General features: G+C 50.7%; 4 protein-coding genes across 10 annotated transcripts; all 4 read right to left on the bottom strand.

Annotated features, from left to right (window-relative positions):
* Positions 1 to 7737: 7737 nt before the first annotated feature.
* GJA4 (gap junction protein alpha 4) lies at positions 7738 to 10877 on the bottom strand. Of its 5 annotated transcripts, none has more exons than XM_025393190.1 (2): positions 10649 to 10877; positions 7738 to 9353 (listed from the first exon to the last, which is right to left on the bottom strand). In XM_025393190.1, the coding sequence occupies exon 2, from the start codon at positions 9239 to 9241 to the stop codon at positions 8240 to 8242; it is 1002 nt and encodes a 333-aa protein (XP_025248975.1). In that variant the 5' UTR covers positions 9242 to 9353; positions 10649 to 10877; the 3' UTR covers positions 7738 to 8239. The 5 variants fall into 5 exon arrangements, with proteins under 5 accessions (XP_025248975.1, XP_025248965.1, XP_025248944.1 ...); XM_025393180.1 differs by having other exon boundaries at positions 7738 to 9258; XM_025393159.1 differs by lacking the exon at positions 10649 to 10877 and adding an exon at positions 10387 to 10497.
* Positions 10878 to 17075: 6198 nt separating this feature from the next.
* Positions 17076 to 22385, bottom strand: GJB3 (gap junction protein beta 3). Of its 2 annotated transcripts, none has more exons than XM_025393231.1 (2): positions 21983 to 22385; positions 17076 to 18699 (listed from the first exon to the last, which is right to left on the bottom strand). In XM_025393231.1, exon 2 carries the CDS (start codon positions 18672 to 18674, stop codon positions 17862 to 17864), a length of 813 nt encoding a protein of 270 aa, XP_025249016.1. In that variant the 5' UTR covers positions 18675 to 18699; positions 21983 to 22385; the 3' UTR covers positions 17076 to 17861. The 2 variants fall into 2 exon arrangements, with proteins under 2 accessions (XP_025249016.1, XP_025249008.1); XM_025393223.1 differs by lacking the exon at positions 21983 to 22385 and adding an exon at positions 21321 to 21492.
* An 18589-nt stretch (positions 22386 to 40974) lies between these two features.
* On the bottom strand, positions 40975 to 43554 carry GJB4 (gap junction protein beta 4). Its single transcript, XM_025393241.1, has 2 exons — positions 43509 to 43554; positions 40975 to 42364 (listed from the first exon to the last, which is right to left on the bottom strand). The coding sequence occupies exon 2, from the start codon at positions 42044 to 42046 to the stop codon at positions 41246 to 41248; it is 801 nt and encodes a 266-aa protein (XP_025249026.1). The 5' UTR covers positions 42047 to 42364; positions 43509 to 43554; the 3' UTR covers positions 40975 to 41245.
* A 1242-nt stretch (positions 43555 to 44796) lies between these two features.
* On the bottom strand, positions 44797 to 48244 carry GJB5 (gap junction protein beta 5). 2 transcript variants are annotated; one of them, XM_025393205.1, is made up of 2 exons: positions 48097 to 48244; positions 44797 to 46003 (listed from the first exon to the last, which is right to left on the bottom strand). In XM_025393205.1, exon 2 carries the CDS (start codon positions 45977 to 45979, stop codon positions 45158 to 45160), a length of 822 nt encoding a protein of 273 aa, XP_025248990.1. In that variant the 5' UTR covers positions 45980 to 46003; positions 48097 to 48244; the 3' UTR covers positions 44797 to 45157. The 2 variants fall into 2 exon arrangements, with proteins under 2 accessions (XP_025248990.1, XP_025249000.1); XM_025393215.1 differs by having other exon boundaries at positions 44797 to 46000; positions 48097 to 48190.
* Positions 48245 to 69231: the final 20987 nt, after the last annotated feature.

Genomic DNA, 69231 nt, shown 5'->3' with positions numbered 1-69231 from the left:
TTAGACTCTTTCATATAAGATGATCTTCTCACATGCCTGGGATCCTTACCCATGTGCTCGTATTTAGAAGAGGGTCACTAAAACGCTGTCTGACCAAAAGAGAATCCTACTGCAGACTATGGACTTTGGGTGATAATGATGTATCAATGTAGGTTCATCAAGTGTAACAAATGTACCTCTCTGGTGGGGGATGTTGACAGTGAGGAGGCTGTGCATGTGGAAAGAGGGCAGAGGATATAAGGAAAATCTCTTTATCTTCTGCTCAGTTTTGCTGTGAACCTAAAAATATTCTAGAGGAGCATTTTTGAATATTTAGAAGATAAAGTCTGTTCAACAAACAAAAACAAAACGTTTGTTTTGGAGACTCTAACCATTGTAGTAGGCAAATAAAAACCTAACTTAATGGGAAAAAAAGCTGTTTGGACGATCTGTGGGCATGGTTAGGATTCATGACTGTGATTTTCATTGTGTGGCCATCTAGCTGTCTATTTCCTTGGAGAGCCCCTGGTGCCCATATCTTTAGGTTTTTTCTTTCGGATCTGTCAGCTCCACTGACAAGACTCTTCCAAACACTTGAATAGAAAATATATGCCTGGCTTCCAGGATTCTCAAGAAAAGTAAAAGTAACAAAAGGAAAATGGATTCTACCAGATATTAAGACTGTTTTACATGCAGGGTGTGGTGGCTCACGCCTGTAATCCCAGCACTTTGGGAAGCTGAGATGGGTGCATTTCTTGAGCTCAGGTGTTCAAGACCAGCCTGGGCAGCATAGTGAGACCCCCGTCTCCACACAAAAATACAAAAATTAGCCAGGCATGGTGGTGTGTGCCTGTGGTTCCAGCTCCTGAGGAGGTTGAGGTGGGAGGATGGCTTGAGTACAGGAGGTGGAGACTGCAGTGAGCCAAGATCGCACCACTGCACTCCAGCCTGGGCAACAGAGCTAGATCCTATCTCAAAACCAAACCAAACCAAACCAAACGAAACACCAAAAAGATTGTGTTAGAAAGCTCCACTAATGAAAAGAGTGGTAGTATCACATAAATTGACAGATTAATGGAACAGAATTATAGGTAGTCTATAAAACATAGCCTATTACACGTAGTATAGTGAAGCTATTATCACAAATTAGTACAGGAAGGATTATCCAATAAGTGCTGCCAAAACCATTGATTATTTGGGGGGAAAAGTTAGCACTTCACCTTATATGCTAGAATTAGGTTGTTTGTTCATGCTTTGTCTTTTGTTCAATAGTTATTTGTTCCCTATTATGTTCAAGGCAGGTTAAAGTATAAAATTAAAAATAATATTGAAAAGGGAATAACCGTGTAAGCCTAAAGTTACTGGAAAGGAAAAAAAATCCATAAATTTGACTACATAGAAATTGAAAACATCTGCAGACAAAGGAACAAAATAATACAGAAAATTTTTTTATAACATATGCCAGATAAAGGGTTGATACCCTCTATCTATAAAGAGCTTATACAAATTGATGAGAAAATAGTAAAACCTGATAGAAAAATGGGCAAAAAGCATTCATAGAAGAAACATAAGTGCTGAAGAAGTATATGTTAAAAAGTCTAACTAGCCAGGCATGGTGGCTTATGCCTGTAATCCCAGCACTTTGGGAGGCTGGGGCAGGTGGATTGCTTGAGTCCAGGAGTTTGAGACCAGCCTAGGCTACATGGTGAAACCCCATCTCTACAAGAAAATGCAAAAATTAGCCCGCATGGTGGCACACACCTGTAATCCCAGCTACTAGGGATGCTGAGGCACAAAAATTGCTTAAGCCTGGGAGATGGAGGTTGTAGTGAGTCGAGATTGTACCACTGCACTCCAGCCTAGGAAACGGAGTGAGACTGTGCCACACACACACACATAGAAGTCTACACTCACTAGTAATCAGGCCTCATGCATTGAACGGTGATATCATTTTTTCCCTGTTTAATAATTAATAATAAGCAAAAGAATTTAAAAATTACAATCAGGCTCGTATGTATACCTTGAAATGAGCACTTTCTTTCTTTTTTTTTTTTTTTTGAGACGGAGTCTTGCTCTGTCGCTCAGACTGGAGTGCGGTGGCCGGATCTCAGCTCACTGCAAGCTCCGCCTCCTAGGTTTAGGCCATTCTCCTGCCTCAGCCTCCCGAGTAGCTGGGATTACAGGCGCCCGCCACCTGGCCCGGCTAGGTTTTTTTTTTTGTATTTTTTAGTAGAGATAGGGTTTCACCGTGTTAGCCAGGATGGTCTCGATCTCCTGACCTCGTGATCCGCCCGTCTCGGCCTCCCAAAGTGCTGGGATTACAGGCTTGAGCCACCGCGCCCGGCCATGAAATGAGCACTTTCATACAATGCTATTGAACGAATGAGTAATTTTTTTCTGGAAAGCAGCTTTACAGTCTGTATCAAAAGCAAACCTGAACAACAAATATATCAAGCCGCTTCCTCCTTCTTCAGAGCCTTGAAAGTGCTATTCCGCCTACCTGGAATGCTCTTCCCCATCTCTTCCTAGATCATTCCTTCTCACCTTTCAGGCTCTGAAGGCCACCTCCTGCAGGCAGGCTTCCATGACCTCAGGCTAGATCAGATTCTCTTTTTTTTTAAAAGTGTGATCCATCAACCAGTGTTTTGGGAGCCTATTTAGGGGGGAAGGCAGAAGGACCCACTGTTCAGTAAACTTCCACTTAATTCCTCTGTTTTATTTATGGTGCCCCTACCCTCAATTATGCCTGGCATTTCTCGATTTTTTTTTTTTTTTTTTTTGAGACAGGGTCTTGCTCTGTTACCCAGGCTGGAGTGCGAGTAACTGGGAATATAGGCGTGCACCACCACGCCTGGCTAGTTTTTGTATATTTAGTAGTGATGGGGTTTCACCATGTTGGCCAGGCTGGTCTTGAACTCCTGACCTCAAGAGATCCTCCCGCCTCCGCCTTCCTCCTAGGATTACAGGCATGAGCCACTGCACCGGTTGCATTTCTCTGTTTTATCCTCTCCAAAGAATAAACCTCCACCTCTTCACAGAGTTGGGAAGGTGTGGTCACCTAGCTGCTCAGTGCCGGGACGGAATCCCCGGGGCCTAGGTGCTTTCAATGAGCTCTCCTGTTTTCAGCTCCAGCCACATTCCCACTCAGAGGCAGTTTGTGCTTTCATTTCTTGTAATTTGTGCTTTTCTGTGTTTCTGAGTCACCCACAATGAATCACTTTCACAATCAGAAAAAAGCCCCTAAATTTTCTTTATTTAAAATTTCCTACCTTGTGACCCAGTAATTTTACTTTTGGAATATCTTTTTCTTTTAAGGAAATAGAAATTTGTAAAACATTTAGGTACAGACATCTGCATCACAGTACAATTTATAATAGAGGAGGATTAGTTACAAACATCCTAAAAATCCAATATCAGGGTCATGGTTTAAGTAGGCACTGATAAAGCCTTTAAGTGGTATTTCCAAAAATATGTTCTTAACGACATGGGAAAAAACTTATGATTTATCGTAAGATGAAAAAAGCATAATATAAAATTGTAGGTATATCTTTACTAAGATTTTATTTTAAAATATGCATGGAAGAAGGCTGGAGGGAATTACTTCTGAATATTAACAGTTGTTACCTCTGGATTGTGGGCTCTCATTCACTGTCTACAGTTATCATGCATTATCTTTATAATTCAAAAGAAGTTAAATATATGTAAAGGAGGAGAAAATTTAAAAAATTATAATCTTAAGTTGCATTAAGAGAGGTAGAAATTTTGGGGCAAGAGAGGCAATAATCTGGATTCAGACCAACTGGAGTGTCACGTCCAGCATACAGGGAGGGTGGAACATGTTAAGAGGAAAGTAGGCTGGGCACGGTGGCTCACGCCTGTAAACCCAGCACTTTGGGAGGCCAAGGCGGGTGGGTCTCCTGAGGTCAGGAGTTCAAGACCAGCCTTGCCAACATGGTGAAACCCCATCTTTACTAAAAATACAAAAATTAGCCGGGCGTGGTGGTGCACACCTGTAATCCTAGCTACTGGGGAGGCTGAGGCACAAGAATTGCTTGAACCCAGGAGGCAGAGGTTACAGTGAGCTGAGATCATGGCACTGCACTCCAGCCTGGGCAACAGAGGGAGACTTCATCTCAAAAAAAAAAAAAAAAAAAAAAAAAAGAGGAAATTAAACAAATTGCAGGTTGGCCAGAGACTTCTGGAAATCAGGATTATCTGGAGGAATGGGAAGAGAGCAGGCTCAGGCTGGACCTGGTGGCTGTCTGTATGTGGCTGCAGTACTGTTTGGGAAGGACAGAACTGAGTGTCCTGTGGCTCTGGGATCAGAGCCAAGACTGAAAAGAGATTCTTAAAGGTGGGGAGAGATGTTCTGACAATCCTGTGATGGATACCTCTTCCTGCAAATGCCAATAGTCATGCTGAGGTTGGTGTGAAAAGGAAGAATCCCTAGTCAAGGAACTGGAGGTGATAGAACCATGAGGCTGGCAAGCCAGTGGTCAGTGAGCCGGCATGTTAGATTGGGAAGAAGTTTTGGCATCACCCAGCTTGACAGCCTTGTTTATGTGCAGCCTGTGATGTTCTCATGCTCCCATCGGTCATAGATAAGATGACCTTGGGTTATGCAAAATTCCCAGTGCACTCCACATAACCCCATCCCTGTCTTTCCTACTCAGGAAGGCAATGTGAATTTAAGCGACTGGAATTAATCTTATTGTAGAAATAACCCTGACTTTTTTCTGATTCATGTAAAATAGCACATCACTCATGAGTTTTCAGATCAATGATCAGTGACAGGTTACCACATGCAACGCTCCTCATACCTAATTGTCACATACGTGTTTCTCATCCAACTCTTTCATTTCACATGGGGAAATTGAGGCCTAGAGAAGGGAAAGAGCCACAGTCAAGCACGTTTGAGAGGTGCGAGGTAGGAGCCAAGTCTCCTGACTCCGGTGGCCCTTTCTCTAACTGAGAGTCGCCAGCTATCAACTTAGATTTTGGTTGGTGGCAGCAAGGGATAGGCTGGTGAGAGGAAGAAGGAAGCAAAGGAAAAGAAAGGTGTGAACCTGCTGTGTTTCATCCTAGTGACATCACCAAGTAGATGTCTGCGTCCAACAAACCTAGCATTCTCCAGAGCCCCTGCCTGACTGGTGCTTAGAGGTGAGATGGGGCCCTGAGGGTGGTCGTATGCCAGATATATTGAAGTTTTAACCCCTAATACGTCAGAATGTAACCTTATGTGGAAATAAGGTCTTTTCAGAGGTAATCAAGTTAAATCAAAGTCATCAGGGTGGGTCCTAATCCAATATGAGTGATGTCCTTATAAAGAGGGGAAATTTAGACAGAGAGACAAGGGAGAACACCAGGTGAAGATGAAGGCAGAGATGGGAGTGATGTGTCTAAAAGCCAAGGAGCACCAAAGATTGCCAGCAACACACCAGAACTAGGAGAGAGGCCTGGAACAGTCTCCCTCACAGCCCTTGGAAGGAACTAGCCCTTCGGATATCTTGATCTCAGACTTCTGGCCTCCAGAACTGAGAATCGGTTTCTGTTGCTTAAGCCGTGCAGTCTGTGGTACTTTAGTACAGTAGCCCTGGCAAGGGAATACAGGTGGAACGGGGCTTACAGCCACTCTTCCTGAATGGTCTTCACCATACCCCCAACCCTAAATGGTGTGATCCCAGCCCCACAACACTATCCTCACTCTTAAACCCCCAGCCCATATGTGCTTGTGTTTGTGTGGCCACTGGTCTAGGACCCAACTTGTCTTGCCAAAGGTCCAAGTTCCTGAGCCCCAGCCTGACCCCAGCTCTGACACCAAGCTCAGAGTGGGTGAGCTTTGAGGGAGGGGAAGGATGCCATCTCTGCTCACTGAAACCTTTCTTCTCCTACCTTTCCAAAGTAGGAAAGGTTGGGGATAACAGAAACACCAAACTAGGGCTCTCAGGTCCCTCTGGTAATGCTGGCTCTAATGCTGGCTTCTAACCTGCAGCCTCTGGCCTCTCACCCTGGCTGGAAGAGAATCTTTTAGACGAGGACCTCAGCTTCCAGTGGTCATGGACTTCCAGTATGTGAACAGCCTCCTTTTTGAGGCTTTCAGGATTGAGCCCAGCCTCACTCAATCAAGCAGTGGTTCAGATCCCTGAGAGGCAGAGGTCATTGCTGGAGACTAGCTGGAGAAGTCAGGGAGCGCTTCCTGGAGGAAGAACCTATGTTAGCCTGGCTGACATAGGTGTGAGCTTAATTTTACTGCATGACTACTGAGCCAGGTACAGTCATATACTTTCACTTACTTGGTTTCCTGTCAGCTGTGAGGCAGGTGATGCTACTTGCATTTTAGAGATTAGAAAACTGAGACTCAGAGAAGTGAAATGATTGACTTCAGACCACAGCATTTAAATTCAGGGACCTCTGGTGCTAAAGCTCATCTTACTCTTCTGCACTGTGGCCTTTTCCAGGGTCCAGTAGTATTTAAAAGATTTGTGGAATTTTGAAGTGTCGGGGACAGGGACACTGCATGCTGACACGGGGCAGGGTGGGAACATACTGGGTTAATCTGGGAGCCATGAGGAAGCTGGCCTGATCCATTTCAGCAGTTCAGAAGGAACAATGGGAACCACAGCTGGAAGAGGAAGAGGGTCGTCATTTATGAGGCTGAGTGTTCAGACTCGCTGGGTAAGCAGCGAGTGAGCCAGTGAGCTCTGGGTGAGGGGTACAGAGCTGGTATTTTCAACACCTATCCTGATGGGTGAGGGGCCAACTTGCCAACCTGCTGTAAAGGCATCGTGACTCTCAAGAAGAAGCGTGTGGCCACATCAGATAGACCCCCTTTCCTTCTTTAACCCTAGCCCCAGATATCCCTGGGAAGGGAGGACAACCAGCTTGCCTCTGAGGGTGACTACCTAGTGCTCTCCCCTACCTGGGTCGCCTCCACATAGGTCAATTCTGCCAGCAGTGGGCCCATCCTCAGCCACACCTCCTGTGTCTCGATGGCTCATCAGGACCTAAGTGCCCCCTCAGCCTGTCAGTCCCTCCTCTGACTTTGCACAAGCAGTTTTCTCCTCTTGAATGCTCAGTGTTCTCTTTCCCTCCCCGGTGAACTCCTAGTCAAGACCCAGTTCAATTGTTCATTTTGTTTCTGCAGCCTTTGTGAGTCATTGGCAAGATTCAGTCTCTTCTACTTCTGTACATTGCCATTGTCCTCATTGAGGTCTGGGTGCCTGGAGAGCAGATATGAAGCAGATCCTTAAGTTGCTCCTCCTGGTGGGCAGACTAGAAAGGGCCAAGGTAGGAAGGACTAGTGACCTAAACCTCCCTTTCCAAATACCAAGGATGAGGATGAGGTGGGATGAGTGCAGGGCCCATCTGAACTGGACTGTGAAGGGCTTGGCTGGCAGGCATGCTTGAGGAGCAAACCATCCAGTAAGGAAGCATTTTGCAGGGGGCAGTGTGGCCAGGGCGATGATGGGCATGGGGGAGGCAGGGCAAGGACACTTATGCTTTGGCCACTCATTAATGGGCTGGAGCGGTGGGGATGAGAAGAAGATAGTGTCTGAGGCATTTCAAAAGGCAGAACATTTAGGAATCAGGGCTGTTGGAGGCAGAAGGTATGAGTTTGAGGGGTGAAGATGCTGGCTGGAGTTGGGGGTTACAGAAACCAAAGAGATTATACAGGACCAAAAAGAAAAGGAAGCCTGGGCAAAATAACTCTATCCCCCAACCCCCAGCACATCGTGATAGCATCAATACACACCTAGCTTGTGATCCAGTCCTGTTTATTTTAGAAGCATGAACAGAACTAGGAAGGAGTGATGAAAACAAGGCACCAGTCCCCTAGACAGGGCCAAATCCGGCACAAGCTCTGTCTGTGCGATCCAGGCTGACCCAGCAGCCTCAGTCCGCCTCTTCCTGTGAGGGGAGGGTTTGAGGACAACCTGCACACAGGCAACTGTTCCATAGGGTGAGGTTGGGGTAAGTTGGCTCTGGGTCCCTCTGGATCAGCTGCGAAAGGCCAGAGCATCCCATGCTGACTCTGTCTGTGCTCAGGCAAAGCCACGTTCTGGAGAGGAAGCCATAGTGCCTGGTGGCACCAGGAAGGCCTCAGGTGTTCAAGAACAACTTGCAATGAGGCTCCATGGCCAGCAAGCATCTGCTTCCCCAGCCCAGTCATCTCTGCAGAGCCTTCCAGGAGGGGGCAGGGGGCATCCCAGGCAGCCAGACTTCTCAGGACCCCTCTGTTGGGTGACATAAGCCCAGGCCTCTATACATACTGCTTCTTAGAAGCAGAGCTGCTGGGGCGACTGGGGGATTTTCGGTCATTCTGAGGGGGTGGGTCCAGGAAGAGAGGGGGCCTGGAAGAAGCCAGCCTCTCCTCCGTGGTCAGGTTGGCCCAGTTCTGCTCGCTGGATGAGAGCCCATTGTAGGTGGGGCATGGCGGGGATGAGGGCCCCTGGCCCATGGGGAGGTAGAAGAAGACCTGGTCCGTGTAAGGGTCTGAGGAGGTACCCTGGGTTGGGGGTGCGTCTTGGCCCTGCCGTGCCCTCATTCCCCGGCTGAGGCAGCGACACAGCAGGTGCACCAACTCCAGCAGGTTAAGCACCAGGGAGATGAGTCCAACCACCAACATGAAGATGATGAAGATGGTTTTCTCCGTGGGGCGAGAGACAAAGCAGTCCACGAGGTAGGGGCAGGGTGCTCGCTGGCACACAAACACGGGCTCCATGGTCCAGCCGTACAGGCGCCACTGGCCATAGAGGAAGCCTGCCTCTAGCACGCTCTTGCAGAGCACGCTGGCCACATAGGTGCCCATCAGCGCTCCGCGGATGCGCAGGCGACCATCTTCCGCCACCGAGATCTTGGCCATCTGACGCTCTACGGCCGCCAGTGCCCGCTCCACCTGTGGGTCCTTGGCTGGCAGTGCCCGCAGCTCCCCCTCCTTCTGCCGTAGCCGCTCTTCTCGCCGAGACAGGTAAATGACATGGCCCAGGTAGACCAGGGTGGGCGTGCTGACGAAGAGGAACTGCAGCACCCAGTAGCGGATGTGGGAGATGGGGAAGGCCTGGTCATAGCAGACGTTGGTGCAGCCTGGCTGGGCCGTGTTACACTCGAAGTCTGACTGCTCGTCACCCCACACTGACTCGCCGGCTAGGCCCAGGATGAGGATGCGGAAGATGAAGAGCACCGTCAGCCAGATCTTGCCCACCACAGTCGAGTGCTCCTGGACCTGGTCCAGCAGCTTCTCCAGGAAGCCCCAGTCACCCATGGCTCCCGGGCCTCCGTCTGCAAGGAGACAGAGCACATCAGCATGTTAGCATGGCATCCTTCTCGTTCGCCCAGCAACAAGCCTGCAGGGAGGTCTGCCATGCCCGTTCTACCTACATAGAAACCCAGGCTCAGGAAGGGGAAGGACTGGCCTGGAGGCTCCCACTCAGCAGTGCAGGCAGGACCCAAAGCAGATCTTTGGATGATGGCTGCCAACCTCTTTGTATGGTCTCATTCTGCTTTGGCTAAGGTCCCTGCCTAATCAGACATCGATATCCCTCTTGTCCCCAAGCCACTGCCCTAGGATGGACACAGACCAAGGAAATCTGGGTGGAATTGAGGCTACTTTGCCTGTGGGAACAGAATTTGAGGAATATATCCAAGGTTGTGCAGCTGGGCTAAGCCCTTCCTCCCTTTTACCCAAGGCTGGCTACCCCCAGACAGTGGGGGCTGGTGCTGATGGTAGAGGTGTTATCTTCTGCTTCTTAGGGGGCTCAAAGCCTCAGGTCCCTGCTCCCTGCTTCATATCTTACCCAGGTGGCTTCACTCTAATCTTTGAGCCTGCAGGGGCTGGGAGGCGGGAGGGGTTTTAGGAGCTGAAGGCAGCATCATCCTTTAGCTCCACCGGTCAGCAATAATGACCACCTGCCACTTGAGGAGGGACACTTGGTCCTGTCTTCTTCGTCCACCTCCACTCCCACCCCCTTCCATCTCCAAAGCTGATGCTGGCAAATTCTAGACTCTTGAAAGGAATTGTTATTGCAGGGTGAGGCACAGGCCACAAAGTTCCCAAGAGGGAGGTGCCTCTTCCCAAGTGCAAAGCTGTTTAGAGCCAGGCTCTGGAAGTGGCCCTGGGTTCAAATCTTGGCTTTTAGAAACTGCGGCCCCTTGGATAAGGAACAACCTCTGGGCGCCTCAGTCTCCTCCATGGTAGAGTGGAAACAATAGTATTCCTACCGCCTCGGGTTGTTATAAGGATTCCATGGAAAGAGGGTGGGAACCTGGCCAAGGCCACCTGGGTGAGCACGGCTCTGTCGCGGCGGGCGTTCCGCAGCAACCCCCGTCCTGGCCTCGGAGGACCCAAGACTCCGCCCGGCCTCCCGCGAGCAGGTGGCACCCCCGGTCCCCTCCTAGCCCCCGACTCACCGCCTGCCTGCCGGGTGGCCCAGGTGGAGGTGGGGACGATGGCCGGAGCGACGCCCGCGGGAGCCCTGCTGGACCGCGCGGGCGGCGGGGGCGCCTTAAATAGCGCAGAGGGGCGGGGTGGGGGCAGGAAACGCGACGGGGAGGGCGGCGGGGGCCGGAGAGAGGGCGGGGGCGGGGACTGGGAGGTGCAGACTCCCTAAACCCACTCCGGGGAGGTGGGCCTGTGATTTGCGGTGGGGAGGGGCAAGAGGGGCTGACCTACCCTTCCTCTCCTGTTCTCTCTCCACCAGGTATTCCAGATGGTAAACTCTCCTGTCGTTTCTTTGGCCAGGGAAGAGGAGTTCTCCCAGGCCAGGATCTCTTAGGGGATCTGGATTTGAAAGGGTTGCAGTAAGAGCTGTTGATCTGGGCAACTGGCCTGGGGTGCTGTGAGGGGTGGGCGGATGGGGACGGGGTGTGGGAACCACTCATTTGCTAGGTGGCCCTAGTGTGCCAGGATGAGGCGTTCAAGGCTAATTACGGCGCGGGAAGCTCCAATGGGGGACAGGGGTTGTAATCCAAGCTTCCCGCATACGTGGTGGAGCTGGGGTCTCTACCCACACCCAGCCCACGTTCTTCCAGAATTTTCAAACATCGCCATGCCTGGGCAGGCTACACAATCGGAGGCCATTAAGCAAGTCCCATGGACTCCTTGAGACTGGGGGTAGGGGAACCACCTGACCTTTAGCTTGGACCCATTGGTATGCCTCTAAATGGTGGCCAGGTGGTGCGGGGGACATTCATAGGAGTGAAAGGGCTATGCAGAGCCTGCTGTCATGCATTCAGGCATCACAGGTGGATGAATATCAATGAGTGTCTGCTGTGCTGCAGCCGCTGCTTGGGGACCTGGGATACCATGAGGAACCAGCCAAACGTGATCTCTGGCCTCCTCCCTCACTGGCTGGTGCAGGGATTGAGCATATCAGCCCTTGGATAACGGTAAGATAATAAATGTGGAAAGTTCTCCTGGGAGGTACTGGGTGATTCCCAGGGGACTTGGTTAGGAACATTTCCTGGAGGAGAGGAAATGCTTTTCCCCCTCCATTAACCAAGTGGAGGGGAAGAACATTCTAGGTAGAGGGGCGGCATGAGTGTGGCTTGAGGGCCTGGAGCTGTGGGGTTCTGAGACTGGACACTGCCCTCGGAGTGCTGAGACTTTCTTGGTGGCTGAGCCTAAGAGTTGAGACTTTGCTGTTGACTCCTGCACCCTTAGGCAAGTTACTCAAATCCCTGTGCCTCAATTTCTTCCTCTGCAGAATGAGGATAGTGATAATACCTACTTTGTGGGGTTGACAGCATACAGTGTGATCAAAGCACATAGTGTAATAGTGGTACCTAAAGTTTTTCAAGTGAGTGGTGGCTAAAAACATTGTGATACTGTAACAAAAAGGGTCTGTGGGTTGTTCTTGGACGGTGGTAGGGGCGGGCACAGCTGAGGAAAGGGAAGTTGGCAGGGGGCTGTTGAGGCCTGGGGCTGATGACACAGAAGTCCCTTTTCCTCCACAGCAAGATTTAGTCCTTGGATTCCCTGGGCCCCAGGGCTGGGTCCCTGGTCTGTCTTCGGGACCAGCAGGAGGACATCTTTGGGGACACACAGACCTGAGAACTTCAGGGCTAGCTGCCCTGGGTGATCTGGCTGAGCTGGCTTCCCCTCTAGGTCTCTCCATCAGGGCCAGGCTGAACTGAGTCTCCTGGATCTCTGAAGCTAACAACTGCCCCACTTAGTTCTGACCCTTGAGGGCATGAGAACCGAGGCCCCTGGAGGCTGGTTCTCACCACGCCCCCACTGCAGCCTCTGCTCACTCCCAAGTTTTCCTCTCTTGGGGCTGGGCCCAGCTCTCCCAAAGCCTTTCTGATTCCGTCTACTGGGAAGGAGGGAAGAACCAGTGGAGGGCCGGGAGTGACGTCAAGGCTGCCCTCACCCTGCTCTGACTCCTTCCTCAAGGGCTTTAGAGGTTTGAATAACTCGGCTCTTCCCCAGAGGATGAAGAAATTGGGAGCCACCAAGACAACAGTTACCACAACTTGGCCATTCCACCTGGAAATGTCCCTGGAACCGCACACTTCCCTGCATTCCCATTGCCCTGGTGCTGTTCAGGCTGCTGCCATCCCAGCTGGTCTCCTGGCCTCTAGCCCCACCCCTCCAGCCCAGCCTCCATACTTCCCTAGAAATCTGACCAACATCACTCTGCTGAAAAACCATCTATGGCTCCCTGTCACCTTCTGGGTAAGCCCTAGGCTCCCCAACCTCCAGTTCATGGCCACTTCTTGCCATGACCCAACCAGATCTCACTGATGGGGTTCTCTGTGCGTTCTTGCCTTTGTCCATGCTGCTCCCTCTGCATGGAGCACCCTCGCGTGCTGAAAGCTGTGAATCAGGACTTTTCTCAGTTGTTGCCTTCTCCCAGAAGTCCCCTTGCTGGCCCGCTCTGTGCTAGGTGTGCCTTTGTGCTCTCAGAAGCTCAGCTACTACCCATGGTGCTTTGTTTTTTTGTTATTTAAAAATTTTTAATTGTGTTAAAAAGCAACTACCATAAAATGTATCATCTTAAGGATTTTAAGTGTACAGTTCAGTAGTGTTGAGTATATTCACATTGTTGTGCAACAGATCTCCAGAACTTTGTCCTCCTGCAAAACTGAAACTCTATCTCTGGTAAACCACTTCCCTTCCCCCCTTTCCCTATACCCTGGTGCATGGTCTACTTATGTTTATTCCCCTCCTGCATTAGACTGTGAACCCCTTGAGGGCAGGCAGCTGGGTCTTTATATCTCCACCACCTAGCAGAGCACCAGATCCATATATATATAAATTTGTTAACTCAACAAGTATTGAGTTTGGTGCAAAAGTAATTGTGGTTTTTGCTATTAAAACTAATATTTACTGAGCACCTCCTGTGTGCTGTGGTGCTATCCTAGACAGGACAGTGGAGATAACCAGAGAACAACAACAACAAAATTCTTGTCCTCAGAGGTTTTACATTCTAGCTGGCCAGAAGACAGATAATAAAATGTAGAACATGTTAGATGGTGATGAATGCTCTGGGGGAAATGAAGTAGGGAGGAGTGAGAGTGCAGGGGTGGCAAGTTTCAATTTCTCTCTCTTTTTCTTTTTTGAGATGGAGTCTTGCTCTGTTGCCAGGCTGGAGTACAGTGGTGCGATCTTAGCTCACTGCAACCTCCACCTCCCAGGTTCAAGCGATTCTGCTGCCTCAGCCTCTCAAGTAGCTGGCACTACAGGCACATGCCACCATGCCCAGCTAATTTTTGTATTTTTAGTAGAGATGGGGTTTCACTATGTTGGCCAGGATGGTCTCGATCTCTTGACCTCATAATCCACCTGCCTCGGCCTCCCAAAGTGCTGGGATTACAGGAGTGAGTCACTGCGGGCGGCCTCAATTTCTAGTAGAAGAGGAGAGAACGCCTCACTAAGCAGCTGACATTTGATGCAAGCCCTGAAGGCAGGGAGGGAGTCCCGTGGCTATCTGGAGGCACAGCATTTCAGACAGAGGGCACCTAGGATGCAAAGGCCCTGGGGAAGGAGGGTGTCTGGTGTTTCCTGGCTTAGGGGACAGCAGGAGGTCAGTGTGGTTGCAGCAGGTGAGCAAAGAGAGGTGAGTTTAGAAAGGCAACAGGTGAGATGCGGATGGGGTAGATCTTAAGGGCCCTTGAAGGCCTGTGTAAGATGCCTTTGGAGGTTTGGGACAGAGGAGTTACATGGCCTGACTTAGGTTTTGACAGGATCACCCCAGCTGCTGTGCTGGGAATAGACTATGGGGGTGGATGACAGACAGACATCCCCCTTCAATGTAGGACTTGCTGTCTAGCGGTGTGGAGCCTGGCCAGCTGACTGCCTCCACCTATCAGCACTTCCAGGTGTGCTGCTGCTGTCTAGGTGGCCATGTTCTTCTTGGGGTGACCTCAGGCCATGACTGAGCCAGAAGGTGGTCAAGGCCTCACCATTGCTGTCCGGTGCAGAATTGCCCACATGGACAGTCTCTGCTTCTGAGCTCCCTGGGACACATCTTGCTGCTCAATCCTTCTTCCTCCCCTTTTCCACTTATAGGAGTCACTCCCCAGTGCACCCTCTTAACCCTTCCTCAGAGTCCACTTCCCAGAGTCAGAGGCAGGAAGCAAGAGATGGAAGCAGTCATCCCGGGGAGAGATGATGTACTGCCAGTTTGGGCTGCTATAAGACTGAGTAGTTTAAACAACACACATTCATTTCTCACAGCTGGGGAGCACAGAAGTCCGAGATTCAGGTGCCAGCATGGTCAAGTTCTTGGTGAGGGCCATTTTCTCTTTGTATCCTCACATGGAGAAGAGAGAGAGAGAAATCATCTCTTTCCTATCTCTTCTTATAAGGGCACTAATCCCATTCAGGAGGGTCCATCCCATGACCTAATGACCCCTGAAGGCCCCAGCTCCTAATACCATCACACTGGGGGGTAGAAATTCAGCATATGAATTTTGGGAAGACACAAACATTCAGTCCACATGGGAACTTGGACTAGGGTGAATGAATACAAAGGAATGTCCTGTTTATCTTGGGCTGCAGGGTGTCTGTGACCTTACACAGTAGATGTAGATTTGAAGACTATATGAAATCCTAATCTCTCATATGCATGATTGGAGGGAGTTTGCAGTGAATCCTCTGGGTGGGGAAGGAGGAGGTAGAGGCACGTACCCTGAGAAGGTCAAGGGGACGTGAGGTCCACCTTGTGGTGACATGATGTGCCCTGGGACTTGGTGGTGAACAGTAGTCACCCAACACATACTGGATGAGATCAGTGAACTGCACTGCTCAGAACAACTCCAGGTCAAAGGCAGGCTGTGCAGGGCCGGAATGCCCCCTCCTCCATGGTCCTGGCCCACAGCCTGGAGAAATGGGGCCAGGACTAGAAGCTCAGTCCTTGCTGAGCGTTAATTCTCTGCAGTAATAGCCAGTGATGTTCTCTGGTTACTCTGACCTCCAAGCCACCCTTGGCCAGGCAGCCAGAACCACCCAGGAAGATGCTGGAATGCATGTCGGCAAGTAGGTGGAGATCACCCCTCCCTGAGACCTTTGCAACCCTCCAGCCCGAGCAGAGGCTGACCTCCAGTGCATCAGGCAGAGGCTTTCCTGAGCACAGTCATACCTGGGAATTTATCAGATACATTAGTGCTGTGCTAATGTTTTACCTCCAGTGTCTCCTTGTACCTCTACAACAATCCTCTGTGTAGGAACAACTGGGTGTCATGCTGACTCTATTCCCTGTGTCCCTCAGGTCTACTCTACACGCTGCCCTGTGCGGTGGGAGGCTGACTTGCCCTCTGACTTCCGGTTGGGTTAGGTCAGTGGGAGCCACTGGCAGGCAAGCAGATGGGAAAGTAAAGTTGGGGGATTTACTTAGTTGCTGAGATTGGATGCATCCTGTCCATTGTTACCCTGGTACTAGCCCCGGAGTATTGCAGTAGCCATACCTTTGAAAATAGTCTCTCTAGGAAACTCCTTTTAAAGTTACTTGGTTTGAATGTGCCATCTGTTTTTTGCTAGGACCCTGATTGATAAAATTCCCATTGTACTGATGGCAAGCCCTGATTGTACTGAAGGCCTGCCCAAGATGTAGCGTGGTGAAGCTGTGCTCAGGGAATGGTCAAGCTATGAATCAGTCATGGGGGTGCAGGAACAGTGTCAGCCAGCCCTGGGCCCTTTCAACTTGGCTGGCTTATCCACCCTCTGATGGACACTTGTGAGAGCACAGGTGAACCACTGGCTGTTCTGTCTCCGTGATGACCTCCCCTCTCTTTGCTGGCTGTGGCACTTGGCTCACTGGCTCCTGAATTTCTGGCTCCCGGCCCTGGCTCTGATAGCCACTAAGTGTTCCTCTGGGTTAATATAGGCTTGCACTCCCTTTTGCTTTCCATTCTCATCTGGCCTTGGGTATTGGTGTTCCCTAAATTTCAGGTCATGGCACAGCACCGGGAGCAGGACCGTGAGTCACCCCAGGGGTTGGTTAGAGCGGGAGATGAGCCTGTGTTCCTGTCTCTTAGCTCTGTGGGCACAGGTCCTACCTCCTTGTACAGTCCCAGCATCCTGCCAGGGCCCTGGTTCAGCGAAAATGCTCAGGGAAAATGGAATGAGCCGAATAAAATGCGGGGTGAGGCTGGGATGGCATGCTTGAGTGCAGACGACATGCCCTGTTGAGAGTGCACATAAGGAGTGAGAGTATGAATAACAAGGATTGTGTGTACACAGGGTGGGGATGTGTGTTGTGATGGCAGTGACTGGATGACAGAGGAGGGAGTGTGGTTTGTTTATAGTGAGTGGCAGTGATTGTGTGTGTACTCAGGGCGAAGTCTAATTACGAAGGCTGGAAGCGCTATTGCAGAGGGAGCACAGCGCACTCTTGTGGCCACAACTAGAATCCCAACATATATATCAGTAGGTTCCACTCCAGCCTCCTCCTCTAATACAAACCCAGCTTCCCGCTGTCAACCTCAGCCCCAGCCTAACCCAGCTCTAGCTCCAGCCCCAGCTGCAGCCACTGCCACAGCTCCCACCCTAGCTCCACCCCCAGCCATGGAACTCTTTCCCTTTCTGAGGGTTTACCTTCCCTACCTTCAGGGTCCTGTGAGTGGGTGGGAGTGTGGGAGAACCAGGGGCAGAGCCAACCTGTAGAAAACACAGGCTTTATTGATTTCAAGGAAACTGTCTTGAGCATGTGCTATCAGCGCATCCACCCGAGTCCCTGGGATCAGGGTCTGAAAGGCTGGCACCAGGCAGAACACAGTTGTGGGGAGGAAGATGGGAGCACCACTGCCTGAGGCTGAGGGAGTAGGATTTGGGGGAAGAGGGCTTCCAATGAGCCAAGTGATGACCTGGAGGACCCCTGGGTGTCCCCAGAACCTCTTGTCAGACTCACTCTCAGGCCTCCAGACCTGCTGCTGCTGGGAGAAGACCTCCTCTCCACTGCAGGAATCTGGGCGGCTCCTCCGGAAGGAGTGGAGTCGCCTTAGGTCCGCTGAGGTTAGCCCAGGGCGAGCATCTCTTTTTGTATGGCCTCCAGACCTCTGTGCTGCCGTTGTCTCTGCTTGGGAGCTCTTCTCACCTCTCTTACACATTGTGTCCTCAGGGAAGCCTCTCCAGATGACCCCTTCCTGGGTTAGCTAGAAGCCCTGCCAGCAGCGCCCTAAGTGGCCCCTTGCAGGCATAGATAGTTAATTCGCTTGTTTCAAAGTCTGTGTCCTTTGAGGGTTGGCACTGGGCCTGTGGGTTACCTATACCCGGGTAGACAGCCCAGTGCCCAGTGTCAAAAAATATCTGCCAAAAGGAAAGTTGCATAGCTTAGTGAACTCAAAGTGGGGTCACTCAGCCTCTGTAGGACCTCTCCACCCTGCCACACCGCCCTGCCTGTCCCATTGGCAGCCCCCATGTTGCCCTACCCCCTGCCCTGTTGTCAGATGGGGGTCAGGTTGGGTGCTGAGGCCTGCAGCTTGTTATTGCCTGGATCTGGATCCAGCTCCCCAGCCTCCACCAGCTTGTGGTGGCAGCGGCAGGTGGAAGCTCGGCTGGTGGAGGATGAGCGGCCACGGCCCCCTCGAGGCTTGTCCTTGTGCAGGCCTTGCAGGACCCTGTGGCAGATGAGGTAGCAGAGCTCGCAGATGGTGAGTACGATACAGATGGCGGAGGCGCCCACCATGAAGTAGGTGAAGATTTTCTTCTCGGTGGGTCGGGCGATGTAGCAGTCCACGATATTGGGGCAGGGGGCCACGTTGGCGCACTGCACCAGGCGCGGCATGTTGAAGCCATGCCAGAGAGTGTGCAGCAGGTAGAGGAAGAGGAATTCGATGATGAGCTTGAAGATGAGGCTGAACAGGTAGGTCCACCACAGGCCTCCGTGCTTCTTGCCTGTGTTGTCGTACAGCTTGGTGCACTGGTCCCCGTGCTTCTGGCGGTGCCGACGCTCCCGCTCCTCACGGTAGGCCACGTGCAGGATGACCAGCAGCGAGGGGCACGTGACGAAGATGAGCTGCAGGGCCCAGAGGCGGATGTTGGAGATGGGGAAGTAGTTGTCGTAGCAGACGTTGGTGCAGCCGGGCTGCTTGGTGTTGCAGTCAAAGTCCTTCTGCTCGTCCCCCCACACGCGCTCTGCAGCCACCACGTACACCAGCACCCGGAAGACGAACACCACTGACAGCCAGATGCGCCCGAACGCTGTGGAGTACTTGTTCACGCCGCTCAGTAGGGCTTGGAGTGTCTTCCAGTCCATGGCGTCTGGTGGGGGCTGTGCCTACCTGAGAGAATTAGAGGAAAAACCATCGTGTGAATGAATAGGTGACTTAATTGAGCATTTACTATGTACCAGGCAGTGTTCTGAGTTCTGACTTGTTCAATCCTCAGAACGACCCTCTGAGGTCAGAACTATTATTCCTCCCAAGCTGCAGATAGGAAACTGAGGCACAGCAAGGTTACATAACTTACCCAAAGGCACCAGAACTAGTATGCTGGAAGGAAGCAAATGTGCTTTTGCTGATAATAACAATCACCATTTGTTGAGTGTTTACTCTGAGCCAGGCACGAAGCCAAACACTTTGTGAGCAGAATCTCATTTAATCTCTTAGAATGACCTCATAAGGTGGTTATTACAGTGCTCCTCACTTACAGATGAAACTGATCATTGAACGATTGCCAAACAAGTAGTACGTAGTAAGTGCCCCATAAATGCTGGCTACTCATTACTGTGAAATTTAGAGAGGTCAAGTAACTCACTTAAAACAAGAGGTGGATTCAAGGCCGGCTGTTGGGTGCCAGAGCCTGTGCTCTCCACCACCTCCTCTTCCGTTCTCCGATGGACTCCTGCCCCAGACCAGATTCTTGAAACGCTTACTTTGTGGATGCCTCACTACTATACTGTGAAGTTGCGGTTATGAGTCCCATTCTACAGAGGGGAAACTGAGGCTCAGAGAGGAGAAATAACGAGCCCAAGGTCTCATAGCTGCTGGGTGGTGAAGAGGGGAGACCAGTTCAGGTGGGGGATGCATGGAGGCTTATGACTCCTTATATGGAGGCTTATATGACTCCTGGGAGGACACTGGATCCAGGGAGTATCTAGAGGCAGCTCCCTGCTCCCTGCGCTGGGCCTGGGGAAGCCCAGCCACCCCCAGCCACGCTGGTTGCCAGGGCCTTGTGGTGGAAAGATGTGCTTTGTTCAGGCCTCAATTCACATATCTTCCTCCCAGTCCTGGAGTGACTCAGAGGGTGTGAATGGGTGGGTCTGCCTGAGCATGCCTTGTTTCTGCGCTGCTGTGGGTGTGAGAGCCCCCACCTGCCTGTGTGTGGGCCTGTGTGCGTGTGACTCCCCCTGGAGCGGATTTGCACCTCTGAGCAAGTGTGATGCCTGCGAGGCCACCACCCTGCCCCAAACCACCATTACTCTGGCCTGTATTATGACCTCTTTACTAGCTTTTCACCTTCCCCCTGTGCTCCTAGAGTCCATTAAATCAGTTCATGCCACTCCCTTGTTTAAGACTTTACTAGCTTCTTTTTTTTTTTTTTTTTTTTTTTTTGAGACGGAGTCTCGCTCTGCCGCCCAGGCTGGAGTGCAGTGGCCGGATCTCTGCTCACTGCAAGCTCCGCCTCCCGGGTTCACGCCATTCTCCTGCCTCAGCCTCCTGAGTAGCTGGGACTACAGGCGCCCGCCACCGCGCCCGGCTAGTTTTTTGTATTTTTTAGTAGAGACGGGGTTTCACCGTGTTAGCCAGGATGGTCTCGATCTCCTGACCTCGTGATCCGCCCGTCTCGGCCTCCCAAAGTGCTGGGATTACAGGCTTGAGCCACCGCGCCCGGCCAAGACTTTACTAGCTTCTTGCTAGGCTTAGCAAAACCCCAGATTCGACATTTTCACCCTGCCACACTGGAATAAGAGCCTTGGGGGTTTTTTATTGATTCCTTCTGTCTGGAATGCTCTTCCTCCAGAACCTCACATGGGTAGACCCTTCTCATCACACAGGCCTCTGCTCAAACCTCATCTCTTTAGAGGCCTCTCCAGATTACCCTGGGTCTGAAGAGCCCCTGCTTCTGTCTCTCTGTTCCTGTCCCCTTTCTTTCTTTTGAGACAAGGTCTTGCTCTGTCACCCAGGCTGGAGTGCAGTGGTGCGACCTTGGCTCACTGCAACCTCTGCTTCCCAGGCTCAAGGGATCCTCCTACCTCAGCCCCCTGAGTAGCTGGGGCCACACGTGTGCACCACCATGCCCGGCTAATTTTTCCAGCCCTCTTTGTTTTCTTTATAGCACTTAGTCACTATCTGAAATTAAATACTTTGTCCTTTTTTTTGGTCTTATTTATTATCTGGCTCCCCCTCTAGAATGTCAACTTGGTCTTGCTTTATATTTAGTGCCCAGTGCTTGGCACATAGTAGGCACTCAATGCTGAATGGGTAAACAAATGGATGCTGAGTTCTCAGCTAGGCAGCTTGGAGGGAGGGGACAGGAGGGTGCGCAGGATCCTGGTTGGGGGCAGCCTGGTGGGGGGATTGGGGGAAAGACTTCCCTACACTGGAGAGAGGGAGAGAGGGAGTTCCTTCTCAGCACCTGGCTCTCCTGGCTGCGTTTCCTCTGGGAATCACAGTCTGGGCAGGATGGGGCGATTGGGAAGACCTCATTCCTGGAAAGCCTCCTCTTCTTCCCTATTCTGCTCCTTCCAAGCCCTGGTGGTGCGGGAAGGCAGTGGGATAGCACTGAACACCGAGTTCCACCTGGATTCAAACCTCGGCTGGGCCACTTAGTAGCTGGGCGACTTCCAAGAATTTCCTAATCTCATTGACCCTATTTACTTATCTCTAAAGGGAAATAATTCCTACTTTCCCGGGCTGTGGTGAGAATCCTGAGACTATTCCCTCCCAGGTCTGCCACTCACGTGGTGGGAGTTCACAAGAACTGAAGTGGAGGCTGGAGCCCCGTCTGTCCGGACGGAGAGAGGAGAGGGACCCTGACGGCTGCTTCCACCTGACACCCTCCCATGGCTGCCCACCGGGGTGCAGCTCCCTCCTGAGCCCCCACCTTCCACCCTTGGGCGCTGTCTGCCCAGTCCCTCTTGACACACCCCAGGGAGGAGCCTCACAGGCAAAGAATTTCCTTCCCAAGTCTAGGCTGGGGACTGGTGGAGCCAGTTCTGGTTCCCCCAGCTGCCCTACAAAGCCAGCTCCCAGCGCAACCGTTTTTCCCCAGACCCCCAGACTGTACTGTGCCCAGCTTTGCCTCCCGCCCCACAATGTCCCCTAAGGATAAAGCTCCCTTTCCTCCCCAGTTTCCCTCCATCCCAGGCAGCTTGGGAGCTTTCGGACTGGGCGAGGGGGTGTCTCGGAACCTTCCCGCAGCCGGGGCCCCTAGCGGGCCCAGAATTGACAGGTGAGAGGGCGGATTGGGAGGCACCGGAGAGGGGTCCCCGCATCCCGTCCTCGCGCCCCATCCCAGCGCACTGGCAGGCTCAAGCCCCAGCCCTGCCGCAGGGGGTCGCCGGGAGCGCTCGACGCCCCTGAGGGTCCCGCCCCGCCTGGCCCCGCCCGGTCCAGCGCTTACCTGCAGCGGCCAACGCGGAGGCCTGAGCCCGCGTCCCCGGGGCCCACGGCAGAGGCGAGGGCGCCGGAGCTGGGCTCAGCAGTGGTGCACACGGACGGCGGGCACACCTCGGGCGGCGCGGAGGAGGGAGCAGGAGGGAGCCGGCTCCTAGACCCCACGCTGCCAGGTGCTCCCGGGCCAGCCTCCGGAGGGGCTGGTGGCCCGTCTGAGCCTCCGCTTCCTCAGGCGTGAAATGGGGGCATCGGTGATCGTGGGCAGGGCCATCCGAAGGCTCCAATGAGATCAGGGGCGGGAAGCACTCTGCCAACTGTTAAGTGCCGCGGCGGCAGGTCCGACTGCAATCAGGACTCGCCCTCGCTAGTTTGCCGCGGGTACCGTGCCCGCTTCCGGCCCAGCCCGGTCCCCCGGTGGGACGGGCCCTCCACCTCGGCCTCCAGGGAGGTCGGTGCGCTTTGGAGAGCCGGGGTCGGGGGCAGACCTTGTACCCACAGCGGGAAGGGGCACAGTGAGTCCTGTGCCAGGAAAGACGTGCAGGAATGAGGGCGGAGTGGGGGAGGTCACCGCCTGGAGTGACTCAGAAGGGCAGACTGCAACCGGAGCTGCCTACCTGAACACCAGGGTCCCTAGTTTCTTGTTTTCATTCACGAATTGCCTGTTCATATTCAACTATATAGTCCTCTTTTTTACATTTAACCTATGGAAGTATGCTATCAACACTCTTCTGCACTTTGCTTTTTTTCATTTAGCAAAATATGACATTTATCCCATCAGTCGATATAGAGCTGCCTTGCTCTCTCATTTTAAAAACAGCTGAATAGTATATGTACTGTCATATATTTAATCAGTTCTACTCTGATAAAAATTAAGGCTGTTTCTAGTCTTTTATTTCATTCTATTACAAATGCCATTGCAATAACTAGCCCCTGCCAAAGCAGGTGGGTCTGCGGCTGGGGTGGGGCTGGGCTGTGCCCTGGGGATAAGGATGCGTTGTCTTATTTACTAGCGTGTCATGACTGGGAACTAATAAGAGCCTGCAGCGCTTCAGCCTTTTCTGGAAAACCCCAGGGTTGCCAGCCTCCCTGGGAGTCCCTGGATCTTAGGGTGAGGCCCGAGTCCTGCCTCCACAGAGGTGATATTGCTGGCACTATGGTGGCTCCACACGGTGTTTGCCCAGGACTGTATTGGTTTATGCCTGCAGTGCTGGCATCATTAACAATGCCCCCTTTTACTTTAAAAAATGCCCCAAAGTTAGGAGCATCAATTATGGTCACCCTCCTCCTACTCATTTTGGTAGGGAATGAGCACTGAGTTGGGAGCCCAGCGGCATCTTTGTACCTGACACTGTCCCATATGCTCACAGCATCCAGATGAGGAAGGTCCAATCCTTCCTGCTTTTATGAAGGAGACAGCTGAAGCACACACGGGTGAGGTGACTCGCTCAGGGTCACACAGATAGTAAGCAGTAGACCTAGCTCTGGAGGCCTCAGCAGTGTTGCTTCCAGATACAGAAAAGTCACAGAGCAGAGGCTCCCTTTGTACTCACTGGGGTCGTGGCCCTTGAAAATCTTTGCTGAGATTGAGGAGTGCCAGGTGGCCCAGGTGCGTGTGCCATGTTCTATGCATGGGCGGTGTGGGAGTGAGCATGATGGTGTGGGGCCCCAGACTCTGCCGCCTGCTGCTCTGCTCCCTGTCAGAGCAAGACTTGCTCCCCTCTACCTCCCCTCCTAGTCATTTTTCGACTCATTTGAGCAATGTTCCTGTCCCTACCATGTCACTAAAAACGGCCTGTCAAGGTCTCCATGCATCTCTGTAATGCTAAATCCAGCAATCACACCTCTGTCCCCATGCCCCTTGACCTTCAGAAGCACCTGGGACAATGTGCCACTCCTTCCTTCTAGAAACACTTTCTTCCCTGTGCTTTCTTGATACCGCAGGCCTCACATCCTGGCCTCTAAGGTGGGCATGTCCCAGGGACCAGTCTCTTCCTTTCCAGATGAGCTCACCCAGTCCTGGGGATCTAGACACCATCCCACTCACTGATGATTCACACATTTCCAACAGCGGACGTGACTTCTCCCTGAACACGAGACTGTAACCGGAGCTGCTTACCTGAACACCAGGGTCCCTAGTTTCTTGTTTTCATTTTCAAATCGCCCGTTCATATTCAACTATATATTCTTTTCACATTTAACCTATGGAAGTATGCTATGCTATCTGCACTCTTCTGCACTTTGCTTTTTTCATTTAACAAAATATGAGACGTTTCTCCCATCAGTTGATATTGCTCTCTCATTTTAAAAACAGCTGAATAGTATATGTACTACAATATATTTAATCAGTCTTACTCTGATGAAAATTAAGGCTGCTTCTAGTCTTTTGTTTCACTCTATTACAAACACAATTGCAGTGAATATCCTTAGATAATCATTATTTAACACATTTGAAAATTGTATTTATAGGGTATATTCCTACAAGTGGAATTTTTGCCTTAAAGTTGTATGTGGATTTAAAATTTTGATAGATGTTGCCTAATCGTCTTCACAGGTGTTTCAGTTTGCACTCCAAGAGACAAGGGAGTGCCTGTATCCCCATATCCTTACCAATAGAGAGTGTTATCAAACTTTATGATCTTTGTCAGTGATAGCTCATTATCCTTTATTGTGCATGTCTCTTGGGATGAGTGAGATTGAGCATCTTTTCGTATATTTAAGAGCCGCTTTTTTTGTCATCCTGTGAACAGTCCTTTGCCTTTGCCCATTTTTCTATTGGATGGTTGACTTTTATTATTTTTTGCTCAGGAGCTCTTTACACACTAAAGAAACAAGCCCTCTGTCTGTGATACAAATAGAAAGGATTTCTTCCGCCTCTACTGTTTGGCACCTGTAATTTGACTTTATAGATGGCACGGTTTTGCCATACAGAATTAAACATGTTTTATGTAGTCCAGTGTATTAAAATCATCTTTTATGGCCTTTGGGTTTTGTTGTCACTAGAAATGCCTTCACCACTCTGAGGATTGCAATAACATCTTTTCCCATGGTTGCTTCTAGCCGAAGTAGTGTTTTAATGATCTATTAGACTGGTGCAAAAGTAATTGTGGTTTTTGCCATTGAAAGTAATGGTAAAAATGGCAGTTACTTTTTCACCAACCTAATAGATCATGCCACTTCCCTCTTAAAACCTTACAGTGACTTATCATTAACTTTAGACTGATATCCACCCGACGTTGAACCCCCAGGCACCAGGCGACCTAGTCCTGCGTCTCCCCCTATCTCTCATCCCCTTGGGCGCTGTAGTGGTCTTCTTTCTGGTTCTTGAACAAGCCACATTCAGGGCAGCCTTCTGGTTTTCGCCTTTGCTGTTCCCTCTGCCTGGACTGCCTTCTGCTGGCTCTTTACCTGGAAGCTTCCTCCTCCTTATTCAGGTCTCACCTTCTTATAGAGGTGTTCCCTGGTTCCCCTACCCCTGCCCCAAAGGTTCCTTGCCCCACTTCCTCAGCAGACACTCTTCACAGCCGTCTCTGAAATTATCTCCAGGAGAGCAGGGAGCTCGCTGGTCATGTTCCTGCCACATTACCAGGGCCAGGAATGTACAGATTCTCAGTCACTATTCGTAAACACTGGGTGCACATAAGATTATATGCGAGTACTGTTTCTGTGTGTGTGAGCCTGGAGATCTGTGTGTTAAGGGTGGTATGTGGGCCGTGTGTGTAGGCTTTGATGTGCATGGTTGTGAAGGTGTGTGATGGCGGAGATGGCTGGGGTGGTGTGGGAGGCCGTGTGCATTTGTGGTTGTGAATGTGTGTGATGGTGGAGATGGCTGGGGTGGTGTGGGAGGCTGTGCACACATGTGGTTGTGAATGTGTGTGATGGTGGAGATGGCTGGGGTGGTGTGGGAGGCTGTGTGTGTGCATGGTTGTGAATGTGTGTGATGGCAGAGATGGCTGGGGTGGTGTGGGAGGCTGTGTGCCTGCGTGGTTGTGAATGTGTGTGATGGTGGAGATGGCTGGGCTGCTGTGGGAGACTGTGTGCGTGTGTGGTTGTGTGTCAGGTGGTGGTGTGTAGTGGTGTCTATATGTGTGGTTGGGTTATTCTGCTCTGGTGACCAGGTGATTTTATCACCTAGGTCCTGTCATTCTGACCCTGCCAGATGCTGGCTCTTCACTCTTGACATGAGGTAGTGCCCCCAACAATTGGCCTTTGCTTTTTCTGGAGTGAGCTGGAAGAGTTCCCCATTCCAGAGAGAATGGCTCTGAGGACCTTAATGCCTTGTGGTCCCACCCTAAATTTCTGCTCCCTGAGTAGGGGAATGTGTAGGAGGCCATCTAGGCCATCCCCCTGCCTCAGGACAAAGCTATGTTGCACCAGGGCTTGGCAGCTGCCCTCAGGGCCTACACCTGCTCTGTGGAGGTGGCAGGGCCTGAGCCTGTACCTCTTCTGGCCCTGGCCCTGGCCCAGGTGGTGTTGCTCCCAGGCCACCCTCTCCACCTAGAGCTCTTGCCCAGGCCTCAGGCAGGTGCTTCCTGGGATGGGAAGACCCCCGCCCCCTACCTCTCAGACTGGAGTTTTCCTTGTCTTTGTGTGTCTGCAGCAGAGGCATAAGCCCTTTCCTCCCGTGAGCGGAGAGGTGGGGCAGGCAGAAGCCATGGGAAACAGGTCAGGCAGAGGGATGGGGGCTTTCGAGCCCTGCTCAGGCATGTCTGGGGCTGCAGGCAGGGAGGAGACGGTCTTCCAGGGCCTGGGCTGGAGTGTTGCTTATTTTCCAAGTCACCTAGAGTTGCTCGAAACTTCTGCCCACACACCTTGCTCCTCGAATGGAGGTAATACGTGACTTCGTTGAGCAGCTGTCAGGAGCCAACCATTCTAATGTGCACACACCCCTTCTTACCCACCAGGCACCTCCCTCCACCCCCTCTCTTTCTCCTCCATCACTGACTTTTTGCTCTTTACTGGATCTTTCCTGTTATAATAACCATGTAGGTATTTCTCCATCTTAACAACAAAACAAAAAAACACCTTAACCTGAACTCCACTTCTCCTTCCAGCGTCTGCCTCATTTCTTTCCACTCCTTTACAGCAAAATCTATCAAAAGACTTGTCCCGATTCATGATCTCCATTTTTTCTCTTTCATCTTCTCTTGAGCTTATTCTAATCAGACTTTTGCTTCCTATATGACACCAAAACTGCTCTTGTCAAAGTCCCTACAGCTAAACCCCATGGCCAAGTTTCAGTCCTCATCTTTCCCTGAACCCTCAGCAGCGTTGAATGAAGTTGATTCCTCTTGCCTTGACACTCTTCATTTGGCTTCGGAGACGTCACACTCTCCTGACTTTTCTCCTTCCTTCCTGTGCTTTCTTTCTCAGTCTCCTTTGCTGGTTCCTCCAGATCTTCCTGACTTCTAAGTACTGGGCTGCCTTGGGGCTCAGTCCTTGTGCTCTTTCTCTTCTCTGTCCTCCCTCACTCACATGGCAACATCATCCAGTCTCAGGGTTTAAAATATGAAAATTCAGCTGACAACCCCTAAATACGTATCCCCAGCCCAGACCGTTCCTCTAAATTCGGTACTTTTATGTCCAGCTGTTAGTCAGCTTTCTCCTAGGATGTTTAGTAGGTAAGCTCCTTATTTACTAGGGATGCCAGATTTGGGAACAATGCAAAAACACAACCATGACACCCAGTTAATTCTGAATTTCAGCTAGTACACACATTAAAAAATTGTTGGCTGTGCACGGTGGCTCATGCCTGTAATCCCAGCACTTTGGGATGCTGAGGTGGGTGGATCACGAGGTCAAGAGATCGAGACTATCCTGGCCAACCTGGTGAAACCTCATCTTTACTAAAAATACAAAAAAATAGCTGGGTGTGGTGGTGTGCACCAGTAGTCCCAGCTACTCGGGAAGCCAAGGCAGGATAATCGCTTGGACCAGGGAGGTGGAGGTTGCAGTGAGCCGAGATTGCACCACTGCAGTCGAGCAAGGTGAAGAGTGAGAAAAAAAAAAAAAAAAAAAAAAAAAAAAAAATTGTTTATCTGAAATTTGCTCATCTGGCAACCTACCCCTTTTCTTCCTCTCTGACCTTTTTTCTCACTTATTCTACTAAATGGCAGTTTTACTCATTGACTTGCTCAGGCCCCAAACCTTAGAGTCTTCGTTGATCCCCTTTTCCCATATCCCACATCCAATGTCGGTGAATCATTTTGGTGCTACTTTCAAAATATTTACAGGATCTGGCCACTTCTCGCTGACTCCATTGATACTACTGGGGTAAAATGAAATCAAGAACCATTTCTTTCCTGGATGAGTGCAGTAGCCTTGTAACTGGTCTTCCTGCTTTAGCCTTTGCCCCATCCATTTGCTGCTAACAGAGCTGCCAGAGGGATCTTGCTCCTGTTTGCTTAAAAATGTTGCACTGGCTTCCGACTCACTCAGACTGACAGCCGACGGCACCAGGATGGCCTGTAAGACCCTACACGACCGAGTCCTTCTCAGGCCTCACCTGTAGGCTCCGTCCTCATTTCCACGTCTCTCAGCTCACTGGCTGTGCTGCCTCATTGGCTTCCTTGTATCCTGGGTATGTGCCAGGCCTTTCCGGGTCTCAGTGTCCCTGCACTTGCTCTTTCTTCTCTCTGAAATAGACTTACTGACCTTCCCTGGCCTCCCCATCTAAAATCGTAATTCCCTTCTCAGTTTTTGTTTATTGTCTCTCATATCACTAGAAATCTGTGGGGCAGCCATTTTCTTTCTGTTGTGTTTGCTGCTATATTCCCGGTGCCTAAAACAGTGCCTGGCACTTAGTAGACAAAGAATACTTGTCACAAGAGTGAATAAGACCCCCAAAGCCTGGTAAGCTCCTGTCCCAGGCCAGTGCATGGCAGCCGTGTCATCAGTTTCCTTCTAGCTCAGCATTGCCACCTCCTACTTGCCAGAAGTTCCTCCCTGATCAGCTGCCCTCCTCCAGGAAGCCCTTTTTGGCTGAGCCTCATTTTTCCTCTTTCCTTCCTGCCACCAGGTCAGAATCCCCGGTGCTCAGGGGTCAAGTGGGCTGCGTGGCTGGCTGTAGTCTGTCTGTCTTCACCCAGCTCCTTCCCTCCTTCTGGATGGGAGGAGGCTCCTTGCTTGGGCTGCGGTTCGAGCTGCAAGAGTGTAGGGCATCAGGATGTCTGGGGAAGCCAGCTTAAGGTGAGATGTGTGCAATAGGCCCTGAAATCAGTCTGCCGCCTGACATGTGGGAGATTTTGGTGCCTTGATCCTGGGCTGCAGAGGTGACGGCAATAGATTTCAGGGCATAGAGCTTAGATTGTATCTGAGCTGTAGGGCCATATTGTTCCTGGCCTCGCTGTCTCTACAAATTAGAGACGTCCTGACATAAGCACCTGATAAGATGGTTTGCCATTACCTGAGCTGTTAAGGATTAGGAAAGGAGCATATTGGGAGGGGCAGAAGAAAACAACAGGGTCCTTGTGCCTGGAGTTTGCTAAATGATCTGTATGTTTGTAAATGTGTTCTGCTGCGACCATTTTTTTCCTTTTTTAAAATTTTATTTCAGTAGTTTTTGGGGAACAGGTGGTTTTTGGTTACATGGATAAATTATTTAGTGGTGAGTTCTGAGATGTTGGTGCACTCATCACCTGAGCAGTGTACACTGTAGCCAATATGTAGTCTTTTATCCCTCACCCCCTCCTAATATCCCCCCAATTCCCCAAACTCCATTCTGTCACTCTTATGCCTTTACTTCTTCACAGCTTAGCTTCTACTCATAAGTGAGAGCATACACTATTCTGTTTTCCATTCCTGAGTTATTTCACTTAGAATAATGGCTTCCACTCCATCCAAGTTGCTGGTGCAGCTATTTATTTTTATTTTTAAATTTATTTAATTTTACTTTAAGTTCTGGGATACCTGTGCAGAACATGCAGGTTTGTTACATAGGTATGCATGTGCCATGGTGGTTTGCTGCACCTATCAACCCGTCATCTAGGTTTTAAACCTTGCATGCATTAGGTATTTGTCCTAATCCTCTCCCTCCCCTTGCCCCCCACCCCACGACAGGCCCCACTGTGTGATGCTCCTCTCCCTGTATCCATGTGTTCTCACTGTTCAACTCCCACTTATGAGTGAGAACATGCCATGTCTGGTTTTCTGTTCCTGTGTTAGTTTGCTGGGAATGATAGTTTCCAGCTTCATCCATGTCCTTGCAAAAGACATGAACTCATTCTTTTTTATGGCTGCATAGTATTCCATGGTGTATACGTGCCACATTTTCTTTATCCAGTCTGTCATTGATGGGCATTTGGGTTGGTCCCAAGTCTTTGCTACTGTAAATAGTGGATGCAGCCATTTTTGACAAGGCCATTGGAACATTCTGACATGGCCTTTAAAAACTATTTCTTATTGTGATAAAAGTGCACAACAGAAGCTTCACCCCATCCCACATGCATCCCCAAGCTTCACCTAATCCCCGGCACTTAGCCCATCCCCAAGCCTCAGGACTGATTGTTTTCACACAGCCAAAATGTCCTTTGCCTCCTGATGCCCTGCTATGGTTGGATCTGAGTTTCCCAAGAGACATGTGTGTTTGGATGTCCAGAGGCAGCTGGATGAATGGGACTGGGCCTCAGGAAACAGAAGAGGAATTGGAACCCTTGTGTGAGTTGGTGCAAATGTAAAACAGTGCAGCCTTTTTGGGAAACGGTGTGGCAGTTCCTCAAGCACTTAAACACAGAATTACCGTAGGACCCAGCAAGTCACTCCTCGATATACACGCAAAAAGATTGAAAACAGAAACTTAAACAAATACTTGTACACGAATGTTCTTAGTAGCGCTGTTCTCAGCAGTCAAAAGGTGGAGAGAACCCAAATGTCCATCAGTGGATGAATGGATAAATGAAATATGGTCTATCCACACAGCGAACTGTTATCCAATCAGAAAAGTGAATGAAGTTCTGATACGTGCTGCAATATGGATGAATCTTGGAAACATTATAAGTGAAATAAGCCACACACCAAAGGAAAAATATGGTATGATTCCACTTTTTTGAAATGCTGAGAATAGGCAAATCCACAGAGACAGGAAGTAGGTTAGAGGTTACCAAGGGTACCAGAGGTTGCTGGGTGAATGGAGGTTATTGTCGAATGGGTATGGATAGAGCTCTTGTTGAGGGTGATAAAAAGGCCTCTGAAAGGCTGGGCGCGGTGGCTCACACCCGTAATCCCAGCACTTTAGGAGGCTGAGGCAGGCAGATCTTCTGTGGTTGGGAGTTCGAGACCAGCCTGACAAACATGGAGAAACCTCGTCTCTACTAAAAATACAAAAACATTAGCTGGGTGTGGTGGTGCATGCCTGGAGTCCAGCTCTCGGTAGGCGGAGGTTGTAGTGAGCTGAGATCATGCCACTGCACTCCAGCCTGGTGACAGAGCAAGATCCATCTCAAAACAACAACAACAACAACAACAACAACAACAACAACAACAACAAAGGCTCTGGAAATAAGTAGTGGTGATGGTTGCACAACATTGTGAATGTAATTAATGTGACTGAATTGTACACTTAAAACAGTTAAAATGGTAATTTTTATGTTAAGGATATTCTATTACAATATGAAAATAAAAAAAAAGAAGGGTGGAAATACAGATTTTGTAGTCAACAGTGTTGGGATGGTGGTCAAGGCCATGGGAGAGGATGTAATTGTAATCACCCAGGGAGGGCAGGGAGACTGAGGAGAGAAGGTGGCCTGGGACAGAGCCCCAGGGACCTTCCTAATTAAGAGGTGGGCTGAAGGAGATTGAAAGGGAGCGGCCGGAGCAGTGGCAGGAAAACCAGATGAGTGGTGTCCCAGAAGCCTGGGTGTATTAGTCAGCACTCTTAATTGCAAGTGACAGAAATGCAGCTTGAATTAGTTCCAGGCACAGAGGGCAATTCATTGGTTTAAAGAAACACGGGAAGGGCAGGGGGACCTTGGGGCCCCAGGGGTACCTGGAATTAGGTCTGGGGTGCATCTGGAGCTGCTCTCCCACCTACTTCACTTCTGCTCCTCTCTAACTGTTGGCTTTCTTCTCTCCTTGCACTAATGGGCTTTTGCACAAAGTTACTCTTAGCTTGAGCTCCTCCCTTCCAAGTTTTGCCATGACACTCTTCTCTTAGAAATGATTGAAATGATCTGCAGAAAAATGCTGATTGGCTTCACCTAGAGGACACCCTGAGGACAAGGGACCTGGGCATCAGCCTGGCAGGTGCCTTTAGAACCCCAGTTTAGAGGAAGAGAAGTGCTGAGTGGGCAGAATGAGGAAGGACTCAATGACCTGGGGAAGAGGCTAAAGAAGGAAGACCATCTACCCTGCTAAATGCCTCATCGCACAGACAAGGGCTGGAAAGCATCCACTGGGCTTACTGACAAACGAATCGTAGGTGAACTTGGCAGAGGCAGGGCAGTTTGAGTGGCTTGTGAGGACAGAGACAGATCATAGCTGGTGGGTGGGTGAGTGGGAGGTGAAGAAGTGGAGACAGTAAGTGTAGACATCAGTTTCAGGAGGCACAGTTGTGAAAGCCAGGAGAGAGATAAGGAGGTTGCTGCAGGGAACATGGGGTCAAGGAAGGGTTTTGCTTTTGTTTTTGGATGGGAAAGATCTGAGCATGCTTAAATGCTGAGAGATCCAGGAGAGAAGTAGGTGTCAGAGATGCAGAAGAAAGCAAAGAGGTGGGGGAGAAAGAGGATCCTGTGCACAGGTCAAGAGTTTAGAGAGTTAACAGTGGGCCCACCCCTTTGTGCTGTAGGAAAGGAGAGAGGGAGGTGGTGGATGAGCATTGGTCTGTAGGTTTGGTGGCAGTCGAGAAGAGAGCATTCTTCCCAGATAGCTTCTACTTTCTTTAAGAAATAGGATGTAAATAAGATGGAATGTGCTAGAAAGTTTGAGGAGAATGGAGAAATTGAGGAAGCTGCCACCATGTACAACAGCAGAGAGACCAAAGCAGAATTCGTTAGGTGGCATCGAGTGCCCAGGTTAGGCTGGAGAGCAAGAATTTGCAGTGGCCTCACTCTGTTTGGTTGCGTGGTTTACTCTAGCAGAGTCCAGCACAGGATGGAGAGATAGAGAAGCCCTGTTGGATTGATCGGGGCCTGGAGTTCTGCTAAGGAAGGAGGGGCAGAGGGTAGTGGGGATGCTGTGAGACAGCAATTCATTCCAGTCACCATCTCAGCAAATATTCATTACCCTTTTACTGTGTACTGGCCGTGGTGCGAGGTCTGAGGATACATTGCCAAACCAGGCAGATACTGTTCCTGCCCTCAGACAGCCTGCGGTCTAGTAGGGAAGGCAACTCCCATGTGAGCTGAGGGTGATAATAAAGACACTGTGGAGCTCAGGCCTAGGCTGGCTGCAGAAGAAAGGGAATGTAGGGCAGGGAGGCTGGTAGATTGGGAGAAGGACACAGGGTCAGGTCTGGAAGTGCCTATGGGGTCATGAACAGGTGTTGAGGGAGGAGCTAAGTGAGGGGACTGGGGTGGAGGCTGTGGTCACAGCATAGGAAAGCTTGCCCCCATCTCACCATTTCCTCCTTCCCTCAGGATACAATAGCCGACCCTCCTTCTCTAGTCCAAGTCTCCAAGTCTGATCCTCCTTCTGGCTCTGGATCCCATTCCTTCCATCTCTCTTTGGGACCTTGACCCTCCTCTACTGGATTCATCCCATCATTATTTAAACATTCTCAGGCCTCTCCCATCATTAAAAAAATCTTCGCTGGTCCCCTGATTCTCCTGCCAATAAACACCCTCTCATTTCCTATTCTTCTCACAGCCACATTCACCAGCCAGTTGTTCACACCTGTTTCCATGTGCCTGGCCCTCACTGTCCCTTCACTGCCCTGGGACCTGGTTTCTACATCCCATTCTCCTGCACAGGTACCCATGACCATCTTGTGAATGGAACGAACACTTTTCAGTCCTTATTTGATTTGGCCCATGTCAGCGTTTGGCTCTGATGATCACTTTCTCTTAGAAACACTTCTCTTGGCTTCTGCGACACCATCTTCCTCCTCTACGACATCATACTCCTGTGGCTTGGATGATCTCTACTTACCCTGCCTGGAGCTGTCTTCCCCCATGTTATTTGACCTTTAAGTCTCCATCCTAGGGTATCTTCTCATCTCTCCCCCAGTCTCTGTATGGTCTTACCCACTCCCAAGGCTCAAGTCCCCAACTACCATAGAGGCCCAGATATGTCTCCAGATAAAACGTAACCCCCCATATTCCCATTGAGGAGAGCCTCAAAAATGTGTGTGGGCTGACTTGGATATATAAGCTCTTAGTGTGGTTGAAATAAAATGTACTTTATTCACTTAGTTTGTTATACATTTTAAAAATCACAAATTGTATAAAACAATGTAGTAAGAAGTATTAGTTTTTCTCTCCTCGTGCTTTAAGAAGTAATTTTATTTAAATTCTTAACATTTTTCTCTAACATCTGAGTCCATATCATTAGAGCTTTGGTTGTTATCAACATTTTACAAAACACAAAAACTTTATTTCTGCCTAAGTTATTTGAGACATAGTGCTTTTTGAATCAGTGTATGATGCTGGAGATTTTATTCTTTGCCATAAAAGTCTGGCTGCTTAATATTAGGTTGCATAAATAAAAAAAAATCTTCCAGTAGGTATTTGTCATCTCCATAACATAACCACTTCCTTTATTGTTTTAAAGTGATTTTTAAAAATGGGTTTGCTTACAAAGACAATACTTGCAATTGTAAAGTCCTGCCCTTGGGAATAATGATCCAATATATGTGAAATGCTTTTGCCTTCACCTTTTTTTTTTTTTCTGATTCTGCCAAGCAACCACCATGAATATCCAGAACTTCATTGATTGAGGTTATTTCAGGCTAATGAGTTTTCCCCAAAGAGCGTTTTGTTGTTTCAAAATGCAATAATTGAGAGCATGCCTCCCAAATGCAGGGGACTTTGTAAGGACTTGAATGAAAGACAAAAGCTTCCTTCCTAAAGGGTAATTTTGGAGCAAAATCGTGTCTTATATTCAGGCATTTATGCTGACAAGTCCCAAATAGATATCTCCTGACTAGTCCTTTTCCCTCTTACATCAACAGCCTACTAGACATCTCCTTCTGGGTGCCCATCATCAGTGTCAACCCATTTTAATTGAGTGCCTACTATGTGTCAAGCACTGTTCTAGGTGCTGGAGGATAGAAGGGTGAAGACAACAGAGTCCCACGTCTTAAGGAGCTCATCCCAGTGAGGCAACAAAAATAATAAATATGTAAAAAAATTTCATGTACTAGTAAGGGCTACAAAGAAGATAAAATGAGGTCACACAATGGAGAGTGATGGTGTGTGGTGGGTAAAGAGGGTGGGTCAGAAAGGACCTCCTGGAAGAGGGGATGTCTGAGTTGAAATGTGAATGCTAGGGAGACAGACATATCAAGCTGGAGGGGAAGAGCCCTGTCAGCGGGGCAGGTGCAAAGACCCCAAGATGGGAGAAGGCCAGTGTGAGTGGAGCATGGCAAGAGCAGAGAGTGAACGGAGGTTGGTTTGGAGCAGTAGCCAGTGTCTGACCCTGTAAGACCTTGCAGGTGATGGTAGAGTTTGGCTTAAATTTATTTTTCTGGCCATGATGGGAAGCCACTTGGAGGATTTTAAGTCAGGGAGTGACTCCACTGATCTGACTGACATGCTAGAAAGATATTTCAGGCTGTTATGTGGAAGAAGAATTTTAGGGGAACAAGAGTGGAGGCAGGGAGACCAGCTGCTGTAGGTGTCCAGGTGTAGAAATAAGGTGCCTTCACCTGGGACTGAAGCACTTGGAAAGACTGGGGTGTTGGATATGAAGTCACCAAGTGATTGGATTTTGAATATGGCATTTTGGAATGATAGCCAATACAACTTGCTAATGGTGCCAATATGATTATGAGGAAAGAGATTCCAGGTTTTTGAACTGAGCATCTGGATGGATGGGGATGACATTTTCCAAGGTGGGGAAGGCTTGGAGAAAGCTTAAATCTGTTCTCGATTAGGGGAATTAGGAGTTCTGTTTTAGATGACCAATAGGAAGTTGAATACAGGAGTCTGACCCTCATAGGAACAGTTAGGTCTGGACACATCAATGTGGGAGCCATCAGTTTATGGATGGTTTTATAGGTGGTACTGGATCAGGTCAGTGAAGGGGAAATGTATAGAGAGGAGGAAAGAAGGTAGAGAACTGGGCCCTGGGGCATCTTGCATTTAGAGCTTAGGAAGAGGAAGGAGAGGCATTGAAGGACATCAAGAAAGACCCATCAGCGAGGTGGGAGGAAAGCCAGGAGAGATGCTGCCTGGAAGCCAAGAGAAGACAATGTTTGAGGAGGGAGCTCTCCATGACTGAATGATTCTGAGGGAGTTAGGCCAGGTCAAAGAATGGACCACTGGGTGTGGCAGCTTGGAGGCCCTTGGGGATATTGACAAGAGCAGTCCTGACTGGAACAAGTTAAAGCAACAAGGAAGTGGAGGCAGCAAGTATAGAAGACTTTTGTTTTGGCAATGAGGTAGCAGCTGGAGAAGAATGGAGTGTCAAGAGAGAATTCAAAAAAAGAGAGAGATGAAATTATTATAGTACATTTGTAGAAAGGGAAATGGCAACGCAGGAGAGAGAGGCACCAACTGTGGAGCACAGTCTAGAGCAGGTGAGGGGTGAAGAGGTCCATTGTCCAAGTGGAGGGGAGTGTTCCAGGAGCAGGGACGCTTTGTCCATGTTACAGGAGAGGAGGCAAGGCCAACAGCCGCTCATGCTGTGAGTTTGGCAGATGTGGTGGTGGTGGGCTGAGCTAAGCTGGCTGGTTGCTTCTATTCCCAGCACTCTGTGTTGCCTATCAGCTTAAATGGAGGATTAGGAGAATGGCGTCTGTTTGAGGAAAGAGGAGAAGGCATGATAGAGTCATTTTGGAGAGTAGGGATAAAGTTTTAGGAAAATATAGAATTTCTTAGAGGTGCTGAGTGTCCACTTGAAGTTTGTGGTCAGAAGTTTAAATGGAGACCAGTCAGTCCAGTTGTATTATCCTCCAGGTGCTCAGGAACAGGTGCCATGTGGAGAGTCTGGTTTAACTGGAGTTAGGGTCTTGCCAGGTGAGAACTAGAGAGGCATGGGAAGGTGAGGGAGTGGAGGACATTTGTGAGCTGGTGATTAGCTGGGGGTCTGTGGAGTCTAAGCTGAGAAAGGAGGGCAGGGAGAATGGGAAGGGGTGGGGGAACATAGTGGTGGGTCAGTGGATGGGGCAGAAGGATTGCTGGAATGGGAACCAGGTTGGGTGAGCCACATAGATGGGAGATGATGCAGCTCTTGGTGGAGACAGGCCTAGGGTGCAAACACGCAGGTGGGTGGGTTGGAAGGGTGGATAAAAAGATTGTTGAAATCAAGGAAGTCAAGGAACTGAGAGGTCAAGGTGTTGAAAATGGAGTCACTACTAATAAATGTAGTAGCAGATGGAAGACACTAGGCGCTGAGGGGCTGAGGTCATCCGTGAAGGAGAGGGAAAAACCAGGATATCTTACTTGTATCTCAAATTCAACATGTCTGAAACTGAAGTCATCCACACCTCCCCACTCAAGTAAATGGTACCACCATTCATAGCCAGAAACTTGGGTGTCACTTTGATCCCCACACCCAATTAAATCACCACATGTTTTGGATTCTATCTTGTAAACATTTCTTAAATCCATCTACTTCTTTCCATCCCCAAGGTGCACACCCTAGTTCAGGCCATCTCTCTAGGGATTTGTCGTTGTCCTCAGGATAAAGTCCAAAGCCATTAGCAGAGATTTACAAAGAAAGCACTACAAGGATCCAGCCTCTGTCTACTCCAGCCTGACTCCTACCTGAGCCCCTCACCCGGCCTGAGCGCTTCTGGGTTCTCCCCATCTTTGTCACCAGGCATGCTCTCCCTTTGCATAAGCTGTCCCCTCTGTCTGGAATTCCACCTGCTTGCTTGGCAAAATCCTCCTTCTCTAGATGTCTCAGGGAGCCTTTTTCTGGATGCCTGGATGTTAGATCCCCTTTCCTCTCTCCCCAGCTTCCCCAGTGTGCCATGAGTTAGGTAGCTGTCCTCTTCTCTAGAATGTAAGCTCCATGAGGTCAGGGACCATGTCTGATTTTTTCCAGATGACTCCTTAACACCTCATATGGAGCTTTCACATAAAAGTGAATAATAAAGAACAAATATTTCCAGGAATGGAAGGCTCTAGAGGTGGAACAGTTCTGGGTGATGACCAGGTCTGGGATGGGGTCCTGCTAGTGGGTAGCTAAACGCTGTTCGCAAGGTAGTCACGGGATGGAAAGGACAGGATGATGCACAGGTGACCCCTGAGGCCTTGGGTCATGGGAGAATAGCAGGAGGAGAAGGCCTTGGGCTATAGGCTCAGTCTCCAATGAATGAGGAGAGATAGGTCACAATGATGTGGGCAGGACAGAGGGCAGAAGAGGAAGCAAAGAGGGATTTTTTTCAAGAAGGTGAAGGTGGACAGGTGTGAGTGGTGGTGAGAGCAGTGTGAGTCTTGACATTGTGAGTGGGATTGAGGATAAGATGGCCTGATGGTTGAAGTGGTCCTTAGTCCCAGGCTCCTCTGAAAGTCCCCACTTGGCTCAGTGGCTCAGGACTCAAGACCTTTGGGAACAGCATCTAAGGAGAGGTCGCCATGGGAGCTGTCAGGTCCTGGAGTGAGCTCACCATAAGCTGGACCCAGCAGCTGTCCCTGGAGGATGGATCTGGAATCTTGGGGGCGTTGACTATTGTGGGGTCCCCTGGCCTGGACTTGGGAGCTACTGTGGTCTGAGCAGTGTGGGGCTATCTGGCTCTGAACTGGTCAGGAGTGCCCCCCTGTTCTCTCAGGCTGGTGGTCCAGCTCTGGTCTGGCTTGGAAGAGGGAGTTATTCTTGTTTCCTGGAGTCAGGAGTCTAGTAGATGGTATTGGTGCCCTGCCCATGTCCCCTTTACTGGGGGACATCCATTCCCCAAATGCTGTGAATATTGGCTGCTGATGGCTTATGGCTACCCCTGAAGAATTGATTTTGACTGAGCCAGAGTCACCTACCCCTTCCTGCCAACCCTCCTACCACTGGGGGCGCCTGAAGTAATGACTGACTGAAATGTGGCAAGACTTATGATCTGAAGCCCCCTCATCCCACAGGGATCGGGCCAAGGCTGCATCTTCCTGAGTCTACATCCCTGCTCAGTTCGGCCCCTCCCTCCCCCACTCCCCTTGCTCCTTCCTTCACATGCACGCAAACCCCTGCCTCTGGCTCTGCTCCCAGGGAGCCTTGCCCTAAAGACGGGTGACTTTGATCTTATGCCGTAATCAGGGGTGGGTGTGGAGGCTACCCGTGGACCACAGAGGACACAGCCCCTGACAGACTCAGCAGATCTGTGTGGTCTTGAAGGGCCTCTTCCCCTTTCTAGACTCAAGTTTGCTTACCTAAAGGTGAGACCTTGATGCTGGCTCTAGTTAAACAACAGAAACAAAGCAAAGCAAGCAAACAAATGCTTTGCTGAACTCCGCAGGCTAGGTGTGGTGGAAGATTCAGATGAACAAGACTTAGTTCCTTCCCCCAAGCAGCTCACAGACTATTTACTCATCCAACAAGCATTTACTGAAGGCAGCAGGGACCTGGATGACTCAGTGACCTGCCCGTAAAGGGCTCACAGACTGATAGGGAGACACTCAGGGGTAGTAACAGTTCCGATCTGGGGAGAGTGGCAGAGGGACAAGTGAGGCTGGCACTTGGAGAGATGGGTAAAGCTGTCCTAGAGTTTTGAGGTAGGGTCACAGAGAAGGTGGGAAGGGTATTCTAGCCAGAGGAAATAGCATGACAAAGGCACGAAGAATGGCACCACGTGACGTGTCTGCCTGGGGAATCAGGAGCCCTTTGGTATTACTGGCAGGTAGAAAGGAGGAGGAAGCTGGGATGAGGAGGGCAGGTCAGCGGGGGCCATGCTGAGGGCATGGGGCTGGTGATGGTGGAAGAAGTTTTAAAGCAGGAGGAATGACATGGTCAGTTGCATAGATGGGTAAATCACTCCATCCCTGTAGTGGAGGCAGATGGGGGAGGTCCAGTAGGTAGTTAGGTTGTCATAAGGAGAGGAAGAGCAGATTCAGGTGACATTTAGGGACTGGAATCAGTGGGATTTGGTGCCAGTGGGGATGTGGGGTATGAGGACAAGGATGTCAGGCTTGTCCCTTCCCCTGGCTTGGGCAGTTGGGTGAATAGCTGTGTCCTGCATGAGATGGGGCGGGGCATCTTCCAGGAAGCAAGTCTGTGGGGAGCTGCTGAGGTCAGCTTGGGAGTGGCGAGCATGAGACGGCTGGGGGCCTCCCAGGAAATTGTCTAGTGGGCATTTGGTGGGGCTCGGAGGCATGTTAGGGTGGAGGTGTGGTTCTGGGAGTTGCCAAAGTCTGAGTGGTTGTGGGGTGGGGGAGTATGGGATGGGGAAGTTGTATCAGTGAAAAAGAACATGAAATTCCATAGACTCCAGGATCCACGAGGGACCTTTCAGCTCAGACACTCTCAATGGGCCCTGGCCTGTAGGATGTGCCTCTTGGGCACCTTGACAGACCCCCATCCCTGGCTTGCTCTCAGCCCTGCCCCTCCTACTGTCAGAGGGGACTCACCTATCTGGGACCCATGCTGGGCAGGGCTAGGGAGGCCCAACCCACGCTCATTCCTGTGATGGGCACTCACTGAGAACCGGCTCCTGCTGGGCACAGAGTCCCCTGGGGTTCCTCTCCTCTGGCTTTGGTCAGCTGGTTGCAGAACCAAGAGGCCCCTGGAGTACCTTCTGCCTTTAGGCACTCCCCACCACGTCCTGGGGGCACACTGTGTGTGTGTTGGGGGGTGATGGGTGAGCCTGGATCTGAGGTTCTGGTGCTCAGGTGCTCACCGAGTTGCCTTGGCATCCTCTCTGAGGTCCACCTAATCCCCCCACCCCCGTTTTCCTATCCGCCACTCCCCATCTGGTCTGCAAAGTACTGGGAAAATCGTATTTATTAAGAGGTTTGACATACACTATTGCCATATACAAAATCCTCGCCAGCCATCAACCTCCCTCCCCTGAGGCTCAGGACCCAGGGACCAAACTACCCGCCACCTCCCACATTGGCCCCTGGGTGAGCTTCCTGAGCCCCCACAGCCACCGTCCTCACCACCCTGCTACAGTAAGGATGCCCCTGCCCCTGCCTGTTTTCCTGGGTGGCCTCAGGTGGGGGGACCTGGTGATCTTATCTGCTGACCTCGCAGATTATGGATACCGACCTGCATCCACTGGGGCCGACCCAGCCTTCATTAGGACAGAGTTCCCATCCTCAGGGTGCCCTCCCTGGGAGAGGACATACGGTGGGCAGGTGTCGGGTAGGCGTTCCCGGCGCCGAGACCGCCGGTGCCTGGGGCCGAAGATCTCCGTGCACCTCTTGCCCACCAAGTAGAAGACCTCACTGAGGTTGAGCAGGATGCAGATGGCAGCTGTGGTCACCATGAAGTAGGTGAAGACCTTCTTTTCCGTGGGCCGGGAGATGTAGCAGTCCACAGTGTGGGGGCAAGGCTCCACGGAGCAGGCCACTACGCGGGGCATGTCGTAATCCTTGTAGAGGCGGTGGAAGATATAGAGGAAGCCGGCATCCACAGCGGCCTTGAAGATGAGACTCAGCAAGTACGTCCACCACAGCCCGCCCCGCTTCTTGCTCGGGTTGTTGTACAGGGACGGGGCATTGGGCCCGTGTTTCAGGCGGTGCTTGCGCTCCCGTTCCTCACGGTAGGCCACGTGCATGACCACGAGCAGCGAGGGGCACGTGACCAGGATGAGCTGCAGGGCCCAGAGGCGCACGTGGGACACGGGGAAGAACTCGTCATAGCAGACGTTGGGGCAGCCGGGCTGCTTGGTGTTGCAGACAAAGTCCTTCTGCTCATCGTCCCACACCTCCTCCGCCGCCACCACGTACACCAGCAAGCGAAAGATGAACACCACAGACAGCCAGATGCGGCTCAGAGCCGTGGAGTACTTGTTCACGCCACTCAGGAGGCCCTGCAGAAATGCCCAGTTCATGCTGGCTGTGTCCCGGGTACTGCACGTGGAAGATCTATACCTGGGTGCTACCCACCCACTCAGGCCTTGGGAGCCTTGAGGCCTGGGGGAACCTGGAGATGGGCACGCTTAATGCTGGTGCGATGGAAAAAATCTTTTCACAATCACCGTGTCATCATGTCCTCACTCCCAATGACTTGGTAGGGTAGGGATTGCCCCTGTCCCCATTTCACAAAGAGTAAGTGAAGGCCCAGAGATACCCACCCAAGGGTCCACAGATGGAAGTAGCAGAGTCTTGCACTTTGGCCTTCGGGTTCCAAAATCAGGATCTATTTTATTCTACAAGGTAATAGATACATGTGAAGACAATCATCCTGCATGGACATGCCAGCCAACCTCTATTACCCCATGTTTCAGCCCATGACTTCTAAAGAGATTGTGGGAAGGTTTGAATTGGATGATCTGCTCTCCCGTCAGCTGTCAGGGCTGGGCCAGGGCAGGAAGGGTGGGAACGTACCCTTATCAGTTGTCAGATCCATCCCATTTTTACTGAACACCAACAAGAGCCTGGCCCTGTGCTGGGGACGTTCACATCAGCCCCTTGGTAAATCCCAGAACAATCTTCATCCTTACTCCTTGCCTCTGGCTCCAGGAAGGTTCTCCGCCCTGGCATTCCCTCCCAAACTAAAGAGAGGTGCTTTGGAATCATGGGGACTTGATATCATCCCTGCCAACCCAGGTATTGATGCTGGGGCCTGAGGGCTGACTGTCTTGACCACAGTGGGTTCCTCTGGAATTCTAACCATTCCAGCTTTAGGAAGGACCCAGGATGGATTCTGGCATGGTCTGGACTCCCCATTTACTTTCTCTCAGGGCACCCCCTCCTCTGTCCATTTAGTGGCTGTTTGCTAGCCGCATTTCCATTATTTCCTCTCAGGCCCCTGTCCTGTGGACTCGGACCTCCACACCCCCTTATCTGGAGTCCCCATCAGGCTCCATCTCCAAACCCTCCCCTCCTCCTACCCTCTTCCCTCCCTATCCCCAATCACTGACTCTGCTCTCAGCCTCTTCAGACATCGTGTGCCTGGGACATTTTCCAAGCAAGAGGTATCGCCTGTACCCAAATGGTCTATTCACCTGTCTTATTTTTTTGCCATACTGTCAGCTGCTAGAGGGCAGGCTCTTCACCTCTCTCTCCCTAGCACCCAGCACTGGCCTGGCCCAGTGGACACACAATAGATGTTTGTTAAACTGAACTGAAACCCATTACTTCCTGATCCCCCCTCTTCCCTAATCTTCTGTCCTCCCTTAGGTCAGCCAGGACATTCCTTCTCCTCCTTGGCACTTCCCTGGGGATCCTTTAGGGACCCTGAGCCTCTGACTGCCTCCCTAAAGCCCAGCTCACAGCCTGAGATCCCTTGCATATCCTCAGCTCAGCTGGTTGCTTTCTTCCGGCCAGCCTCCTGCCCTATTCAGTCCTCACCCTTCTTGGGTCCAGTAGCTCCTCCCTTGTCCTTAGGCTTGTCCGTCTGCCTCAGGACCTCCTGGAGGCAGCTTTTGTTCCTCACCTGCTGGGTGGGGCTTTCTGGGCCAATGAGCCAAGCGAGAGTGATTGGGTGGGCAGGCAGGAGGGCGGATTTCCCCGGGCACATATTCAGAGCAAACACCTGTGGCTCTTCTCTCCTGGCCCACGCCTCCTCTCTAGCCTGGCTGGGCATGGCTGGGCCTGGCTCCCAGGCAGGCAGGTATGTGGGTAAGACTGCTCTGTGGGGTTCAGGAGCCCAACATCATTATGCTCAGGCCTAGGACCGCACCAGTGGGATTGACCATGTCCCCTTCCCATTGCCTCCTTGCCCTGCCTCGTTGCCCTCTCTCCTGCCCTTTTCCTGGGAAGCCTGATTCTGAGGTCCTCAGCAGCTGACATCTACGGAAAGGGGCAACCGTAATTTAGTGCAAGAATGCATCCCATTCTGGTGGTGGGATATTTCTGGGATTGGAGCCTGGGAAGCTCTTGGATTGTGTAGGGGATGGGAGGGGTCAACTATGACTTTTCTAGACCAGGGCACCCACAGCCCTGGTGGAGGCAAGGAATGCAGGTCAGCAGCATGAAATGCCCCAGTTAGTACAGGGCCAGACACAGCATCGCTGTTCTTCCTCTGTGGGTCCTGGGGAAGGCCTCCAGGGAAGCTGGAGTGTGACCCCACATATGCTGGTGGGGGGCCTGGGACCTGTGTTCCGGCTGGGACGATGAAGGTTAATGTGCAGCTAGGGAGGAGCCTTCTGCCTCATTTCCCACAGGCATTATCGAGCACTTCCTAATACCAATGATTAACATTTATGTGTCCTTTTACAGCTGGCTAACCCTGTCCACAGCCATGAGCTCATCAGTCCTCAGCACAACCCCACAGGCTAGGTATTATTAACCAGTTTTGGAGAGAAGCTGAAGTTACTTTCCCAGAGTCCCGGTGGAACTTGGATTCGACACAGGCATTCTGAGTTCATGAACTTCCCACTGCCACGTGCAGCTCCCTGTGGACTAAGCTCCATTCTGTCTGCAGACAACCCACAGGCCTAAACTTGCCATGGGGCATAAAGGCTAGATGGGAGCATGAGCAAGTAGCACATCCCCTGGAGTTCTGGGGGGCCCCCTTTCTGGAAAAGAGGATGCCTCTCATCAGACTGGACCAAGTGCAGCCCTTTGCGGAGGCAGAGAGATTGACACCATGAACATGTGAGGGTCACAAAGGCCGCACAACCAGAGGGCACCTGGAACCAGCAAACGAGTTGACTTTTATTAAGCTCTGACAGTGGGCCAGACATGATGAAGATGCTCGCATGTGTGTTCTTCTATGAATGCCCGCCTCCCTCCAACCCTGGGCAGTGGCCCTCACTATTTCCATTCTAGAAAAGGAAACCGAGCTGCAGAGCAGAGGGGGAACTGGCCCAATGCCGTCCAGCTGGGGCAGGTGGCTGGAGCGGAGGACTGGGAATTGGCTCCCAGAGTGTCTGAATACTCTCTCTTGCCTGCCCCTACCTCACGGCTAAGCTCCCCCACTCTCAGGTTGCACCTACGAGAGAGGCTTAGAGCCTCCCCATCCAGGCCCAACCTGCCAGCCCAGTCCAGGCAGCCCCTCACAAGATGGTTTTCTTCACATGGTCTCGGGGGCGGTCTGGTAAGAGAGGAGGATGACTGTCTGAGCCCAGAAAGATGAGGTCACCCGAAAGGAGGTCGTCTTGTTTGCAGGAAGAGGTGGTGCCATGTGGGTGATGACCTGTGTACATGGCTCGGGCTTTCCTTGCTGCCAGGCACTCGTGGCACCTCTTGCTCACCAGGTAGATGAGCTCCACAAGGTTGAGCAGGATGCAGATGGCAGCTGTGGCCACCATGAAGAGGGTGAAAATGTTCTTCTCTGACGGTTTGGAGATGAAGCAGTCCACTATATGGGGACATGGATCTGCGTGGCACTTGACCACAGGAGGGAGGATATATTTGGGGTAGAGTGAGTGGAACACATAGAGAAAGGCGATGTCCACGCTGGCCTTGAACACTAGGCTGCAGACGTATGTCCACCAGAGCCCACCCCGCTTCTTGCCGGGGTTCAGGTAGAGGCGCCCACTGTTCTCCCCATGGGCTTCTCGGTGCCTCTTCTCCTGAACCTCCCGGTAGGCCACGTGCATGACCACGAGCAGGGAGGGGCACGTGACCAGGATAAGCTGCAGGGCCCAGAGGCGCACATGGGACACGGGGAAGAACTCATCGAAGCAGACGTTGGAGCAGCCAGGCTGGAGAGTGTTGCAGTCGAAGTCCTTGTGGTCGTCACTCCACACACGCTCGGCCGTCACCAGGTACACCAGCACACGGAAGATGAAGACCAGAGACAGCCAGATGCGCCCAAAGGCTGTGGAGTACTTGTTAACCCCACTCAGGAGTCCCTCAAAGATACTCCAGTTCATGGTGGACCCACGCGTCAGCTGCTACTGCACGGAAACGAGAACAACAATTTCCTACATTTATCACAGACTCACTCTGAGCACTTTGTAGAAATATGTCATCGCATTTCATCCTCACCACTACTAGAGGAGCTAGGTTCTACTACTGTCCCCATTTTATAGAGGGAGGAAGCTGAGGTTTAGAGGCATTATACAAGGTTACACAACTATTAGGTGCAGAGCTGGGATTTGAGCATAGGTAATTAAGTCCAGAACCCAACTCTTACCAATAAAAGTGGATGAGGGCAGGTCCAGGGAGCCACTCATTCCTCCCAGGGCCTGAGGCTGTGGTCTTGGGGTTCTGCAGAGTGAAGACTTACGGAGTTGGGACATTCTGCCTGCTCCCTCTATTTCAACCCTGGCCCTCCTCCTCAAGGGACTGAGCCTTGAGATGGTTCTCTCCTTTCTGAGCATTGCTGCCTCTTCTCAGACAGCCCCTTCCCCAGGGGAACCTGCGCTTTGTTCTTTTCTTGGCTCAGAGATGGGACTGGAAAGGAGGCTGGAACCTTGTTCCCAAGCCCCCATCTGCTCTAACACTCTGTAATTAGCCAGGCAGAGTCCTGCTTAGTGCCACTCATCCGAAGCATGCCAGTGCAATCCAGCTGAAAGCTAAAGCAGACAGCAATGAATTCTCCTCATGCAGTTGGCTGCCTAGAGTAGCCTGGTATTCCAGTGTTTCCCAAACAGTGTTCCCTGGAACCCTGTCCCATAGGTTGGCAATAGGAGAAGTGAGAGAAGAGGATTCTGTGTCAAGAAAAGTTGGCAAACGTTGGGTTTAGTAAAGTTAAATAGGGTTCTTTAGCTCAACCGTGCTAAGAAGCTCACTAATAAATTCACCAAAAGAGGTATGAAATATGTGGCATTGCCCAAACTCCTTTGCCCACAGAAGCCCTTTTCCTTCTTTTATCATCTTGTGGAACAGCCTTGTCAAGACATCAAGTGGGAAATGCTGCTCCTGTCACTTCTGCTGGTGAATTTGGCCTGATGGACTCACAGAATCAGATTCACCTCCAGGTAAGGACCGTGACTGCAGAGTAAGGGCTCCCCACGTCCTCAGCTGCGAGTCCTCTGCCTGACTCCTGGGGATGGGGGTGTGTCCACTGAGACCCATGCACTGTGGTTTCGACCAACGGTGCACCCTGGGGCCCCAAGGAACCTGTCTGCCTAGCTGCTAAAGGGCTCAGGACGGTCTTCCCATGCTGGTGCCAGCTGAAGCCCCCCAGGCTGTCCCGAGCCTCCACAGAGACAAAGCAGAGGAGTGATAACAGCCAATATCCATGAAGCATTCGTGCCGTGCCGGGCACCGCTCTAAGTTCTTTGCATGAATCAGTACATTATTCCTTCACAGCAACCTTAGGAAAGGGCATATTTTTTATTCCCAATTTACAGATGAGGAAAGAGGAACACAGAGGGATTAATTAACTTGTTCAATGTCACACAGCTAGTAAGTGGCAGGGCTAGGATTTGAACCCAGGCAGGCTGGCTCTAGAGCCCACCCTCCGGGAACTGCCCAGCCTTAGGCCTCAGACCCTTTCCTCAAGTTTCAATGAGCTGCCTGCCTGTTTGAGTGCAGACGGATTCTGTCCTCCCCGCTGTGCGTGGATCCTGGATGAGGGTGGCTGGGGGTTGGACGGCGGATGGGTGGGGGTGGGGGTCGGGGGGTGGGGGCCTCTGATCTGAATCACCAGCTTGCATTCTCAGTCCTGTCTAAGGTAGGCGAGACTCCTGGCAGCTTCTCAGGGAACACCCAGGGAGGCTCCGCCTTTAGCCCCCAGGGGCTGTCACCCAGCCCATCCCTACTTGGAGAGGAGTGGGGCAGGGCTTTGCAGGCCCAGGCAGAGCTACCCTGCCTGCTGAGTTTCCGGCCTGGCCCCTTCTTAGCTCCTCTCCCACTCAGTTCCCTGCTCCCACCTTTGCCTGGCTGGGGAGAGCTGAAAGAACCCAGAGCCACTTATGCCTCCACCACCGGGACCCAGGGCGGCGGATATGTCCAGGCCACCTCCCCCGACTCCCCAGCAGAGAAGTGTCCTCCTGCCACGTATGCCAAGGGGCAGGGCACATGTGGACACAGATGCCCTTACCTGAGTGGCTACTCCTCAGGGCTCTCCTGGCTCCCAGCAGCCGGCAATAGGACTCAGCAAGCAGCTGGAATTTCATATCCAGAAGCGGGGAAGGTTTTCAGGGAAGCCCGTTGAAGCCTGTTCCCAGGACAGCGCCTGTCAGGTGTGCCAGCCCAGCCCGGGAGGAGGAGGAGTTGGGGCCTGCACTGCCATTGGCTGGGCCCGAGCCTCCCCAGACTGCTTCTGATGAGGCTCAGGAAACTGAGGGGTTCACTCTTCCCAGGGCACTGAGTCTCAAATCCTGGTATCCTCTCGGGGAGAGGCACAGGTCCACTCTGACTCCTTATTCATCCTTCCATCTGTGGGCTTGTGTGGGAGAAGCTGAGGCCTGAATCCCAGCTCTGCCACTTTCTCACTGTGTGATGCCTCGCCTTCTCTGTGAAAGTGGGAAAAGAACAAATCCTACCTCATAGGGTGGATGCATGAATTAACCCAGCCGTAGGGGTAAAGTGCTTAGAACAGTGCCTGGCACAAGGGAAGCCCTGTCTGCAATTGCCTGTAATGCGTGTAAACTGCCCAGCACAGGCCTGCTGCATAGTATGTCCTCAAAAAAATATTTCTTCCTCCCCCTTTTCCTTATTCCTAGGCCTTTTCTTTCTGAGATACAGGGAAGGCAGAGGAGAAGGGAGGGAGAGAGAGACATATTCACTAGAGAAAATCTCATTTGGATGCATGTTGTCTTTGGGTTAAAAAGGCCAAACCCAAGCCAGGCAGGAACCACAGGAGAGGTGGAGAAGGTGGGCGGGGGTGCCTGGGGAAGGCTTCTCGTTAGTGCACAGACACAGTCTGTTGGCCTAATTAACTTCCAAGGCGCCCTGTATCAGCAGGTCACATAGGGTCAGGATTCAACAAAGTATTCAGCAGCCACAAACACCACAGGTCCACAAGCAAACACAATGTGGCTTCACATGTGCATACTCTTACACATAGGCCACAATTATGAGCACAGTGTTGCACACACATGCAGCAGTGGCTTTGTTTTATTCACTGCTCTACCTCTCGTGCCTAGAATGGTGCCTGGTGTCTTGTCCAGTTAGGCTTCAATTTGTACTTATTGAATGAATGGTGTGTGAAATGCACACACCCTACAGAGAGTCACACATTTCTATACTCCTTCAGGCTCTTTCCAAAAAGCTGTTGCCAAGTACAGGAGAGAGGAGGCATATAAAGAGATCAGTTACAACATTGGGAGAAGTCCTAGAAAAGACATAGATAGAGAAGGGAGTTTTAAGTTCTGCCAGAGGGAGACCCAGGGAAGGTAACATTTAAGCTGGGTCTTGAAGGATGTATAGGAGTTCACCAAGAAGAGATGCTGAGTGAGGAGGAGCTTTTGAGGCAGTGGGCACATAGTGTGCAGAGGACCTTTGTGAAAGATAATGGAAGAGCATTAGAGAGTGGGCTGGGTAGTGGTGGGGGCACCACATGGCCAGGTGCCTGGAAGGTCAGCAAAGACCTTCCAGACCATGAAGGACCTGGAATGTCATGCTAAGGAGTCTGAATTTATCTTGGGTGCAGAGGGAGGCATGAGGGAATTCTTTTCTTTTTGCTATTTTTACATTTGTGCTGAGGCAGGAGTAAGTTCTAAAAAAGGAAGAGACATGGTCAGATTGGTACCTCTGATTCTCATTATTCGAGGTAGTTATATTCTATAAGTCACCATGAACACCAAGTTAGTGCATATTGAAGCATTCTTCCTAGAGGACATATGAGGTTAGGTTCCTGCAAGCTTCTGTTTGCAATGTGGTTATCAACTGATCAATATAGAAGTCTGTTTTATGTGTGTTTCTGAAGACACCTTGTTTAATATATATTGTTGACTCATTAATATTGGACTCATAGCCAACACCACTATAACTCGACTGAATGAAGCTTGTCTAACACACATATTTTTTCCATAAGGCCCATTATAGTCTTCGTGTGCTTAGAAACACTAGATGGCGGCTGGGCGCGGTGGCTCAAGCCTGTAATTCCAGCACTTTGGGAGGCCGAGACGGGCAGATCATGAGGTCAGGAGATCGAGACCATCCTGGCTAACACGGTGAAACCCCGTCTCTACTAAAAAATACAAAGAACTAGCCGGGCGAGGTGGCGGGCGCCTGTAGTCCCAGCTACTCAGGAGGCTGAGGCAGGAGAATGGCATGAACCTGGGAGGTGGAGCTTGCAGTGAACTGAGATCCGGCCACTGCACTCCAGCCTGGGTCACAGAACGAGCTCCGTCTCAAAAAAAAAAAAAAAAAAAAAGAAACACTAGATATACTCAGGGCCATTTCAAACAGCAAAACCCCAGCAAAAAGCAAGAAATGAGAAAAACATGGCAGTAAGTAGACCTCCAGTAGAACATATGTTTATAGTATTAGAGCTGAAAGGGGAAGGCAGAATGTCACCTTGTTCAGCCACAGCTGGGAACATGTGCATTGGGAGACTCAAATTCTTGCCACTCTGTTTATGTTATAAATGGCCATGAAGGTGTCTTAAGTGTAAATTTTGGATTAGAAATAAATTGTGGGCCGGGTGTGGTGGCTCAAGCCTGTAATCCCAGCACTTTGGGAGGCCGAGACGGGCAGATCACGAGGTCAGGAGATCGAGACCATCCTGGCTAACACGGTGAAACCCCGTCTCTACTAAAAAATACAAAGAACTAGCCGGGTGAGGTGGCGGGCGCCTGTAGTCCCAGCTACTTGGGAGGCTGAGGCAGGAGAATGGTGTAAACCCAAGAGGCGGAGCTTACAGTGAGCTCAGATCCGGCCACTGCACTCCAGCCTGGGTGACAGAGCGAGACTCCATCTCAAAAAAAAAAAAAAAAAAAAAAAAAAAAGACATAAATTGTGGTGAGCTGGAGAAAGCACAATACGGAATCTGTGAATAATGAAGATCAACTGGGTGTTTAGAAAGCTCCCTCTGTTTGAGAAAAGAGGCTGGAGGGGCTTGTGAGACCAGTATGAACGTTACTGCAATGATTTAGGCAAGAGATGAGCAAGAGGGTTGGATTTGGGAAATAGCTGGTAAATACAGCTGGCAGCTTTGGGGGACTGATTGGATGTAGGGTGTGAGGCAGGAGGCTGACCTAGGATGGTTCACAGGTTACTGATTTTGGTGATTTGATAGGTGGTTGGGCCACTGATAGAAATAACCCTGTGAGGTAGGAACTCCAATGGCCCCATGTTCCAGATGGGAAAACTGAGGCCCAGAGAGGCTAAGAAACTTGCCTGGGCTTGCACAATCAGTAATCAGGAGAGCTGGGGTTGGAATTCAGGTAGCTGAGCTCCGGAGCCGGTGCTCTTAACACTGTAATGCTTCAATATCTTCATACCCAAGGATTTGGCCACACCGTTGGCTCCCTTATGCCTGATAAACAGAATCATTTACTCATCGTCAAATATTCATTAAGCACCTACTATGTGCCACGTGTTGTGCCTGATGGTGGAAATAGATCAGTAAGCATGATTCTCATGGTTCAACCTCTGGGCATGGTCCTCTTGAAGATTACAGTCAAAGGAGGAAATAAGACATTAAATACACACACACACACCAATAACTCTAAAAATGCAATTGTGATAGACACAAAGGAGAAGCACAGTGCCAAGAGAATGTAAAATGGAGAACCAGACCTAGTTTCAGGAGGCAGGGAAAGCCTTTCCAAAAGAGTAAGATGTAAATTGAGGCCTGGAGCTTTCTCCTCTGCCAGTAACCCTCTGCCTGCTTCCTAAAACGCCAGCACTCTCCAGAGCTCTGCTGGATTCTCTTCTCTCAGTGCACTCTCCACAGGCTGCGGCTCCTACCACCAGCTTGGGGCTGAGGACTCCAACTATTGCTGCCACCTCGTGGCCCTGGATAGTTCAAGTGGCGCCTACTCGGCAACATAGTACTGAACTCATTAACTCCAAACACATCTGTACGAACCTATGCACCACGTTTCCCACTCACTCCCCCTGCTATGCTTGGAATGTGTCCCCCAATGTTCTCACATACTGAAACTTAACCCCCAATGCAACAGTGTTGGGAGGTGGGACTTTAAGAAGTAATTAGGTTAGTTAGATGAACATCATTATCATGGGAGTGGGTTTGTTATCATGAGAGTGGGTTTATTATCAACTGAGAGGTTTCAATGGAGGCTTCATGGCTGTTCTTTTACTGAGGGATGGGACTTGGGGGATGCTGGAAATCCAGGAGTGAGCTGGAGGTGGGGGGGGTGGAAGGTGGGCATGACAGAGAAGAGGCAAACCTGGAAAACAGGGAAAGAGTTGTGTGATGGGCAGAATCCACACAGACCTGGGCTCAAACCCCATTTCTACTCCTTAGCTATGTGGCCTTGGTCAACTCATTTCTTCTCTCTGAGACTTAGTTTCCTTTCTTTAGAATGTGGAAGGGGTGGGGGGTGCTGTTGTGAGGAGTGCTTGAGAGGATGTATGTAAACATGGTGATTTACAGTTGGCATGTCCCACACATTCATTTTCTTCCACTCTGTGGGCTGTTGCTCTCTGACCTGTTGGGTGGACGTTTGTTTTTCCCCTGGGACGAATGGTCATGCTCTTCCCCTATGATATGCCTCCCTTCCTGGGCCTCTAGACCTACTCCACCAGCTCTGCCCATGCTTCCAAGCTCAGCCCAAGGGGGCTGAAACTGGAATGTGCCCCTTGGTCTCTCCCTATGATTTCTGAGGCTCTATGTGAGCTGGGTCATGGAGAGGCTCACCATTCCTGAGACTGGGGCCCAATGCTTCTAGGTATCTTCATCCCTCCAGCCCGGCCCACACTAAAGCTGAATCGCTGGTCTCATTCACACAGTGTTTTGTTGTCTCTGGGCGGGTTGTCTCAGTTCCATTTGGGGCCTCCCTTTTAAAGTATTGAGGGCTTATGAGCAGTTCTTGAAGCTTTGGCCACTGGCTGCCACCTTTCCCCTTGCTAGCCAAGAGTTCCAAGGCCAAGGACCTTCCTGTTGGGCTCTTGCCTGGATGCTCAGCATCTCTGCTGAGTCATGGTCCAGTGTGGGGACCACATGACTTACTGAAAGTTACCAGACAGCTCTGGATTTTAAATCTGGTTCCATCAAGTGGTCAGTACATGTAGCAGGGGCTGTCAGTATCAGTCCTAGGTCCTCTTGGCATACTCCATTTCGGTGGTTAAGAGGACCTTGTACAGTACAATGATTTACAGAAGCAGGACCAGGGTCCAATGGCCAGCACCTGCCACTCTGCCTGGGGCTTTCTGGGCTTCTGGGCCTCTGCCTGCAAATGGGGTAGGCTGGAAGTGCTAGTGAACTGATGCCCCACTGGGAAGAGCCCTCAACAAGTGACTGATAGAAGTTAGGGTATAAAATCTCCAGCCTCCTCAGCCTTTGATTGAGATGACTGTGAAGCCATTTTCTGCTGTTTCCCAGCAGTCCCCAGCAGGATTAAGCTCCATTGCCCATGGAGGTAACTCACTCAATTAAACACCCTTCATTAGCTTTCTTCCCTTCTCTGACTCACTGCCCATTGCCATGCTGATGTTTCCTGGGATGGCCTCCCAAATAAACAACTTGCATGCAAATCCTGTCTCAGGCTTGGCTTTTGGGAGAGCCCAAACTAAGACATCTCTTGTTTGAACAGAGAAGCAATCTCATTTCCTGGGGAATTCGCCTATCCTCTCTCTAACCAGCCGCATCTTCACTCATTGAGTGTTCATTGGCTCAGGGCTGGGACTGGCCCCTAACTGAGCTAATCAGTCACACGGATCTTGCTCAGTTGATTGGTCCAATGTGACAACTTAACCCATGCTGATCTACCAAGGGGTCTTCCCTGGGACTTTTGAACGTGGGATAGGGAGAGTGTCTATCTGATGACAGACATAGTGAGAAGTGAGGCTCTGGAATTGTCGGCAGTTTGCTGTTTGAAAAAGCTGCTTTGCTGAGTGAGACAATGAATCTGATGCAGAAAGGGAAACAGAAACAAAAGATGAGCAAGCGAGTGCTTGGGAGGCTCTGGAGTCCCCGGCTTGATCTATCTCGGGAGCCCAGCCATAATGTTTTCTTTCCTGCATGCACATAAACCACTGCATTTTCCTTTTGTTTTAGCCTGTTTAATTTAGGCATCTGCCATCTGCAGCCAAACATACTCTCTGTAACCTTGGATTTGCCATTTAATAGTGCCTGGTGCATAGTAGGTGTTTAACAAATATTTGTTGACTGACTTGTACCCTCTGGACCCTGTTTCCCTTACTTGTGTGTTGGGAGTGATAAGAAGTAGCTCGTAGGGCTGTTGCATGGATGAAATGAGAAAATGAGAGGGAGAGGGCTGTCTTGGCCTGTTTCATGCCACTGCAACGGACTACCACAGACTGGGTGATTTATAAAGAACAGGTATTTATTTTCTCACAGTTCTGTAGGCTGGGAAGTCCAAGACCAAGGTGTTGGCCTCTCGTGAGGATGTGGCCTCTGCTCCCAAGATGGTGCCTCAAACACTGTGTCCTTCAGAGAGGAGGAATGCTGTGTCCTCACGTGGCAGAGGCAGAAGGGCCAAAATGGTCAAACTTCCTCTATTAAGCCATTTTATAATGTCATTAATCCATTCATGAGGGTGGAGCCCTCATTACCTAAACACCTCCTCAAGCCCCACCCCCCAATACATGGGGGATGAAGTTTCCAACATATGAATTTTGGGAGACACATCCAGACCCTAGCAAGGGCTCTGTCAACTACGAAGTGTCAGAGCCATGCAAAGAGCTTTGTTATATGCCTGTGAGCCAGGGAGGGTGCCAGGGAGGGTGCCAGGGAAGGTAGGGCATCTTGGATGAGGTGCTCAGAGCCCTGCCTGGATCTGTGGATGCACAGAGCCAGTGAAAGCTGCATGAAGATGAAGCTGAAGGGAGTGGAATGGGAGGAATGGCTTGGGGAGATTTTTTTTTTCTTTTGAGAGAATCAATAAGAAGGGCAGAGAAGGGAATTAATGTTTATTGACTCTCTGTTATGTAGCATTCACTGGGCTCAACTCCTCGCATACATCAGAGAGTGCAAACTGGTGACCTGGAGGCAAATGTTTTGTTTGGCCTTCACGGTGCTAAAGAAACATTTCAATTAATTATCAACATATCAAAATCTGGAGGTTCCATATAAAAACATATTTTGGGGGAAGGTCTTGAAAAATCAGAAGATCTGGCAGCACGGGGTCTGTATTCCCTGTAACATCAAGAGCTGGAGCTGACAAGCGCTGCCCCTACCTTGTAGTCATTAAGATGGTAATCCTGGACACTGTCAACTTATCTTCCTAATAGCCCTGCAAAGCCCACTTAGTTCCATTTTACAGATGATAAAACGGAGAGTCAGAGATAAAGTGATTTGCTCCAGACCACACAGTTAGGGATTGATGGAGCTGGGGTTGTGGCTCAGTTCTTATTGATCCCAGAGTCTATTCTCCTACCACAGTACGGAGACTGTCTGGTTATCTGTGGGAGAAGAGTGAGGAGGGGGAGAGGTTTGGTATCAGTGATTAGGAAGGGTTAGGGTGCCACAGGTAGAGGCAGGAGAACTTGAGGGTGGGGAGATGATGATGTCAGACCAGGCCATTGCCAGTTCGAAGGGACCACAGGATGTCCAGGTGAAGGGGTCCACTCCTAGGTCACTTTTAGCACCTGGAGCCTGGACCTGGTGGTTTGAGAAATAGAGGATTGTGGCTGGAGATATTTTGGGGACCTGGTGGCTGATTAGCCAAGGGGAATGAGGCAAAGGGAGGAGACGGAAATGCTGTTCAGGTGTCTTGCTTGACAGCCTCGGTGGCTGGCCCTTCAGGGGATCAGGGTTGGGGGGGGGCAGGAAAGGGGAGGAGAGAGAGGTTGGGGGAAGCAGGTCTGGTAGGGGAAGATGGTGCATCTGGTTCGGAGGTGTTGAGTTGGAGGGAGATGTCCGGGGACAGTTGGCTGAACAAGTCTGGAGCGCAGGAGGACGCTCCTAGCTGGAGATGATGATCCAGAGAGTAAGCTGTGGTGCCCAGTACAGACAAAAGGAGCCAGGCCTGGGTGTCCAGACCAACTGTGGCCTTAGTGCTTGGTGGAAGTTGGAGGGTTGCCCCCCATTCAGTCTCTCTGACCTTCCACACGGTAATGAGGATCCCGCCCTCCTCACCCAGCGGGCCCCTCTGTAATCAGCTTCCCTGGGGATGTTTGAGCGAAATGGAATAGCGAGGCAGGCAGGGAAGAAGGGAGGGAGAACTGGTTATCGCTTCCCCTCAGCTCCAAGTGGATAATTACACAGCTCTCTGAGCCCCAGGACTGGGCCAGGCGGCAATCCATACAGACAGCCTCTCAAAATTAATGGGACTCCAAGGGGTTTGGGGTGGGGGAGCACCAAGGCTGAAAGAGGCTGAGGAGAGAGAAACTAGACTTGGGAAGACTGTGTCTGACAGAAAGAGCCCAAGGTACAGGGTCTGAAGCAGAGATGGAGGGAAAGAGCAGGAAAGTTGAAGCTCAGAGAGGTTAAGTCACCTGCTCAGAGTCACACAGCAACAAAGCTGGGATTTGGCCTCTGTTTGTCTGTGTCCAGAGTGCATGCTCTTCACCCATTCCATGGTGGACCTTCTCCCTCACTGAGAAGGTCCCTGGAAACAGGCCTTCAGCACACAAACCCTGCATCAGAGCTGCTTCCGGTCTGAGTGAAGGTGGGGACCTAGGGAAGAGCAGTGACTTTTGTAGATGTGAGGGAGGAAAAGGGAGCAGGTGTGACGGATCCTTCCAGTCAGCTCGCACGGGGCCCCTCCCTCCCCTGTTGGAACTGAGGGCACCTCTGCATCCCGCCCCTCCGCACCCCCAGCAGTATGCCTCTCTAGCATGCTTCTGGATTTATCTGGAGTTTGGTTTATAGTTATTGTGTCAATGGTAATCTCTTAGTTCTATAAATGTACCATGGCTATGTGAGATGTTATCAGTAGAAGGTATACAGGAGCTATTTGTACTATCTTTGTAGTTTTTAGATTCTTCCAAAATAAAAAGTTTATTATAAAAAACCCACAACCAACAGCAGATTGCAGCTGTTGGTTGGGGGCAGGGAAGGGGGTTAATGAGGGGAGAGGTCAGGGCCCCAGAGGGGAACTGGGGTGCGGAATATTGATGCAGGCCCCCACGGCAGTGTTCTCATATGAGGGCCCTCTGGCACTCGAGTTAAGCCAGTCGGGTCAGTATCATTCACCTAGGTCCCCATTGGCCATGTCACCAGGGCCTCAACCTGAGTCTACACTGTGTGCACTCAAGATTCAGTCCACTAGGAGGGGGTGAGGATGCATGGGTGGGGGGTTGTGAGGGGAGGGGAAGCACCAGAAATATCTACAACTTACTTCACATCTGTTACATGCTGGTAAGTCTCCTAAGCTGCTTCATATACAGCATCAATTTGAATTCTCACAAAATCCCATTTCCTGGAGGAGTCTGAAGCACAGAGAGGTTAAGTAACTTGCCTAAGGTCACACAGTATGTTCTGACCAGAACTCTTCTGATAGCCAGGATGGGAGACCTTTTAAAGTTTGCCCCATGAAAGGGACACACTGTAGGTACGGCAGGACTTCCGCATCTCCCAGGGCAGGAGCCACTGGACCAGCAGGTTTCTGGCGGCCTGCAGCTTGGGAGCCAGCAGGACTGAGATGGGCTCTGGCCTCTCTCCCGGGAGCTTCTTGGGCATCTCGGCTTGGCTTTTCTCTGCATGGTTGCTCTGTTCTCTCTTACACCTGGTCTCCAAGGCTATTCTGCCCGCTCTACTCCACAGTGGAGCTCAGCCTCTCCTCCTGGCCCCTGCGCCCACTGCTCCCAGTCTAGCTGAAGGAGTGACTGATTGGCCCAGCTCCTCCTCGTGATGATTGGCCACCCTTAGGTCCAGGTGTCTGTGACCTGGATGGGCAAGACAAGCAGGATTGTATGGTTCAGTGCCATGAGCCCCGGCTCTGCAGGTGGATTGCTTAGATTTGAATCCCACTTTCTCCCTGTGTGACCCTGGGCAAGTGACTTCACCTTTCTGTGCTCTCGGCTCATCCTCGGAGGTAACAGTGCTATCTTCTCCATGTGAAGACTGAATACATGATGCTGTGTGAATGAATGCATGCAGAGCCCTGGCCCAGAGGATGCACTCTGCCACCACCGCTTGTTGCCATTATTATTACTGCCATCATAGATCACGGTGTGTCTACTTGGCAGGGGCAGCGAGTAGGGGAGGGAGTGATGGACACCCCTCCTACACCCAGCCAGCCCAGGGACTGCTCATCCTCATGCTCCTAACCTGTCTGTGAATCTGGGTGAAAGACTTCCTAAGGAAGGGGAGAGTTCAGGCTTTAGGCTTCAAGGTGTGTGTGTGTGTGTGTGTGTCTGTGTGTGCACGCACACGTGGAGAAGTAATGCCCCCTCTCCCGCCCCCCACTGCCGTTCCTGAGCCCCTGGGCTATGGCCTTGCTTTGTCTCTTATGCCCTGACAGTGGTGAGGGAGGGCTCTTCCCTACCTCAGCAGAGCACAGGTAGATGTGTGTGTAAATGATAGGCTTTTAGGGGGAAAGTAAGGACTGTGCCTCACAATCAGGAATCTTCCAGGATTACAGAAGACTCTGACTGCATCTGGGTAAATGAGCAAGTGGGTGCTGGGAAAGGAAGGCAGATCTTGTGGGCAGAGCTGCAAAGCCTGAGCTCCTCCCATCCTGGTCTGTGGAACACCTACTTCTCCCACCTCAGAGTCCTGCCTAGAAGTCTCTCTGCACCCCCAACCCCGCCCCCTGCCTCCAGCTGCTGGGCACATTGGTGCAGATCGCAGGCACAAGAAACCTGAGGGCTCTGGTGCTAGGATGGCTCAGGCCTTCAGGTATGGGGCCCAGGCAAGGCGTGGGATGGGGAAGAAAGGCCAAGAGGAGGCTGAGTTATCCTAGCAAACAATAAGACATTGCACATGTGCACACCTACAAAGCACCTAGAAACATCTCTAGCTCACGGTGAGTGCTACCCAGGTGCTATTAACGCAAATGAAGAGAGACGAGAATGAAGAAACCTGTGTCAGAAGCTGCCAGAGTCCGCTGACAACCAGAACACAGCCTCCTCGGGACCCCACACCTGCTGGAGAGAGGGGACACCAGCACGGGATTCGGTGCTTGCTTTGTGCCAGATAAGGTTCATTTAATCCCAACAGCCACACAATGAGATGTGACGATCATCGGCCCATCTTCCAGGCGAGAAGATGAAGGCTGAAAGAGGTTAAACAACTCTTTTTCTGTTCATTTTGAGCACGCCAAGATGATGTCTTTGCACCTGCTCTTCCCTGTCTGCAGTGCTTATGCTCTGCCCTAAAATATTCACAAAGCCAGTATACGAAGCTGTAACAAATCACCCCCAAATTTAATAGCTTACAATCACAAGTATTTATTATCTCCAAGTTTCTGTGGGTCAGGAATTCTGGAGCAGCTTCAGGAGCACATGATGATGTTTATGGGAGCTGGGCACTTTTGCCTTTTTTGGCCTCTTCCCTTTTCAAAGAATATTTGAAAAATTACATTTCATGATTGTGTTGGTATAAAGGTAAATATATTAGTGTTATAAATTAAAAACATGTTCTTTGACCTAAAAGTTCCTTCTTTCTCCGATTTTAAAGGAAGTGTAAAACATTTTCTCTAGTCCTAAATGTCTTGTGGGCGCAAGGCACGGTGCCTCTTGTGTTTAGTGGACAAATTGACCCTCAGTGGCTTAGCCAGCTAGTTCTGGCTCAGGGTCACTCATGTGGCTGCAGTCACCTGAAGGCTTGACTGAGGCTGGAGGGTCCATTTCCATGATGGTGTACTCATGGTTACTGGCAGGAGGCCTCTGTTCCCCGCTGTGGGCCTCGCAATGGGTTGACCTGAGTGTCCTCATTGACAGCTGCTTCCCCTAGAGTGAGAGAGGGGAAAGTAGGGTGGACTCCTTTCATGCCATATCTTGGAAGTCGTCCATGGTCAAATATCATTACTTCTGCCACATTATTCTTGTGAGTCATTAAATACAGCTTGCATGTAAGGGACATAGGGGAAGGGAAATTAGGCTCCACTTTTTGAAGGCAGTGGATAGACATATTCAAAAACCATCATACTTGACTTCAGACAGGCCAAGACCCTTCCCTAAGTCACCTAATTTTGACCCTTGTTGCCACCCTCCAAGTCCCCTATAACACATCACTCAACTTATCGCTATCAGAGATTACCTTGTTCGTTGATCTGATTGTCTGTCTGCCCCAGCTGGAAGGGAAGCTCCTCCGTGGGAGGAGACCTTGTATGTCTGTTCTCTGCCATTGTTCTAGGGTCTAGCATAAAGCCCAGCACCCATGAGGCTCTCAGTAAGTATTTGGTGAACGAAGGAATGAGAGAATGAATGAGCGTTGGGGGTGGTGGTGGGAGAACCTGCGGTCACTTCAAACTGGTGGTGGAAGGGGCGTGTGTGAAGAGGCCGAAGCGCTCTGCTTGGGGTTTGTTGGCCTGGGATGGTCTCCAAGGCCCAGGGGATTGGGAAGAAGGTCTCGTAGGGAAGAGCAGGGTAGAGCAGTAAGGGAGTGAGAGGCCTGGAGAGGCTGGATGACCAGAAGGCATGGGATTACCTTGTGAGTGGGGACCCCAGATTATAAGATCTAGTGGGGTCTAGTTGCTACAGATGTAGGAACAGGAAAATTACAATGCATTATGGCAGATGCGTAACAGAAGTGTGTTCAGGACCCATTGGGCTGGACGCTGATGCTGACTGGTGACGGAGGACTTTGCTTTTGGCCACACCCTTGACTGTGGACTTTGCTCACTTGCGGAGGTGTTAGGGGATTGCTGAGTCCTGGGGAGACACTTGGCTTCTGGTCACTGCAAGACTGGCTCACCTGCCCGAGCTGCTCCATTCAGCCGCTGGGGGGCAGCAGAGGCCCAGGCTTGGCGGCAGCGCCCGGGCTCCTGCAGCCTCCGCCCTCAGAGCCGTTCTCTGCGGCCAGCTACCAGCAACCAGCTCCTGCTCCTGTAGGGGCAGAAGCTGCTGGGTGGGGTGGAGGTCCCAAGTTTGGGGTGTTCCAGTCTGTGCTCCTGCTGCTGAATTGTTCCTTCCACTCTCCCCTGAGCCTTCTCCTAGTATCCTTTCCTCCTCTACAAATCTTCCCCGAAGATGAAAGCAGGTGGGGGTAGGGTAGGGGCCTGGAAATTGTCGACTTCAGTAAAGGAGTTGGACTTTACCCTAAGAGCCATGGAAAGTTCACTGAAGTGCCTGATTTGTGTTTTCGGAAAGGTACCCCTGGCTACTGGGAAGCAGAAAGCACAGACAAGAAGCTGCTTCAATGGCCCAGGTGGGAGAGGGGTCGGAGAAGAACCAGTGAGACAATGAGGTGGATGGTGGGTACCCCCTGCTGGGACATGGGGAGAGCTGGGCTGAGTGCAGGGGGGCAGTGCTGAACCCCAGAATGAGCACACTATTGCAGTGATGGCAGAGGGTTCAGGACACAGGGCACCCCGCCCGGATAGGCCTGAGTTCAAGGCCAGGATTCCCTTCATGGGGGTGACAGCCGGCAGGAGGGGAGCAGCCCCCCATCCTAGATGGACTGGCTTGCTAGAAAGTGACTCAGGAACAGGGGCCAGGGACGCACAGCTGAGCACAAAGTGAGGTGTTGGGCTTGACCGTGGTGGAGTCTCTGACCAGAGCTAGGCTCAGAAGGGCAGCTGGCCCTCTAATCCCTAAAGGCTGTTCTCTCATGCCATGTGCTCCAAAGGTGCTGTCACCAGACATCAGGGACAGTGTGAGGAAACCCTAGAGGATTAGCCTGGTCTTGGCCCTGATCTCGAGTTGACTGAAGCCCTACACTTTTCTACTTGGGACTGAATCCACAGGCCTCACCAACCTTTGTGCCTGCTGCCTGCTGGCCTTCACCCCACCTGGCTCCAGGTCCTCCAGGTCCTCTAGGTTGGTACTGAGCTGGAAGCTGGCTGTGTGATCACAGGTGGCCTTGTGCCCAGAGACTACACTTGGGCTGGCTCTAGCAGAGGGCCTCGCTGCCTCCCAGGGCTCATAAGGGGGACTGCTACTCTAAACTCTTGCTGTAGGTGGTGAAGGACTCATCCCTGAGCCTCCAGGAAGGTTTGGCCCAGAGACTGCATACAGTTGGGCTGGGTCTAGCAGAGGGCCTGGCTGCCTCCCAGGGCTCCTAAGGGGGACCGCTCCTGTAAACTGTTGCTGCAGATGGTGAAGGACTCATCCCTGAGCTGCCAGGAAGGTTTGGGCTTGTGCCCCTCTCCCCCTTCCCACCGGCTCTTACTGGCATCTACAGCATTCTCTCGCTGCTCTCTTTTACCTGGCCAACTCCTAGTCATCTTTATGTCTCAGTTTAAATGCCACTTGCTTGGAAACAATTTTAGTGCACCCATTATTCTTTCTCAGAGCATCCTTTGCTTTTCCTGCAGTGTATTTATTACAACTTATTATACTTTTATTTTGAGTGAGAGAGTGAGAGAGAGAGAGAGAGAATGTGTGTGTGTGTGTGTGTGTGTGTGTGTTAACATCTTGACCCCCTAAATAGACTGGAAGCTCCCTGGAGACTGGAAGCATGTCTGTTTTACTCATCATTATAGTTCCCAGGCCTGGGATACTGCAGGCACCCTAAAAATATTTGCTGAATGGGTGAAGGAAAGAAAGAATAAATGCATTATGGATGCCCCTGGGGATGCCCTATGTGTTGGGAATTCATAAAGCCACAGAGTAAACCTGGCATCTCACTGGATCATCAATTTTACTTGATGGTAAGGAATTAGAAGTATTCTATTTACTTATTAATCAAATATTTTACATTACAAAAGTAATACATGTTCCTTGTCAAAATTCAATCAATAGGTGTTATTTTTATATTGAAACAAACTCTGACACATTATGGAGTAAAATGAAAAGTTCACTTGACTTTTAAAGAGAAAATAGGAGGCTTCAAAGACATTTTGAGCTTAAGAGGGGCCAGACTGGCCTGTGGTGCAGGCTCTTGCAGGGATGAGGTCACTCCTGTGGGTTAGGGCACCTCCATGGGAGAGGCTGAGAAACTGCTGTTAGGCAATTGCACTGTTGTTGGCATTGTGGCTGCAGAGCCCGGGTGCTGACTGCACTTGGAGAGAAAGCAAACGCCCGCTTTATATAACGAGAAGTGGGCTGGTCAGACTCCAGGGGCAGGGGCCTGGAGGAGAAGAGTGTTTTTACGGAGGAGTGGGGATGCAGCGAGGCTTTCTAGGGGGTATCAGGAAAGAAACCTTCCTGGTAATGATATAATAAAAATCCTTTGCAAAGAGTGAGAGAGTTTACCCCCAGGGCGAGGGTGCTGTAACAGGTCAGCCACTTCAGAGGGGCTGGCTGTCCCAGGCCGGGGGCATCAGGACTGGGGAGTACTGGGGAGGTGGGGAAGTAAGTGGCGGGGGGTGTGATTGGATTGGCTGAAGGGGTAACCCACGGCCATCCAGGGAGACCAGCATTGAGCGGGCCATGGAGAATGACACTGTTACGTGCAAAATGTACAGCTCGAAGTGGAGTCAAAGATGTGGGCCTGGAGCCTGACAGCTCTGGGTTCAAACCCCAGCTCTGCCGTTTTTAGTGATGTGACTTTGGTCAAGTCCTTTCCTCTCAACCTCATTTGCTCCATTGGCACAAGGGGAATCCTGATCACCATCTTGAAGGGGGTTGTGATGGTTCCATTAGGAATTTGTTCTCTGCACGTTCAAATCACCTGGGTAGTGTTTTAAAAAATACTGATGTCTGGGCTTCAGCTCAACTACCTGAAGCAGAATCTCTGGGAGTGCATCCCCAGCATCTAGGATGCTTTGGCAGAGTCCCAGGTGATTCTGTGTGCAGCCGGGGAGAATCCCTGCCAGAGGTGATCTGAACACAGCCTTGTGATTGTCTCCAGCAGAGGAAGAGGCTCTGGCTGCCCCAGGCTTTGTGGTCAGTCCACAAGCTGCTTTGTGCCTCTCACTGGGCTTTTCTCCTCTGCCTGGCTTGTTTGCTCTTTGTCTGGGTCCCAGCTGTCAGGGACAGGGCACGAGCCAAGTGCCCACCGGGATGCAGCTGCTTTCTGTCCAGTGGCCTTGGGAGTGACAGACGGATGCAGACCTACCGGGAGAATGACGCAGGGGTGGACAAGCCAGGCCGAAAGCGAGGAACACCCCTCCTTCCCCGCAAGGAAGATCCAGAAAGAGATTGACTTGGTGCTAAGCTTGAACTGCACCAGAAGCCCCGGGGATTGGGAGAGGGGTGTTAAAATACAGATCGCCAGGTCACCCATCCCAGGGCATCGGCTTTGGTAGGTCTAGGGTGGGGCTGGGAATGTGCACTTCTGACAGATTCCCAGGTGACACTGCTGCCCCCTGGACTATGCTTTGAGAAACCACTGACTTAGAGGCCCACAGAGAAGTCAGCTACACACCAGCTCCGCCCACACATACCCAGAGCCAGAGAGCAGCAGGCCCAGAGGAATGGCGGGCAGTCAAGCAACCCACAGACACACTCTAGTCAGAGGAGGCACCGAGGAGGCGAGAGACCCAGACACACATCAGCAGAGCTGGGGAGACAGGGACCCCAGTGTAGACCCAGGGAGGAGACACCTAAGGGACAGAGGCAGTGACATCCTGGTCCCTCACCCCAGCTCAGAGAATGACCTCGGGAGAGAGAGTGGTAGGGTGACCCAACGACAGACAGACAGACCTACTGGAGGACAGAGTAGGGTGGAGATTGGCAGTGTGTGAGCACCGAGCAGTCGGGGGGAACGACAGATAGATAAACTGACTGGAGGACAGAGAGGCGGGTAGAGATTCGCAGTGTGTGAGCACTGAGCAGCCGGGGGGAGCTCTAGGGTGTGCTGGTGCCAACGTGTACCCCTCAATTTTCAGGACATTTGCCAGTGAATTGTAAACCCTTAATTGTTAGAAGTTAGCCCTGGTGGGATTGTTCACCCTGGGTGAACACCCTGTAAACCCCATGTGCTGGCGACTTTAGAAGCAATGGCTTCTCTTTTCTGGCCTAGGTTTGACCCATGTGGGACTTTTTGCCGTTCTGCTCAAAGGTCAGGTCCTGCCACCTCCTCCAGGAAGCCTTTCTGACTGCTCCACCCATGCGGCAGATGCTTGTCTCCTGGGAGTTCTGTGGCGTCAGCTTCTCAAGCCTTCTGTGGATTTTTCAGGGCTTTGGTTCATTATTTCTGGTGTGACTCTGGGTTGTGTCACCCCCTTCCCAGCCCTCAGTGTCCCCAGTGGGGATTGGCTGAAGGATCCCTAGGGCCTCTTCCACTTGAACTAATTTGTGTTTAGTCTCTCTTTCCTACCTTTTTTGATTGTGTTCCCCTGTCCTTGAAATTTTCTTGAGTAAGGCCCATCAATATATGTATGTTCATTTATGAAACCTGTACATACATTATGAGATGTATATAAAGTATAAATTTAAAAGGATGAGATAAAAATACAAATAGAAGTTACTATGTGTGTATATATACACACATATAAATATATGTAAATAAATATATATTTATATATTTATTTTCAACAGTGCTTGAGAAGTAATATAAATATACATTAATATTATGTAACTGTAAATATTCTATTACTGTTATCAAATAATCAAACAGGGGTAGCTGTTCGCTCATTATCTGATAATAACAGTAATAGAATATTTACTCAGCGCTCTTGTTATGAGCTGGGTACTGTGCTAATTGCTTTACATGAATTGACTCTTTTAAGCTCCTTAACAGCCCTATGAGGTGGGCACCATCATCATCTCTACTTCCCAGGTGGGGAGACTGAGGCACAGAGATGGTGGGTAACTTGCCCACGATCACACAGCCAGTAGATAGTGTGACTGGGATTTGAACCCTGGTCCAGCCACCAAGCTCAAGTCACCTGTTAGAGGGCAATTGAGGGAGGTTCTGCCTCTAAGCCCTGGTCCCTCAACCGGCATGCTCCCAGACATGAGGACCATGCTGTCTGTGTCTGTTTTCTTTTTTTTTCTTCTTCTTTTCTTTTCTTTTCTTTTTTTTGAGACTGAGTCTCACTCTGTCACCCAGGCTGGAGTTGGAGCGCAGTGGTGTGATTTCAGTTCACTGCAACCTCTGCCTCTGGGGTTCAAGCAATTCTCCCGCCTCAGCCTCCCGAGCAACTGGGATTACAGATGCTCGCCACCACGCCCGGGTAATTTTTGTATTTTTAGTAGAGACAGGGTTTCACCATGTTGGCCAGGCTGGTCTCAAACTCCTGACCTCCAGTGATTCACCCGCCTTGGCCTCCCAAAGTGCTGGGATTGCAGGTGTGAGTCACCGCGCCCGGCCCATGCTGCCTGTTTTCATTAGAACCACTGCTAAATAGTCTCTGAGAACTTCTTGGACTTCTGGTGTCCTGTCCAGGAGCTGTAGCTGCATTATCTCATTGACTCCTTCCTCAAACCCCACCAGGGCAGTATTGCTATCTTTACAAAGCCTGAGCCCAGGAGGCAGTGCCCTTCCCAGGGACCTGGCTGGGCACTCTCCTGCCACCCTGGTTGAGCAGGAGGGTGAGATTTCCCTATAAACATTAGGAGAACATTAGGAGATACATCAAGCTGCCCTAGAAACTAGGCTCTAGTTAAGTGCTTGAAAAGTAATTATAAACTCCAGAATATCTTTCAGCCGAGCAGGTGGCTGGAAAATTAGAAATCTATTTCTGAGACACCTTCTGCTTTCCAGAAAGGCTGAGGTTATGTTTCAGGCAGGTCAAGTGCTGGTGGCCTCTGTGGAGTGTGTGTTTGTGTGTGTGTGTGTGTGCACGCGTGTGCGTGCGTGCAGGGTGCAGCACTGAGGGGCCAAGGAGAGAGGAGATGCCAGTCTGGGGGTGTAGCTGTCATGCCTGCCCGTCCCTGGCACTCCGTGCAGTGTGGAGGCGGCAGGCGCCTCCTCTCTGGTGTCACCCCTTGAGAGCTGGGTTGCTAGGACACCGGAGCCGAGGAGATGCCAGTTGATTTGCCAAACAATTTTTCTTCCAATTAGGAATAATTAGACAAAGGGAGAAAGTGTGTGCTTTCATGGTGGCAAGAGAGTCTTGGAGCTTGGGGACCCCGAGGAGCTGTTAGGGTTTCGTGGCTGAAGATGGTTAGGAGTGTTGCCCCACCCCTGGGAAGGAGCCTCTTTCTGGACCCATGGCACCCACCTTGGGGGAGAGAGGAGCAGATCTCACATTTATTAAGTGTCTACTACATGTGTGCAGCCCTCTTTCATGCTCACGACAAGCCAGGAAGAGGGACTAGGATCTCGTGTGGTCTCTTCACTGCTTGCAGCCATGCTGGGCTCCCTCAGTTCCCAAACTTCTTGAGGTTTTTGCACACACTCTTCTGTCTGTCCAGAGTGCTTGCTCTCCTTTATGTAGCTGGCTCCTTCTCGCCCTCCAGGTGACCACTCTTATTATCCACAATAGGCCCTCATGCCAGTTTTCCCCCTCAGCCCCTGGCTGCCTCCCTGCGTGGTACTCATTATGGCTTGCAGTTATTTTATTTGTTCGGTCACTTGTTTTCTCATCTGTCTTCCTAGCTAGAACATCACATTCGTGAAGACAGTGTGTGGCACATGGAAAGGTCTCAGTAAATATTCGTGGAATGAATGAATGAAGATCTCTGTTCAAAAGGAAGTGGAGGCTTAGCGAATCTGAAGTTCTTCCCTATGGTCTGCAGCTCAGTAAGGGGTAGTGGGGTAGACCCAGGCCTTCACCTTGTGTCCCCCTTGCACCCAAGCTGGCGCTCTTCCCATGGCATCACACTGCCTGCAACCAGGGGCGGCCTCTGTCTGTTCCCCTCTTTCCAAAGAGGCTTGCATCAAGGGAACGCTGCTGGGCCTCCTTGGATACAAAGACTCCAAGTGCTGGCAATGGAGCAGTGCAGGGTAGTGGTCCCTGGAGTCTACCTGTCTGGGTTCAAATTCCAGACCTGGGCTGGGTTCGGTGGTTCACACCTGTAATTCCAGTACTTTGGGAGGCCGAAGTCGGGGGATCATGAGGTCAGGATATCGAGACCATCCTGGCCAACATGGTGAAACCCCATCTCTGCTAAAAATACAAAAATTAGCTGGGTGTGGTGGTGCGTGCCTGTAATCCCAGCTAGTCAGGAGGCTGAGGCAGGAGAATCGCTCAAACCCGGGAGGCGGAGGTTGCAGTGAGCTGAGATCATGCCAACGCACTCCAGCCTGAGAGACAGAGTGAGGCTCCATCTCACAAAACAAAACAAAACAAAACAAATCCAAAATTGCAGCTCTGCCTGGCTGGGCCTCAGTGCTCCTGGCTGTGGTGTGGAATAACAACAGAACCCATTTCTCAAGGGTCTTGTGAGGATATAATGAGACAATGCACGTGGAATGTTTAGAGTGGTGCCTGGCACATAGGAAGTGCCTCCTATGATATAAGTTGTGGGAAAAACTGGGGTGACAGACAGCTTTGATCCTTCCCACTTGTGTCAGTGACACATAGTGGGCCAGATGATGCGGCCCTTTAGGTGCCTGGCATAAATTATTCATCTTGGCATCTGAGGCCTCAAATTCTTAAGAGCTCCACTATTAGGAAGCTGAGAGAAGCTAGCCAATGTGAGAGAGCCCAGTACAGTGTCTGGCACATAATAAGTGTTCAGTAAAATGGCAGTTGAACCACTCTTGAAATAGCCAGGCCGAAAGTCCAACTGACTGTCAAAACTCTCCACCTGGGTATGCCTTTGGTCCCTCAAATGCAAGAATAAAAATAGCTACTGAATTATAAGGCCACTGTGCCTGGCTTTTTCATGTACTTTTAACTATTTGAAATTATCCTGTTTAACTCATTTATTACCTATCTCTTCCCACTAGAATGAAAGCTCCAGGAAAGAGGGATTTGTTTCCTTTTTCATTGCTCTTTTCTCCATGCCCAGGGCAGTGCCTGGCTCATAGCAGACCTCCAGGGAAATATTTGTTGAGTTAATTGCCGTCATGTCTGTTATGGATCCTGTATTAGACTCCTATTGTTGTAACCAATGACCACAAATGTTATGATTTAAAACAGTAACATATTTAATATCCTACAGTTCTGGAGGGGAGAAGTCTAAAATGGGCCACAGTTTGTGTTCGTTTTGGAGGCTCTGGGAGATCATCTGTTTCCTTGCCTTTTCTATCTTC

The sequence above is a fragment of the Theropithecus gelada genome, chromosome 1 (genome assembly GCF_003255815.1).
Source record: "Theropithecus gelada isolate Dixy chromosome 1, Tgel_1.0, whole genome shotgun sequence".
Lineage (NCBI taxonomy): Eukaryota > Metazoa > Chordata > Mammalia > Primates > Cercopithecidae > Theropithecus > Theropithecus gelada.
This window is presented reverse-complemented; position numbering and strand designations above follow the sequence as displayed.

Bases quoted from the DNA above. Each gene is read 5' to 3' on its own strand.
- GJA4 (XM_025393190.1), bottom strand. From the start codon at position 9,241: ATGGGTGACTGGGGCTTCCTGGAGAAGCTGCTGGACCAGGTCCAGGAG.
- GJB5 (XM_025393205.1), bottom strand. From the start codon at position 45,979: ATGAACTGGAGTATCTTTGAGGGACTCCTGAGTGGGGTTAACAAGTAC.
- GJB4 (XM_025393241.1), bottom strand. From the start codon at position 42,046: ATGAACTGGGCATTTCTGCAGGGCCTCCTGAGTGGCGTGAACAAGTAC.
- GJB3 (XM_025393231.1), bottom strand. From the start codon at position 18,674: ATGGACTGGAAGACACTCCAAGCCCTACTGAGCGGCGTGAACAAGTAC.